Raw genomic sequence first — 72089 nt, 5'->3', positions numbered from 1 at the left:
GATAAGTGCATGCAAACAAACTATTATGGTGTGAAGAGGATGATTGAAACATTTGCACTTTTCCAATTATCCAAGTCTCCAAGGGTTGTGAATGTTTCTTTCTTCATGGAAAGGCTAAAGGTGTTAACTTTGCATTTACTCTCCTTCTCGGAACTATTTTGTTTAGTTCTTGTACTGATTTTTCAGGGATTTTTTCGCAACATGACTAAATAGTTGCATTTCCCGGAGAATAATGCAATTCAGTTTTCAGTGAAGTTTAGTGTTATTCGAATTTCTTTTATAATGTTAGGCTTGTACATGCTTCGCCCTGTGCAAATGATAAATTCTGAAGTAAAAATATGATATTTTTGTATAGGTTGTATGTAGTGAGCTATACAAGATATTGGACTATGGGAACCCTTCTTTTACACCAAACAAAAGGAAAATCAGTAATGTTGTGTACTGCTAATTTAAAAAGGTGAGTTCATTTAAGATTTTACTTTAGGTCTATGTTTTATATTTTAACGTGCTAATACATGAGCACTCTTTTTTGGTTTGTAAGGTGAGATGTTGAAGTTACTAATCTATGATTATATTTTGTGGTGTTTTAGTTAAATATGTGATCGGGCATTAAATTCCTCTACTGATGAGAAAAATTTATGCTTTGTGACCCGATAAGTATTGTTGTTGCTCGAGGATTAAAAATTATTTCATTACTTTTTGCGCCTTTTTTAAGTTTCATGTAGGAAACTTCATTCAAAGTGCAGTTGTATCAAAGATCAAGTTTATATGAAACCTCTTTTCTAAGTTCCAGTCAGTACATTTATCTTTGTTATTTGTTATATTTAAGGTATTTTTCAGACTGAAATTTATGTCAAAGAGTCGATATTGAAAGCATGAGAATCGATAGAGAAAGAATTCATAATACAGGGTTTGAGTTTTGTGAACTAGCCTGTGGCGTTTGAAAATTTTCATGAATTTTCATAATGATATTCTCGGAATCGCAGTTGAAGAGTATATAGTTATATGCCTTTGTCATCCCTTTTTCATGTTTGTGAGAATTGTGTTCAATTTTATTCATTTTTTAAACATCATGTGAAAAATTTAAGCATGTATTGGTTCCTCTTCTTTGGTATTATAATAATCTAGAGCTATCTTTTGGATACATTATTCAAGTATTTTACCCTTTGTATTTGAATTTCTCTTCCGTGTATGAAATAGTGGGATCAATCTCTCATTCTTGCTACTTATCCCATTCAGAAGTGAGGAAGATACCAATAGAATTGAAGGCAATAACTCAAAACCAATTTAAACAGGTTTATTTGCAATTACTTCCTGATTATCCGAAGGTTTATTGAAGATGTCTAATAATTCAAAATATTGCTACACCTAAAGCCATTTTCACAATATGTTTACAATGTCTTGGAAGATTGTTGAGTGTTGATAGGCTTCAGGATCTTAATGTGAATCCTACTTGTGTGTTCTGTCAAGCTGCAATTGAATCAAGAGATCACCTTTTTGGAGAATGTACATTTGCTAAGGACTTGTGGGTCAGGCTACTGAATTGGATGCAGATACAACCGGGTGTTACTGCTACATGGAACCAATAACTCTACAGGGTCAGAAAATATATTTGGGGGGGGGGGAGACAAATATAGCATGATTAGACAAATTGACCTTTACAAAATTCATTCATACGTTGTGGAGAGAATGAAACTATAGAATATTTAAAATGTAACAAGAGACCGTAAAAGTCTTGAAAGAGAGTGTTATGCAACTTCAGGGCTGTGGGTAATCTGAAATGGCTATTGCAGAAGCTTTTTTTCTAATTTGCTTAGCTTTTCTTTTGAGCCTCAATGATCAGAATTCATTTTATCTTTTTCCTCAAAATTTTTAGGCTTTTATCCTTTTTTCTCATTAATTAACTATGACAAACACAAACGTTTCGTTTTCCTTCGTTGATAGTCGTAGCTTTACCAAACAGTTTCTTTTTGATGGCGGCAATTCCGAACGCTGCTATCTATCCTCTCTCTTTCATGGTAAAAAAGTCCCTTTTCCCATTAATTAACTATGACAAACACAAACGTTTCGTTTTCCTTCGTTGATAGTCGTAGCTTTACCAAACAGTTTCTTCTTGATGGCGGCAATTCCGAACGCTGCTATCTATCCTCTCTCTTTCATGGTAAAAAAGTCCATTTTCACGTATTCAAGTCTTCAATGTTCCAACGATCATTCTCTTTTGACCACTGAAAATCCATCAACCCCACTTTCAAAATTGCAGCACATGTGACTGGTAACTTAAGAAGAAAAGGCTGGTAACTTTTTCCCTTCTAAAAATCTATCACAAAATAGTGTATTTCTTCGAAATTTATGATCCAAAATTTCAGCATCAAATCTGGTACTCTTCAATTTTGCTCTCTATGTTTCTTTTTAATAGGCAAAACCATTTTGGACCGTCTTTTCAGTACATGCCGTCACCAAATTTTAAGCCTTCGGTTATTTGGCTTCAATTTCTTGCAGATTTGATAACAAAATGGAAAAGAAGCATTTTTTCCAAAAATTGGAGCAAAAGATCAACATTTGTTATCATTATTTGGTAACTTCATCATTCTCCCCTTTTCTTCTAAGTTAACTTTGTAAGATCTACTTCTATTTAGTTAATGTGCTTACTGTTGGTACTGAGACACTAACACAAACTTATGAATTTGATAAGGTTTCTAAAGCAATACTAGCTATCTTAGATTAATTGCTCATTGTTTCTACGTTCTTACCACTTAATTAACATTAGCCAATTTTCTTTTTGTATTTTCTTATTTTTTTCCTTTAAATTTTGTTTCTCTTCTGTAATTACCCGCATAGATTATTTAGTCTTGTTGTTTCTTCAATGTATTTTTACCTGTTAATTTTTATTGGTATACTGGAATTTACTCTTGGTTGGTTTACAGGATTAACTACAAATGGTATATGGAGAACGAAAGTGGAGGAAAATAAAAGTGGTCTTAGAATAAGGTTTGAAATTTTTTGATGAATATAGTCATCTAAAAATAAATCTGTTAAGATGTTAAGGTAAGTTTGTAAAGATTTGGTTCTTACAGTTTGTAAAGAGGTGGATGGGCAGTGATGTTGAGTTATGCATTATAAATTTGAGATACATTTTTTGGATAATGGGTCAGTTCTTATAGGTCATATAATGGGTTAGTTTTGGATGCAGAAGAAAGTACAAGATGGAGAGATCCAAAGCAATGTGCACTAATTATATGTAGAACTTGATTTGGATACATAGTTAACCATGAAAATGACATGATGTTTCTGCTTTAGTCAAGAAACCACGAAAAATTATGTTCTATCTTGAGTCTGATATCTAGCAACACAATCAATAGCAATATTCTGGAAAATTCACGTTTTTACGTGTAGTTCACTAAAACCTTTCACTTTGGACTTTATTTTGTGCACCATTTATCATTCGCTCTGCTATAGACAAGAGGATTTCAACTCAATTGGAATAACAAATTATCTCAGATATATGAGTTGGCAGATAAGTGCATGCAAACAAACTATTATGGTGTGAAGAGGATGATTGAAACATTTGCACTTTTCCAATTATCCAAGTCTCCAAGGGTTGTGAATGTTTCTTTCTTCATGGAAAGGCTAAAGGTGTTAACTTTGCATTTACTCTCCTTCTCGGAACTATTTTGTTTAGTTCTTGTACTGATTTTTCAGGGATTTTTTCGCAACATGACTAAATAGTTGCATTTCCCGGAGAATAATGCAATTCAGTTTTCAGTGAAGTTTAGTGTTATTCGAATTTCTTTTATAATGTTAGGCTTGTACATGCTTCGCCCTGTGCAAATGATAAATTCTGAAGTAAAAATATGATATTTTTGTATAGGTTGTATGTAGTGAGCTATACAAGATATTGGACTATGGGAACCCTTCTTTTACACCAAACAAAAGGAAAATCAGTAATGTTGTGTACTGCTAATTTAAAAAGGTGAGTTCATTTAAGATTTTACTTTAGGTCTATGTTTTATATTTTAACGTGCTAATACATGAGCACTCTTTTTTGATTTGTAAGGTGAGATGTTGAAGTTACTAATCTATGATTATATTTATTGGTGTTTTAGTTAAATATGTGATCGGGCATTAAATTCCTCTACTGATGAGAAAATTTTTTACTTTGTGACCCGATAAGTAATGTTGTTGCTCGAGGATTGAAAATTGTTTCATTACCTTTTGCGCCTTTTTTAAGTTTCATGAAGGAAACTTCATTCAAAGTGCAGTTGTATCAAAGATCAAGTTTATATGAAACCTCTTTTCTAAGTTCCAGTCAGTGCATTTATCTTTGTTATTTGTTATATTTAAGGTATTTTTCAGACTGAAATTTATATCAAAGAGTCGATATTGAAAGCATGAGAATCGATAGAGAAAGAATTCATAATACAGGGTTTGAGTTTTGTGAACTAGCCTGTGGCGTTTGAAAATTTTCATGAATTTTCATAATGATATTCTCGGAATCGCAGTTGAAGAGTATATAGTTATATGCCTTTGTCATCCCTTTTTCATGTTTGTGAGAATTGTGTTCAATTTTATTCATTTTTTAAACATCATGTGAAAAATTTAAGCATGTATTGGTTCCTCTTCTTTGGTATTATAATAATCTAGAGCTATTTTTGGGTACATTATTCAACTATTTTACCCTTTGTGTTTGAATTTCTCTTCCGTGTATGAAATAGTGGGATAATTCTCTCATTCTTGCTACTTATCCCATTCAGAAGTGAGGAAGATTCCAATAGAATTGAAGGCAATAACTCAAAACCAATTTAAACAGGTTAATTTGCAATTACTTCCTAATTATCCGAAGGTTTATTGAAGATGTCTAATAATTTAAAATATTGCTACACCTAAAGCCATTTTCACAATATGTTTACAATGTCTTGGAAGATTGTTGAGTGTTGATAGGCTTCAGGATCTTAATGTGAATCCTACTTGTGTGTTCTGTCAAGCTGCAATTGAATCAAGAGATCACCTTTTTAGAGAATGTACATTTGCTAAGGACTTGTGGGTCAGGCTACTGAATTGGATGCAGATACAACCGGGTGTTACTGCTACATGGAACCAATAACTCTACAGGGTCATAAAACATGTTGGCGGGGGGAGACAAATATAGCATGATTAAACAAATTGACCTTTACAAAATTCATTCATGCGTTGTGGAGAGAAAGAAACTATAGAATATTTAAAATGTAACAAGAGACCGTAAAAGTCTTGAAAGAGAGTGTTATGCAACTTCAGGGCTGTGGGTAATTTGAAATGGCTATTGCAGAAGCTTTTTTTCTAATTTGCTTAGCTTTTCTTTTGAGCCTCAATGATCAGAATTCATTTTATCTTTTTCCTCAAAATTTTTAGGCTTTTATCCTTTTTTCTCATTAATTAACTATGACAAACACAAACGTTTCATTTTTCTTCGTTGATAGTCGTAGCTTTACCAAACAGTTTCTTTTTGATGGCGGCAATTCCGAACGCTGCTATCTATCCTCTCTCTTTCATGGTAAAAAAGTCCCTTTTCCCATTAATTAACTATGACAAACACAAACGTTTCGTTTTTCTTCGTTGATAGTCGTAGCTTTACCAAACAGTTTCTTCTTGATGGCGGCAATTCCGAACGCTGCTATCTATCCTCTCTCTTTCATGGTAAAAAAGTCCATTTTCACGTATTCAAGTCTTCAGTGTTCCAACGATCATTCTCTTTTGACCACTGAAAATCCATCAACCCCACTTTCAAAATTGCAGCACATGTGACTGGTAACTTAAGAAGAAAAGGCTGGTAACTTTTTCCCTTCTAAAAATCTATCACAAAATAGTGTATTTCTTCGAAATTTATGATCCAAAATTTCAGCATCAAATCTGGTACTCTTCAATTTTTCTCTCTATGTTTCTTTTTAATAGGCAAAACCATTTTGGACCGTCTTTTCAGTACATGCCGTTACCAAATTTTAAGCCTTCGGTTATTTGGCTTCAATTTCTTGCAGATTTGAAAACAAAATGGAAAAGAAGCATTTTTTCCAAAAATTGGAGCAAAAGATCAACATCTGTTATCATTATTTGGTAACTTCATCATTCTCCCCTTTTCTTCTAAGTTAACTTTGTAAGATCTACTTCTATTTAGTTAATGTGCTTACTGTTGGTACTGAGATACTAACACAAACTTATGAATTTGGTAAGGTTTCTAAAGTAATACTAGCTATCTTAGATTAATTGCTCATTGTTTCTACGTTTTTACCACTTAATTAACATTAGCCAATTTTCTTTTTGTGTTTTCTTAATTTTTTCCTTTAAATTTTGTTTCTCTTCTGTAATTACCCACATAGATTATTTAGTCTTGTTGTTTCTTCAATGTATTTTTACCTGTTATTTTTTGTTGGTGTACTGGAATTTACTCTTGGTTGGTTTACCAGGATTAACTACAAATGGTATATGGAGAACGAAAGTGGAGGAAAATAAAAGTGGTCTTAGAATAAGGTTTGAAATATTTTGATGAATATAGTCATCTAAAAATAAATCTGTTAAGATGTTAAGGTAAGTTTGTAAAGATTTGGTTCTTACAGTTTGTAAAGAGGTGGATGGGCAGTGATGTTGAGTTATGCATTATAAATTTGAGATACATTTTTTGGATAATGGGTCAGTTCTTATAGGTCATATAATGGGTTAGTTTTGGATGCAGAAGAAAGTACAAGATGGAGAGATCCAAAGCAATGTGCACTAATTATATGTAGAACTTGATTTGGATACATAGTTAACCATGAAAATGACATGATGTTTCTGCTTTAGTCAAGAAACCACGAAAAATTATGTTCTATCTTGAGTCTGATATCTAGCAACACAATCAATAGCAATATTCTGGAAAATTCACGTTTTTACGTGTAGTTCACTAAAACCTTTCACTTTGGACTTTATTTTGTGCACCATTTATCATTCGCTCTGCTATAGACAAGAGGATTTCAACTCAATTGGAATAACAAATTATCTCAGATATATGAGTTGGCAGATAAGTGCATGCAAACAAACTATTATGGTGTGAAGAGGATGATTGAAACATTTGCACTTTTCCAATTATCCAAGTCTCCAAGGGTTGTGAATGTTTCTTTCTTCATGGAAAGGCTAAAGGTGTTAACTTTGCATTTACTCTCCTTCTCGAAACTATTTTGTTTAGTTCTTGTACTGATTTTTCAGGGATTTTTTCGCAACATGACTAAATAGTTGCATTTCCCGGAGAATAATGCAATTCAGTTTTCAGTGAAGTTTAGTGTTATTCGAATTTCTTTTATAATGTTAGGCTTGTACATGCTTCGCCCTGTGCAAATGATAAATTCCGAAGTAAAAATATGATATTTTTGTATAGGTTGTATGTAGTGAGCTATACAAGATATTGGACTATGGGAACCCTTCTTTTACACCAAACAAAAGGAAAATCAGTAATGTTGTGTACTGCTAATTTAAAAAGGTGAGTTCATTTAAGATTTTACTTTAGGTCTATGTTTTATATTTTAACGTGCTAATACATGAGCACTCTTTTTTGGTTTGTAAGGTGAGATGTTGAAGTTACTAATCTATGATTATATTTTGTGGTATTTTAGTTAAATATGTGATCGGGCATTAAATTCCTCTACTGATGAGAAAAATTTGTGCTTTGTCACCCGATAAGTATTGTTGTTGCTCGAGGATTGAAAATTGTTTCATTACTTTTTGTGCCTTTTTTAAGTTTCATGAAGGAAACTTCATTCAAAGTGCAGTTGTATCAAAGATCAAGTTTATATGAAACCTCTTTTCTAAGTTCCAGTCAGTGCATTTATCTTTGTTATTTGTTATATTTAAGGTATTTTTCAGACTGAAATTTATGTCAAAGAGTCGATATTGAAAGCATGAGAATCGATAGAGAAAGAATTCATAATACAGGGTTTGAGTTTTGTGAACTAGCCTGTGGCGTTTGAAAATTTTCATGAATTTTCATAATGATATTCTCGGAATCGCAGTTGAAGAGTATATAGTTATATGCCTTTGTCATCCCTTTTTCATGTTTGTGAGAATTGTGTTCAATTTTATTCATTTTTTAAACATCATGTGAAAAATTTAAGCATGTATTGGTTCCTCTTCTTTGGTATTATAATAATCTAGAGCTATCTTTTGGGTACATTATTCAACTATTTTACCCTTTGTGTTTGAATTTCTCTTCTGTGTATGAAATAGTGGGATCAATCTCTCATTCTTGCTACTTATCCCATTCAGAAGTGAGGAAGATACCAATAGAATTGAAGGCAATAACTCAAAACCAATTTAAACAGGTTTATTTGCAATTACTTCCTGATTATCCGAAGGTTTATTGAAGATGTCTAATATTTCAAAATATTGCTACACCTTAAGCCATTTTCACAATATGTTTACAATATCTTGGAAGATTGTTGAGTGTTGATAGGCTTCAGGATCTTAATGTGAATCCTACTTGTGTGTTCTGTCAAGCTGCAATTGAATCAAGAGATCATCTTTTTGGAGAATGTATATTTGCTAAGGACTTATGGGTCAGGCTACTGAATTGGATGCAGATACAACCGGGTGTTACTGCTACATGGAACCAATAACTCTACAGGGTCATAAAATATGTTGGGGGAGGGGGGGAGACAAATATAGCATGATTAAACAAATTCAAATTGACCTTTACAAAATTCATTCATGCGTTGTGGAGAGAAAGAAACTATAGAATATTTAAAATGTAACAAGAGACCGTAAAAGTCTTGAAAGAGAATGTTATGCAACTTCAGGGCTGTGGGTAATCTGAAATGGCTATTGCAGAAGCTTTTTTTCTAATTTGCTTAGCTTTTCTTTTGTACTCAAGGTTTAATTCAGAAGCTTAGATAGTAGATTTTGTATTGGGATTGGATTTGAAGTTATTCCGGAGATTAGCTAGCTGTGAACTTGCTATGTTTTGTATTTGTTCGCTTGGTGATTAATGAAAACAACAATTACCGACATAAAAAAAATTCAAGAAGTAACTTAGGAGTTCGTGTCTAATCGTTTTCAGGATTATTTAGGTAAGTGGTGATTGAATAAATTTTATTAGTGTTTTTTTTTCAAATACTTAAATTTTTTTTATATTTGAGTAAATTTATGAAGCCTACTTCCCAAGGAATTGTTACGTTTCGGTTTCACACCGCGCGGAGCGCGGACAAATTTACTAGTAATATAATGAAAAGAATATTCCCCGGTTTTGTTACAGTTTCCCATGGTTGCCGATTTTGGTAGATTGTTTTCCTTTTATTATCCACCGCAACTAAGCATCTGATTAGGGGGGGAAATAGATTTAAAGGTAGCCTTTTTTAGTTTAACTTTTATAATAACATAAGTTGGTTGTCAAGAAATAAACTAGTCTCGCATAAATAATGTTGGTTGTGTGACTCACATAGTAAAATTTCTCAGCACAACTTATATAAGGTATATGCTATTGATATTTACAGAGGAAACACTTATCAAATAATGTAAATAAGACATAAATCGTCTCGATATATGGCGGGAAAAAAATCAGTCATAATAGAGACCCAAAAGTAGAAATTGGGAGTGTAGAATATTTTATCAAGTTCTAGTGTCTTGAAAGCCATGCAGTACTGTCACGACCCAATTTTATTACAGGCCGTAATGACACCCAACACCATTGTTAGGCAAGCCAACACTGATAAATATAGTGGTTTTCACTTTTAATATGTTTGCAAATTGAGTAACATTACTCATTAATAAAAGTTTTAGAAGTTTACAACTGTAAAGTAATTAAACAAAGCAACTGAGTGCAAAATCGAAGTTCTAACAATAACCCAAAATTATAAGTCTACTAGTGTGTGTGCCAAGACCTGATGATACAAGTATTCGGGCATTCTAGTAGAATATACAAAAGAATACTAGTCTATTGTCTGAAAGAAATAGACAAAAATAATAATCCAAAAGAGAGACTCTGGCTGCTGCGGAATGGCTCGGAGGGGTAGCTCACCGAGTAGCCTCGTGCTAGAAGTCAAGCGTGCGCGTCGGACTGATAACCAGATGCACCTGCCTCAGATCCTGCACATCAAGTGCAGAAGTGTAGTGTGAGTACATAAACAATATGTACCCAGTACATATCTAGTCTAACCTGTCACACCTCCTTTTTGCCCAAAAAAATAATGTGTGGGCTATGGATTGTGGGTTAAAGAGTTTTTTCAATTAAGGTGACAAATTTGAATAGAGATTATTTTATTTACAGAGTCGCCACTTGGAATTGATTTTTTGAGTATTCCAAGTCACCTTTTATTTGAATCCCTATTCAAAGGATGATTGACTCTTTTCATGTTGGTCTGCGAAAATATAGTCCGGGTACAGAATTCTGTTGATCGAGGAGAAGGTGTAAGGCATTGCCCGAGTCCCGTGGTTCTAGCACGGTCGCTTTTATTGACTAAAATTGGCTTGAATTAATTTTGGATAAACTGTTATTTATATGATTCTCATGTTTTACCTATTTCCTCTTTTATTGCTAGCTATTTGTAATTATGGAATTATCTTGAAAACGAATCATGCGTACGTGTATTCATTTTATTTGTTATGTCAAAGTCACACCACACGTACGTGTACACGACTAATAATACTTTATTAATTTAAGATTGTCTGGTCAGTCGTGCAAACGCATACCTTGATTTTAGGTTTGAAAATCGTAATTATGTCACGTGAACATATACATAATCACAATGAATTGATTAATTAATAGCGTGCTTAAAACATTCTAACATACTCAAAAATTATTTTCCTAAGCTAATTTTGGGATTGTTGTAAAGTCATAAATTATGAAACTATTTGGGGAAGAAGTGTACGAATTTAATTATTATTAATAAGTCACTAAATATAATTCAACATTCTTTCTCAATATTAAATTCGTTCCTACTGCAGCTAAAAGAACTTCCAGACAATATTAAAGATACAACTAATACACTAACCTAACAGATATTCTCAAGACTTCACTTCTAGAATCTAATACGTACATATTCTTTTAATAAACTTACTACTTATTTTAAGTCATGGTTTTATCACTAACTCTCATGAAAACAGATCCTCCATCTTCCAATCTAATCATGAAGTCTAACGAAAGCTAACGAGCTATTTCAACAAGACAAAAAGAAACAAACAAAAAATAAAATTCTAATAAATACCAGCAACTCAATATGAACCAAAATATAAGCACGTATTTAACGAATTAAGGCAGGAACGTGCTTGAAGATGAAAATAGAGCAGGCTATGGTGAAAATACCAAATTAATAGATGAAAAATAAAAGCTGAACCTCGATGACTTTCTTCTGTATTTGATTTATCAAACAAAGCTCCAAGTAAAAAATTCGGTAGTACAAGTCGCTCTGAATGGAAGATAAAACTTTCAACCAAAACTTCGACTAACGACCTCCACTTTGAACCAAAGAGAAACTCGACTTGACTCAAAAGCTTTAGCTATTTATCTGGGGCTATTTTGGAGGTGAGAAGTTTATTAAAAGAGCTGGATTTTTGAGCTCTTACATGGCAAGAAAATGGTATTTGGGTGATCTTTTGGAGGAAGCAAATAAGTCGCGGCTGTTATATTTTTAACTGCCCTTCTCTTTTTTTTGTTTTGGACCTAAAACATCTCCCCCAAGAAGAAAAAGACGGGCAGAAGGTGAGGAGTCCCTTTTGGAGGGTGTTACGGCGCTTTTGTTTCCTAGGGCCGCTAGTTTTTTTTTTTTTTTGTGTGTCTTAGAGATTAGAGTGATGCTCCTGTTGTTCTCAGGTTCCTGCCATTGAGAGGTTGGGGCTGCTAAAATATATAGAGAAAAGGTGGGTAACGGCTAGGGTTAAAGAAGAGGGTGGGCAGCTAGTCCTTTTTTCTTTTCTTTTTTCTTTTTTGGTGTGTTATGTGTGTGTTTTAATGGCTGAAAATAGGGTATGGGGTTTGTGAGTGGGGGACAAAGTGTGGGGGATAAGCAGGGGGGCAAGCATGGGGGACAAGGAAAAGTGGAGTGGGGACAAAATGTGGGGGGACAAGCATCAGGGCAAGCATGGGGGACAAGAAAAAATGGAGTGGGGACAAAGTGTGGGGGACACGCGTGGGAAGATGGGAGCGGAAAATATTCAAGCACGGTAAAAAAATTAGGTGCTCACAGCATGCCCCTCTTTGCTTGAAAATATTAAAAGTTTTCAGGTAAAGATAAAGTGAGCAGTGTGACTAAGTTTTGACCATATCGTTATTCAAAAGAGGAAGAAAATAAATAAAAAAGGTGCAATCGAGTCCTGGTTTTGGACAGCCTACCTATTCCGAGTTATAATGGAATCAGGTCGCGTGTAGTTCAAGAAAAAATGATGGAGTGATGAGTTCGAAAGTCGAGCTAGGTTTCGTCGAGGCTCCGGTCCGTGGCCCTGTTATTACATCAAATCTAAAGGAACTAAACAAGCCTATCAGCTATAAGTTACAAGATTCCTATTTATAAGTCTTCTGAACCTTGATCTTGAGTCTTGACTGGTTATTCATGCAGACTCTGATCTGAACCTTGATGCTTGCTAGTTGTAGGTGCTAGTTCAATCTTCTACGGCTTCTGAGCAAAACGGAAAATGTGAAGCTCGTAACTTCAGTCATGTTTTGAGCAGTCCATATCCTTTCCATCTGCTTCTGCATTTGGATTAACTTATTTTCCTTTTCTTTTCTTTATTATGGATTAAGAATTTTTCTTTTGTTCATCTCGAACCCTATGCCTCGAGATAAAAACCTGCTCAGACATCACAACAAACAAACGAACGAAATTTTTCTGCCCCAATTTTCACTAGGAAAATTTCGTGAGTTATTGTAACAAAATTCTAAACTACTTTATTGAAAGCAATAAAAGAACGGGAATGGTGTACCCTGAAAAGGTCATGATGATTTTTTTTTGTCCCAAAAGAATGTCTCAACTAAGGATTAGTGTACCTTATGTTGGAAAAATGTAGTCAGGAAATGGTATACCCTATATTGGCAATGATATTATGGAGTGATGTACCCTATGTTGGAGAACACAGCTAGGGATTGGTGTACCCTATACTGGTAAGGAGATCAGGGATTGGTGTACCCTATACTGTTAAGAAATGTAATCAGGGGATGGCGCCCTGTATTACTGAAAATAAAATGTAACTAGGGGTTGACGCCATATATTACTGAAAAGGAAATGTAACCAGGGGTTGGCACCCTGTATTACTGGAAAAGGAAATGTAACCAGGGGTTGGTGCCCTGTATTACTGGAGAGGAAATGTAACCAGGGGTTGGCGCCCTGTATTACTGAAAAGGAAATGTAACTAGGGGTTGGCGCCTTGTATTACTGAAAAGGAAATGTAATCAGGGGATGGCGCCCTGTATTACTAAAAAGGAAAATGTAACTAGGGATTGGCGCCCTGCATTACTGAAAAAGAAAATGTTGAATCTCTGGGCGAAAAGGTTCTACCTGGGTTAAGCTACATAAAACATCCTGAGCGAAGAGTATTTCTACCGGAACATGAGCTGGATCCCCCTAGGTGAAAAGGTTCTACCTGAGTTAAGCTATGTAAAACATCCTGAGCGAATAGTACTTCTACACAGAACTATGAGCTGGATCCCCCTAGACGAAAAGGTTCTACCAGGGTTAAGCTACGTAAAAACAACCTGAGCGAAGAGTACTTCTACCCGAAACTATGAGTTGGATCCCCCAAGGCGAAAAGGTTCTACCTGGGTTAAGCTACGTAAAACATCCCGAGCGAAGAGTACTTCTACCCGGAACTATGAGCTGGATCCTCCTAGGCGAAAAGGTTCTACCTGGGTTAAGCTACGTAAAATAACCTGACGAAGAGTACTTCTACCCGGAACTGTGAGTTGGATCCCCCTAGGCGAAAAGGTTCTACCTAGGTTAAGCTACGTAAAATAACCTGAGCGAAGAGTACTTCTACCCGAAACTATGAGCTGGATTCCCCAAGGCGAAAAAGTTCTACCTGGGTTAAGCTACGTAAAATATCCCGAGCGAAGAGTACTTCTACCCGGAACTATGAGATGGATCCCCCTAGGCGAAAATGGTTCTACCTGGGTTAAGCTATGAAAAACAACCTGAGCGAAGAATACTTCTACCTGGAAACTATAAGTTGGATCCCCTAGGCGAAAAGGTTCTTCCTGGGTTAAGCTACGTAAACTATGACCTGGATCCCCCTAGGTAAAATAGTTCTACCTAGGTTAAGCTACGAAAAACAACCTGGGCGAAGAGTACTTCTACCCGGAAGTATGAGCTGGATCCCCCTAGGCAAAAAAGCTCTACCTGGGTTAAGCTACGAAAACCAATCTGAGCGAAAAGTACTTCTACCCGGAACTATGAGCTGGATCCCCCTAGGCGAAAAGGTTTTACCTGGGTTAAGCTACGTAAAACAACCTGAGCAAAGAGTACTTCTACCCGGAACCATGAGATGGATCCCCCAAGGCGAAAAAGTTCTACCTGGTTTAAGCTACGAAAATGAGAGGTATGGACAGTAATGATGCATGTTGCAAATAAAGGAAAGTGGAGATTTTGAGGAAACTTACCTTTGGTGACATTCGCCCTTTGAGAATCACCATTCTGCACTACTTTGATCCTGCTTCAAACAAAAAAAAAATTTTGAGTTTTTAAAGTGGTGGTCGGTTTATGGCCTTGATGCCCTGAGTAGTTTGAATTCATCCCTCCGCTGTCGAAAAACTGATTTTGTCAGCGTGGTACCGAGGTTCCCGGATACTCTGTATCGCATTCTAGAGACATTGTCTTTCTGATATTTCCCCTGGTTGTTTCATACCCGGATGTCCATGGTACCGCTAATCCTTGTCCCTAAGGCAAAGCAATTTTTCTTCAAAATCAAATTTAGTTGTCTTGCACCCAGAACAAATTTCTGTCTGTAATGCTTATCAACCTTTCCCAAGAAGCAAGTCTTGCTTAGGCGACTTTTTCAGTTTCTTTGAGACACTTTGTCCGCCTTATCAAAAGAGATCACAGATGAATTCCTGCCTTCGTCAATGCCGTATATGCTCCAAATTATGCTCGGTATTACGGGGAAAACTGTAGCCAGTTTTGCAGCCAGTTTTTGCTTTGCTTTTGATGCAAGATTAGACCGAAAGGGAATCTAAGAAAAATTATGAAAAAGAATAGAAGAGCAATTGGAAGTGAAAAAGGAATTGTGTCTAAATAAAAGGTGTCCCTAATGGGGAGAGAAATAAGGAGACTTATCTGGAGATATGTGCCGACTTCAATGAATCATGACATGCATTTTAGACTGGACACCTGATCTGTCTGAGCTTTCTAATTCTCAAAATACATCGCAAATGTTCATCTTGAAACTATCTTAGTTGTGCTCATGCCGGAGCATCGAAGACCCTCATTCGGCTAGTAGCGCCTTTTGCGGGTTTTCGCTAACTGACCTCTCTCATTTCTCTAATCACTATCGCCTTATGGTGCCTATCTGGTTTTCACCAATAAGACTATTGCATTTCTCTGCTCACTGTCGCCTTACAGTGCTCATACGGGTTTTCACTGATAAGACTCTCTCATTTATTTCTTTTTTTTTTTGCGGAAGGTTGGCCAATGCCCCTGGCATGGGGACTTCAAGTATTCTCAAAGATCGATCAGAAATTCTTAACAGGAAAAGGCGAAAAGAACCTTGAACTGAATTACAACTTTTGGAACTGTTTCTACGGGAAAACAGTAAGATAAAAACAAACTTCTGCCCCAGTTTTGAAGTATTGGGAATATGGATTTTTGTTGTGATGGGACCGAACCCAGGGCAAGGCTACCTACGTATCCTTTCGGAATCAGGTCGGACATAGTTCAATGACTCAGAAAATTTGTTGTTTGACTTTTTTTTTTGTACACAGGTTCCAAAAAATGGAAAACAAGGAAGAAAAATACAGCTTAAAAGGGGTAACAAAAAGGGTGACACTTGCTTGGAATAGCGAGCAATGGTAGCCTTCGTCATCTCGATCTAAGAAAATCATGTGTTAAAGTTTCACGGAGGGCATATATCAGACATAATATCTTTTGACTGCATCTGCATTAATATTCATGTCTGGTACCCGTCCTTCTTCGTCTACCAAGTGCAAGGCCCCCTTTTGGTAATACTTTCTTGATGATGTAGGGTCCTTTCCAATTTGGGGCGAACTTTCCTTTAGCTTCTACTTGGTGTGGAAGAACGCATTTCAGAATGATTTGGCCTACCTCGAAGTGCCTTGGATGCACTTTCTTGTTGTAAGCACGTGCCATTCTTTGCTGGTATAACTTGCCAAAGCACACTGCTGCTAGCCGTTTTTCATCAATCAGCATTAGTTGTTCTAATCGGGTCTTTACCCATTATGTATCTTCAATCTTCAACTCCACAATGATCCGAAGAGAGGGAATTTCGACTTCAGCCGGTATTATAGCTTCAGTTCCATATACCAACAGATAAGGAGTTGCACCAACAGATGTGCGAGCAGTCGTGCGGTATCCCAAAAGAGCAAAAGGCAACTTTTCATGCCATTGTTTGGAACCTTGGATCATTTTTCTAAGAATCTTCTTGATGTTCTTGTTCGCCGCTTCAATAGCCCCATTGGCTTTTGGTTGGTAAGGGGTAGAATGGCGATGCATAATTTTAAATTGCTCGCATACCTCCTTCATCAAATGACTATTGAGATTGGATGCATTATCAGTGATAATGGTATTTGGGATACCGAAACGGCAGATGATGTTGGAATGAACAAAGTCTACCACTGCTTTCTTGGTGACTGCTCTGAAAGTGACGGCCTTCACCCACATGGTGAAGTAATCAATGGCAACCAAAATGAATCTATGCCCATTTGAAGCCTTTGGCTCAATTGGCCCAATAACATCCATTCCCCAAGCAACGAAAGGCCAAGTAGAGGACATGGGATGCAACTGCGAAGGTGGCGAGTGAATCAGGTCACCATGAATCTGGCATTAGTGACACTTGCGAACAAAACTGAAGCAATCTCGCTCCATTGTAAGCCAATAATACCCTGCCCGCAGAATCTTCTTCGCCAAAACATATCCATTCATATGAGGTCCGCATACCCCTGAATGCACTTCACTCATGATTCGCTCAGCTTCTGTGGCATCTACGCATCTCAACAAGTTCAAATCTGGGGTCCTTTTGTAGAAAATTTCCCCATTCAGGAAGAAGCCGCTGGCGAGCCGCCTTATAGTTCTTTTTTGATCTCCCTTGACATGCTCTGGTTTTTGTTCAGTGTGAATGCTTATCTTTGTTTCTATGACTTTTTCATGACCTCCGATATTAATTGGCTCAGTTTCATTGAGGTTGGGCCTAGGCTTATTTTCAAATTGTTCCAACTCTTTTTTTATTTCATCAAAAACCTTATCTTCATCATATTCGACCGCTTGATGCATTATTTCGAAATTAGACAGCTTTTTGAGATCTGGGCGTGAATTCCGCATGCATGTCATGTTATTAAAGACGACATTAACAAAACTGAAATAGAAATAAAATGGCAGGAATTAGGAAAAGGAAAAGATACAAAATTTAATACGAAACTGAACTGCATTTCATTGAATTTGAAAGGATAGAAGGGTTAACGTCAAAATAAAACAATCATACTAAGATATTTGGATTACAACCCTGAAAGTAACCCAAAGTACAAAAGAAAGAAGCTGCAAAAGTCAACTACCAAGACTCCTTTCTTGTGGGGAGAGGAGTTGCTTCCCAGTTATTGAGCATGGTGTCTAGGCCAATTAGTTGCATATCGGCACGACTAGTGCCTTCACCAGCCTGGATCATATTCACTTTAGAAAACATCTGCCTGAGGCCATAGAAAATTTCATCAATGTTTGCATGCGCCGAGGAATTTTGACCCTGTTTGAATCGTGGCTCGACAAAAGTGTAGAAACTATGAGGGATAGATTGCTGCAAGACCCACCCGTGCTTTTTGCGGTGCTTGGCTTTGTCTTCGTCCGCTTGTGTTGGCCTGAAGCCTAAACCAAAAGTACCCCTATTACTGAACGGAGAAATGGGTTCTGAAATTCCTTGTAATGATGCTCCCAAACCTTTTCCTGGCTCATAACCTTGTCTCATCATAAGTGCAACCACCATTACAGATGTGGCGGAGAGACGAGGATGCAGAATGGGCTTTCCTTCCTCAACATGGTCCACAGCAAACACTTCAAAAGCCTGATAGACAATAGACTCGCATACTTCCTTAGCCTCAATACAAGGGATTAACGGGTCTTTATAAATGGATGACTCGTATTCTCCGTGAACAATAATTTCTTACCTGTCGTGCTCGAATTTGAGCATCTGATGCAAGGTGGATGACACAGCTCGGGCCGTATGGATCCATAGCCTTCCAAGAAGAAAGTTATAAGAAGTTTCCATGTCCATTACTTGGAAGATAATTTCAAAATTAACAGGCCCAATCGTCATGGTGAGGTTGATCTCCCCAATGGTATCTCTCGCTGAGCCATCAAAGTCCCGGATGCGAACATTGCTGGGTCGGATCCTGTCTATATTGATCTTCATACTTTGCAAGGTAGAGAGAGGGCATACATCTACACTCGAGCCTCCATCAACCATGACTCGCTTCACATAATGTCCCTCACATTTGACAATCAAGTGCAAAGCCCTATTGTGACCTGCTCCCTCCTCAAGAAGTTCATCATCAGTAAAGGAAATTATGTTCACCTCAAAAAATCTATTGGCCATCTTCTCTAACGGATTCACGGTGGTATTCTCTGAGACATGTGCCTCGTTCAGGATTTTGATTAGTACACGGGCATGCTCTCCTAAGTGTATGAGCAGAGATAACAGAGAGATGTGGGCGGGAGTCTTTCTCAGCTGGTCAATGATTGAGTAATCCTGAACTTTCATCTTTTTCAAAAACTCCTCCGCCTCTTCTTCAGTGACCGGTTTCTTTATTGGCATTTGGCCTTCTCTGATTTGCTTAGCCTTCCTCAACTCTTCTGGAGAGTAACACCTCCCTGATCAAGTCAAACCTCCAGTTTTCCCCACTTCTTCTATGATTTCCTTGCCTTTGTAGGTTACTATAGTTTTGTTGTAGTGTCAAGGGATGGTTTTCGTATTTGTTACACGGGGTTGTGTGGCAGGCTTGATTATGATCGGCTCTATTATACTCGTCGTACCGCCCTGATTCTCCTTTATAATGGGGTGACCTCCAAGGACGTATAACTTTGGGCTTGGAACATTGGAGCGAACTTCCAACCTCGAGATTTTTGGAACAAATAAAGTTGCCCTCTCTGAGCTCTAGGCGCCTTTCACAATCAACGGTGCATCTAGGCTTGGACTTACTTCCAGTTTGGTTCCCTCTTGAATCGTTACCACTGTCATTTCTGCTCGACCAACCGGCTTGTATTCATGATCTCGGCCAATCATTAGCACAAAATGAACATCATTATGTACTGCCAACGGGTTATTGGTCACATTAGGAGGGTCCTCGCCATTCGTGACTACAATCAATTTTTCAACAATGAGTCTTTCTATGGCTCTTTTCAGGGTCCAACAGTCATCAGTGCTATGCCCCGGAGCACCTGAATGATATTCACATCTAACATTTGCTTGAAATCCATGTGAATCGGGATGCATATGGTGGGGATCGATGGGTCCAATCACGCCTATCTGCTTCAACTTCTGGAACAGACTAGAGTATGATTCCGCTAATGGAGTAAATTTTTCCACCGGCCTCTGCTCTCGACCATAATCTTGCCTAGGACGAGCATTGTAGGGTGCCCAAAAATTTTGTTGTTGAGGTCGGGGTAATCTTGGAGCTGGTGCCCGTACCTGTTGATTGGGAGGACGAGCTTATAATTGAGCATTAAACATTGTATATTGTGGCGGTCCCGCAGAGTACTGAAGAATTGGTGGGGGATAGTAATGTTGAGGGTAGCTGGATTGCCCCTGCTGAACTTGCACATAAGGGTGCGATGCCCCTCTTTGAACTTCCCTGGATCCCGAAGTCATTATGGACCCTTCATCTCTCTTCTTTCTATTTGCCAAACTTCCCGACCTATTTTGGATAGCTTGGGTGGTGGCTTTGAGAGCAGCTTGACTTACAATTCTGCCAGTCTTGAGGCCATTTTTGACCATTTTTCCTATTTTGATCGCTTCTGCAAAAGGTCTACCCATTGCGGACATCATGTTCTGAAAGTAATCAGGCTCTTGGGCCTCCAGAAAAACAGTGATCAACTCGTGGTTATCCATGGGTGGCTTAACTCTAGCTGCTTGCTCCCTCCATTTGATCGCATACTCCCTAAAGCTTTCAGTCGGCTTTTTCTTCATATTGGAGAGGGAATTGCGATCCGGCGCAATATCAATGTTGTATTGAAATTGTTTAACGAAGGTCTGGGCCATATCGTCCCAGACATGCCAGTGAGAGATATCTTGGTCAATGAACCATTCGGAGGCTACCCCCACAAGACTTTCCCCAAAATAAGCCATCAGCAATTCTTCTTTTCCACCTGCACCCCTCAGCTGGTTGCAGTACCTTTTCAAATGGGCGATAGGGTCGCCGTGTCCATCATACTTCTCAAATTTTGGGGTCTTGAACCCTGGTGGCAAATGGATGTGAGGGAACATGCATAAATCACTGAACGAAACACTTTTGTGACCACCTAGTCCCTGTATGTTCTTTATGTTCTGTTCAAGACTTTTCATTTTCCTGGCCATCTCATCCGGCTCAACCGTCTTGTCAGGCTTTTCATTTTCCATCGGTGACTCGTACTAAAGAGTCTGATTATATGGAGTCGAGACCCTGAAAGCCATATTTGGAGAGTAGTATTGGCCATCATAAGCGTGAGATGGTAGCTCGTTGATTGGCCTCGTCACAGGAGGTGGAGGAGGTATTGTGTATGCCGGTGTGACAGACATGACTAAAGGAGTGTTCCTGACTGGTGTGACTGGAGGTCGCACATTAGAGGTACCAGGAGCAACGTGGAGGCGGTAGTTTGGCACATACCCTGGTGGTAGGATGTGGTTGCTCGTTGCATGGAGCGGTGGTTGAGTGGCCAGGGGTACGGTGGAAGTTCCCTCTGAGGAACCACAGGGTGGAGGTTGACCAGACACCCAAGCTTGATATACATCAGACAATTGCTGTCTCAATTTTCTTATTTCCTCCGACTCTTGTTCAACCGATTGACCCTGGGGGTCGTCACTGATCAGCTCGATCTCATCATCGTTGGTCATTACTACTGCTCCCTTAGATCTAGTGAAGTAATGGTGTGTTGCCAGTTTCACCACAAACCAACCACCTTAAGCTTACTACGTAAGAGACAGCAAACGTGTTAGGGTGAAGCATTTTATAGATATGAATCACACATAATGTGCCATGCTCCTATTATTGTCACTATTTCTAACATGCTTTTGGAGGCTTCATGTTTCATTCCGGCTTATGAGGTAACTTCTTATTGACGCTCTTATTTTTATTTTATTTTTTCACTCACGCGTCATTTTGATCCCTCTCTTAAAATCATTGAAAAAATATTTTGATCGAACCTTTTGTGGGTTGCCTACGTATCATGTCGCCGCATGAATCAAATCATTACGTAGTTCAGGAGGATTGGGAATAGACAGACCCATTTTTCATTTTTTTTATTTTTTTAAATATAAAGACTTTTAAATATATTTTTTGAGTTTTGTTTTTCTTTTTATGAAATTTTGAGTTTTTTTTTTAAAAGAAGGAATTCTAAAGAAGAAAATATTTTGGATTTTGATTTGAAGATTGTTTTTGTTCTTTTTTTTTTTCGAATGAAAGGCTTCGGAAAATAAGAAAAATATTTTTGGATTTAATTTCTTTTTGGATTTTCTAAGGAAAGAATTCTAGAGAGGGAATCAAGGAAAGGGAAACTATTTTTGAATTTTTCTTTTTTTTGAAAATTGAGGCCGGAACCGATGAGGTTTGACTACGTATCTCATATCCGGTGAGAATCAGACTCGTGTAGTTCGGTGGATGAGAAATAAAATAGATAAACTAACTTCTTCTTTTTTCATATACAATTAATCCGACAAATCTCCTAGCAAAGAAAATATTTTCAATTTTTGTTTTCAATTTTTTTTTTGTTTTGTTTTTTGTTTTTGGAATTGGTGAAAGAAAAACTTCTAAAGAAGAAAAAAGAATTGTTTTAATTTTGATTTATTTTTTTTAAATTTCAAAAGAAAGAAAATATTTTTTTGGATTTTGGGTGAAAGACCTTTTTTTTTTTTAAAAAGGAAGAAAATATTTTTGGATTTTTGGTCTCAAAAAAAGAAATTCTTAAAGAAGCAATTAAAGGAAAATATCTTTTTGGATTTTTGAAAATTGGGGGCCGGAACCGATGAGGTTTGCCTACGTATCTCGTATCCGGTGAGAATCAGACCCGCGTAGTTCGGTTAAAATCGACTATGTTCTTTTCTTCTTTTTTTTATGAAAATTAATCTTTAAAAACCATATGCACTAAACCAATCATTTTTTCTCTCTTCGTTCAACTGATATATGCTAAAACCAGTCGACATGCAAGCCTCCCAAATAATGCAACAAGTAGCACGTAACATGACATAATGGTCTCAATAAAGATTGTCCTAAAACAGAACTCGACCTCTGTGTCGAGCGCTGCTAAGTCAAATGCACATGATGTAAATAAAGTGTAGCCTACTAGGGATATTCATTGCTTGTGGCTTGTTCTTCTAAGTTTGTAAATCCTAAAGGAGATGGTATCTAGACCTGGCTTACCCGGGAGGACAACCCGAGACGAGCAGCATCAAGCGTCACCAGTAGTAGAACAGCACTGGCTAGCTAACGGCTCTCCCGCCTAAACACGTGTGACTAAATCCTCACTAGAAGTTGGTAGGCTAACTGGCTTTATCTCAAGACAAAAATTTTATGATGCTGGTAGGCAAACACAACATAACTAATTATCAGAAGACTCAGAGGGATGCGAGAGAAGATACAATTTATATGTACAGTTCAACAATATCAAAACGGTAAAAACTCGACAAGTAACACATTAGGCCCAAATAAATCACAATATATACAAAAATTAATAAAGCCAAATAAAGTCAATGTACAAGCTCTAATTCTTGAAGTTCCCCAGCGGAGTCGCCAGAGCTGTCACACCTCCTTTTTGCCCACAAAGATAATGTGTGTGTTATGGATTGTGGGTTAAAGAGTTTTTCCAATTAAGGTGATAAATTTGAATAGGGATTATTTTATTTACAGAGTCGCCACTTGGAATTGATTTTTTGGGTGTTCCAAGTCACCTTTTATTTGAATCCCTATTCAAAGGATGATTGACTCTTTTCATGTTGGTCTGCGAAAACATAGTCCGAGTACAGAATTCTGTTGACCGAGGAGAAGGTGTAAGGTATTCCCCGAGTCCTGTGGTTCTAGCACGGTCGCTTTTATTGACTAAAATTGGCTTGAATTAATTTTGAATAAACTGTGATTTATATGATTCTCATGTTTTACCTATTTCCTCTTTTATTGCTAGTTATTTGTAATTATGGAATTATCTTGAAAATAAATCATGCGTACGTGTATTCATTTTGTTTGTTATGTTAAAGTCACACCACACGTACGTGTACACGACTAATAACACTTTATTAATTTAAGATTGTTCGGTCAATCGCGCAAACGCATACCTTGATTTTAGGTTTGGAAATCGTAATTATGTCACGTGAACATATACATAATCACAATGAATTGATTAATTAAGAGCGTGCTTAAAGCATTCTAACATACTCAAAAATTATTTTCCTAAGCTAATTTTGGGATTGTTGTAAAGTCATCAATTATGAAATTATTTGGGAAAAAAGTGTACGAATTTAATTATTATTAATAAGTCACTAAATATAACTCAACATTCTTTCTCAACATTAAATTCGTTCCTACTGCAGCTAAAAGAACTTCCAGTCAATATTAAAGAAACAACTAATACACTAACCTAACAGATATTCTCAATACTTCACTTCTAAAATCTAATACGTACATATTCTTTTAATAAACTTACTACTTATTTTAAGTCATGGTTTTATCACTAACTCTCATCAAAACAGATCCTCCATCTTCCAATCAAATCATGAAGTCCAACGAAAGCTAACGAGCTATTTCAACAAGACAAAAAGAAACAAACAAAAAATAAAATTCTAATAAATACCAGCAACTCAATATGAACCAACATATAAGCACGTATTCAACGAATTAAGGCAGGAACGTGCTTGAAGATGAAAACAGAGCATGCTATGGTGAAAATACCAAATTAATAGATGAAAAATAAAAGCTGAACCTCGATGACTTTCTTCTGTATTTGATTTATCAAACAAAGCTCTAAGTAAAAAATTCGGCAGTACAAGTCGCTCTGAATTGAAGATAAAACTTTCAACCGAAACTTCGACTAACAACCTCGACTTTGAACCAAAGAGAAACTCGACTTGACTCAAAAGCTTTAGCTATTTATCTGGGGCTGTTTTGGAGGTGAGAAATTTATTAAAAGAGCTGGAATTTTGAGCCCTTAACGGCTAGAAAATGGAGAAAAGAAAATGGTATTTGGGTGATCTTTTGGAGGAAGCAAATAAGTCGCGGTTGTTACATTTTTTACTGCCCTTCTCTTTTTTTTGTTTTGGACCTAAAACATCTCCCCCAAGAAGAAGAAGACGGGCAGAAGGTGAGGAGTTCCTTTTGGAGGGTGTTGCGGATCTTTTGTTTCCTAGGGCTGCTAGCTTCTTTTTTTGTGTGTGTCTTAGAGATTAGGGTGATGCTCTTGTTGTTCTCAGGTTCCCGCCATTGAGAGGTTGGGGCTGCTAAGATATATAGAGAAAAGGTGGGTAACGGCTAGGGTTGAAGAAGAGGGTGGGCAGCTAGTCCTTTTGTCTTTTTTTTTTCTTTTTTTGGTGTGTTATGTATGTGTTTTAATGGCTGAAAATAGGGTATGGGGTTTGTGAGTGGGAGACAAAGTGTGGGGGACAAGGAAAAGTGGAGTGGGGATAAAATGTGGGGGGACAAGCATGAGGGCAAGCATGGGGGACAAGAGAAAATGGAGTGGGGACAAAGTGTGGGGAACAAAGAGTGGGGACACGCGTGGGAAGATGGGAGCGGAAAATATTCAAGCACGGTAAAAAATTAGGTGCTCACAGTATGACACGATCCAAATATACATAATAATATATTGTGCACTGCCGAGGGTCGAACGGCTCTAACCATATAATATATCAATAAATCCTGCCGACACGAACGACTCGCTCCCATGAGAGTAGTGGAATTTTTCCCCGCTTACGGAATATATTTGCGAAGCGGTTGACATAGATGTTCTCGAGTTATCATAATATTTCTCAATATCTTTTGAAATAGAAAATTCAACTTGTAACCTTAAAATATTGAAATCCTCATCCTCCACTTTAAAACAAACAAGAAGTAAACATAATCAAGCAACGATATCAACAAATCATGGTGTAGGCCTAAAACTACCCGGACATAAGCATGAATAGTAGGTACGCATGGACTCTCGTCACATCGTGCGTGTGTAGCCCCCACAAATAGAAACACATTATGATTTAAGTTCACCTAAGAGGTTAATTCCCTCTTACAAGGTTAGAAAAGAGACTTACCTCGTCTCAAGGCCTACTTTCCGATCCAAGAATATGCTCACACCCTCAATTTGGTGTCGAATCAACCCAAAACAAATTAAATAGTATATAAACTAATCAATACATACTCAAAAGTTCGTATTCCAACTATTTAAGAGGTTACCTAACCCAAAATGCAAGGTTCTTAAAATTCAACCCCGGGCCCACGTGCCCGGATTTCAGAAATTTTCAAAGAAGTTGTTACCCATAACCTTAGGAATAAGAGTATATGATTTCTATCAAATTCCATAACCATTTTCGTGGTCAAATCCCATTTTTACCCAAAACCTAGGTTTTCATCTAAACCCTTAATTTTCACTAATATTTACATGTTAATCTACCTATAATCTATGTATTTAACTTATGTTGTATAGAAATTACTTACCTCAAAGTGCTAGGTAAAAATTCCCTTCTAAAAGCTCCAAAACTTGCCCAAGAGATGAACTGAAATGAAATAAATGGCCTAAGTCCCGCATTAAATGAGCTGGGCACACGCCTCTGATGTCGCATTTGCGACACCAGATTCGCAAATGCAACAAAACGCTCGCAAATGCGAAGCCTCACCCCAGCTGCTACGGTTGCAAATGCGACGGAGGGGTCGCAAATGCGATCACTGCTAAGTTTGCAAATGCGGCTTAGGTGTCGCAAATGCGAAAAATCCCCAGGATGAGCTTCTTCACAATTGCGAAGTTCATCTCGCAAATGCGAAGTCCGCATTTGCGAACTATTTCTCGCATTTGTGAGACCTGCAACTGGTGCCAAGAAACACCCGAAATCTGGTGTGATTTTTATCCCTTCCGCACGTCCGAAACTCATCCGAGCCCTCGGGGCTCCACACCAACTACCCACACAAGTCTAATACCCTTATATAAACTCGTTCGAGCGATCAAAACACAAAAATAATATCAAAACTATGAATCGGATGCCAAAACGCATGAATTGACTCATGAATTCAAAAACTTCCAAAAAGACTTCCGCTCGTCCGATTCCTATCAAATCAACTCGGAATGACACCAAATTTTGTGTTTAAGTCTTAAATGATATTAAGGAACTATTCTAAGTCTCGGAATTCCGTCTGGACCTTGATATCACCAAAACCCGTTCCAAACCAAATTTTAAAGAACTTCAAGAACTAACTTTTGATATTAGGCGTTGAAATGCTCCCGGGTCATCCAAAATCCGATCCGGGCATATGCCCAAGTCTGAAATTATCATACAAACTTATTGGAACCATCAAATTCCGATTCTGAGGTTGTTTACTCAAAATATTGACCGAAGTCAAACTTGACCTTTTAAGGCCAACCTAAGGAACCAATTGTTCCGATTTCAACCTGAACCCTTTCAATTCTCAAATTAACCATCCCCGCAAGTCATAAAATAGTAAAAGCACATACGTGGAGTCTTATTTAGGGGAACGAGGTTCTAGAAAGCAAAACGACCGGTCGGGTCGTTACAAGCACCTTTAACCTTATACGTCTTTTTTTCTTGTTTTTATATTCATTGGCTATGGGGTTAATTAGTGTTGCATCTAATGAGCTAATCAAATTATATGAAATAAAAAATAATTAGGCCAGCTTGATCCTTTATTGATATTTTAATGAAATTAAAAATTGAAGTTTATTGTTAAATATCGTTGTTGTTATGATATGTTAAAGTGGATGTCCATTGAATACTCCTAGACATCCTTATTCCATGAACCATTTGAGTTCATGTACTTAGTTAATTCATCACTTAATATTTGTAACCTTTAGGTGTATTCTTGTAACCTTTCATGTATCTTATATCCTATAAATAGGGTATTCTTTATCCTATAAAATACACAGAAGAAACACACTTGAATAAGATAACTTCTACATTTCCCTCATATACATCTTGTCTCTATTACTATATTGTTCTATTTTGCTCTCATTTCTTAATACGTTATCAGCACAATTATTCTAACCAATTGAAATATTTACTTCAATCGGGTATTATCTTCTTCCTAAAGAGTTAGTCAATTTTCTTACAAATTCAGGTACACATCCATTTGCTTCTACCATATTTGAATTATATAAATCACTACATGCATGACTTTGCTTTGGATATACATGACTTGGTATTAAAAAAAACAGTAAGCTTTAATTTAAATTGTCATGCCAGCTTGTTCTAAGTTTAACCTTATGAAATAGGAAAGCATGCTATCATTACTTTGACATGATATTGAAAGAACCTTGTGAAATATTAGGAGGAATTCGGTTTATTGTTAGGTATAACATCTGATTTAAAATTCTTTGATCTTTGAAACTAGTAATCTTGATATGCGTGACATATTTTTTAATGGAATAATAATGATAACATATCCTGCTTTGCTTAATTCCAAAGGTATTAGTTATTGAATCTTCGGTATTTACATTTACGTAAGTTTGGACGATGGCAAATATTAGTAATATGTAGCAAATCGAACGGGACTACTAGTTATAGTACATATGAATTAGTGTGTTGAAAGTAATTGGTAAATTTGTATGAAACGACTATAATATCTATTAATTATTTTAATGATTCACTACTATTAATATGCCTTCATGACATGTGTATATTTATACCCAGAATATTAAAGGCATACTACTTGTTATAATTTTTTTTATCATGTAGATTAATTCTACTATTTAGTAAGATAGTTTTATACTATATTAAATTTATCAAAACTTGAATTTGTGGCAATCTAAAATTATATTCCATTCTCTAAAGAGAATGAGATAATTTGTGATAAATATTATATGAGCATAAGATAGAGGGTTCAAGTCCCACTGCACCATGAGGATAAGACTCTGGGTTCAAGTCCTGGTGCACCATGATGATAAGATATTGGGTTCATGTCACATCATATTAATGGCCTAACACGTCTCATATGTGTAAGATATTGGGTTCAGGTCCCAATGATCCATATTGATGATATAATAATGGCAGTGTGAAAATTATATCTTTTAATGAAAAATCATGAAGTCCGCCCCAGTATCGAGTCAGCTCCATTCCCAGAAGCGAATGTCATAGCGATAAATCAAAAGTCTGAAAGAAGACAAAATAATTATCATGGTCGTATAAATATATGTAGGCATGGCAAGGGACGAAATAATAATCACCATGATAGTGGTCGTTATAAAAAAGAGAACAATAAGGATTCTCAGAATAATTGTTCAAAAGACAAAGGTAATAATGTCCACCGATATGGTATGAAAAATTATTGGGCACGAATTTGACGTACTCCTGAATATTTTATCAAACTTTATCAAGCATCTATAAAAGAGAAACAAAATAAAGTTAACACTCACTTGATCTTTCAAAATAATGTTGAGGCGGAACCTATGAATAATCATGATAAATTTGAAGCAAACCTTGCCTATAAAGATGATATTTTTGAAGGCCTTGCAGATATTACTCATTTAGAAGCTGGAGACTTCTTTGAGCATCATAACTGAAGACTTATTATTGAAAAACATTATAAGAATAAATGTATTTTTTTATGAAGTTCATGTTTTGAATAAAACTTTTTATGTTGTTAGTATTTAATTTCATAAATGTAGTTTCTTTTGTTTTTAAATTTTTCAATATTACTTATGATGTATTTTTTTTCTTCTTGAAGAATATGAAAACTTTCCAGTCTTCAGTTGGCCGTATGAATAATAAAGAAGAAATATGTCTTCTGGATAGTGCTACGATGCACACCATGTTAAAAGATAAGAGATATTTCTCTTATTTAATTATGAAAGAAGCCAATATCATAACAATATCCGGTAGTACAAAATTAATTGAGGGCTCTGAAAGAGCGACTGTATTACTACCAGGAGGAACTATATTGGCTGTTAATGATGCATTATATTGTAGTAGGTCTCAAAGAAACTTGTTGAGTTTTAAAGATATTCGCCAAAATGGCTATCATATTGAGACCACCAATGAAGGAAAGGTTGAATACCTCTATATTACTACAATAAAAGCGGAAAAAAGTATGTGCTTGAAAAGCTTCTCGCATTTTCTTTCGAATTATACTACACTAATATTAGTGTAGTTGAATCACATGCCATAGTAAACAAGGAGTTTACTAATGATTTTATTATTTGGCATGACCGATTGGGCCATCCCGGTTATAATATGATGCGCAAAATAATTGAGAATTCACATGGTCATTCATTGAAGAAACAGAAGATTCTTCAAACTAAAGAACTGCATGTTCTCATGAAAAACTGATTATTAGACCATCAGTAATTAAAGTTGGAGTTGAATCTCCTATATTTTTGGAACGTATACAGGGTGATATATGTGGGGTCATATACCCTCCATGTGGATCATTCATATATTATATGGTTTTGATATATGCATCTACAAGATGGTCACATGTGTGCTTGTTATCAACCCGCAATTTGGCATTTGCGAGGTTACTAGCTCAATTAATAAGATTAAGAGCACAATTTTCAGATTATGTAATTAAGACACTTTGTCTTGATAATGCTGGTGAATTTACGTTCCAGGCCTTTAATGATTATTGCATATCAACTGGGATAACAATTGAGCATCTAGTTGCTCATGTTCATACTCAAAATGGTCTAGCGGAATCATTGATCAAACGCCTCCAATTAATTGCTAGACCAATGCTTATGAGAACAAAACTTCCCATTTCGGCATGGGGCCATGCTATTTTGCATGCAGCAGCTCTTGTACGGATCAGACCCACAAGTTATCATAAAGTCTCCCCAATACAATTGGCTTTTGGTCAAGAGCCAAATATTTTCCATCTTAGAATATTTGGATATGTAGTATATGTTCCAATTGCTCCACCACAATGCGCAAAGATGGGACCCCAAAGAAGATTGGAGATATATATTGGGTATGAATCTCCTTCTATTATAAAATATTTGGAACCTATAACTGGAGATTTATTTATGAAAAGATTTGCTGATTGTCATTTTGATGAATCAGTATACCCAATATTAGGGGGAGAAAATAAAAAGCTGCAAAAGGAGATAGATTGGAATGCATTATCACTATCTCATTTAGATCCTCAAACAAATCAATGTGAACACGAGGCTCAAAAGATAATTTATTTGCAAAATATTATAAATCAACTACCTGATGCATTCACTAACCTACCAAGGGTGACTAAGTCACATATTCCAACTGCTAATGCTCCTATTCGAATTGATGTCCCGGTTGGACAATCTATAAATGCAAATGAGTCTAAGCCACGCTTGAAATGTGGTAGACCAATTGGTTCCAAAGATAAAAATCCTCGAAAGCGAAAAGGAGCAAATGATCTAGGAGATCATAATATGGAGGTAATTGCTCAAAATGAGCCTTGTGACATAACAAATGATAAGACCTCAGAAGAGGTTCAGGTACCTGAAAATAATAAGAATGAAGAGATCTCAATAAGTTATGTCTCTACGGAAAAAAGGTGAAACCGAAATAATATTATTGTCGACAATATTTTTGCTTATAATGTTGTTATTGAAATAATGCAACAAGATGAGGATCTTAAACCAAGATCTGTCGATGAATGTAGACAGAGAAATGATTGGCAAAAATGGAAAGACGCTATCCAGGCAGAATTAGCGTCACTTGAAAAACGTAAAGTATTCAGACGTATAGTCCGAACACCTAAAGGAATAAAGACAGTGGGATACAAATGGGTTTTTGTGCGAAAACAAAATGATGAAAATGAAGTCGTTAGATATAAAGCACGACTTGTGGTATAAGGATTTTCACAAAGATCTGGCATTGATTATATGGAGACATATTCTCCTGTGGTGGATGCAATCACTTTCAGGTATCTTATAAATTTGGCAGTCCATGAAAAGCTTGATATGATCCTAATGGATGCTGTCACAGCCTATTTGTATGGCACATTAGACAAGGAAATTTATATGAAAATCCCTGAAGGGCTCAAAATTTCTGAAACTAATAAAAAAATTTGGGAAACTTGTTCAATAAAGTTTCAAAAATCCTTATATGGATTGAAACAATTAGGGCGAATGTGGTATAATCGTCTGAGTGAGTATTTGCTGAAAGAAGGGTATAAGAATGATCCAATTTGTCCTTGTGTATTATAAGAAGGTATGGATCTGAATTTGTTATAATCGTTGTGTATGTTGATGATCTAAATATCATTGGAACTCCTGGGGAACTTCCAAAAGCAGTAGACTGTTTGAAGAAAGAGTTTGAAATAAAAGATCTTGGAAAGATAAAATTTTATCTTGCTCTACAAATTGAGCATATGAAAGATGGAATTTTTGTCCATCAATCAACTTATACCGAAAAGATCCTAAAGCATTTTTATATGGATAAAGCACGTCCATTGAGTACCCCGATGGTTGTGAGATCACTTGATATAAATAAAGATCTATTTCGACCTCATAAAAATGATGGAGAGCTTCTTGGTGATGAAACTCTATATCTTAGTGCAATTGGGGCACTAATGTATCTTGCAAATAATACTCGACCAGATATAACTTTTGCAGTAAGTTTATTAGCAAGATTTAGTTCCTTTCCAATAACAAGACACTGGAATGGTGTTAAGCATATTTTTAGATACCTCCGAGGGACTATTGATATGGAATTATTTTATTCTTATGAATCCAATTCACAGTTGATTGGTTATACAGATGCGGGTTATTTGCCTGACCCACATAAAGCTCGATCTCAAATAGGCTATCTATTTACTTGTGGGGGTACAACTATTTTATGGCGTTCAACAAAATAAACTTTAGCCGCTACATCTTCCAATCATGCAGAGATAATAGCTATTCATGAAGCTAGTCGAGAATGTGTATGGTTGAGATCAGTGACTCAACATATTCAACAATTGTGTGGTCTTTCTTTAAAAACGAAGATTCTAACGATATTGTATGAAGACAATACTGCTTGCATAGCTCAACTTAAAGGAGGATATATCAAAGGAGACAGAACAAAGCACATTTCACCAAAGTTCTTTTTCACACACGATCTTCAGCAAAATGGTGAGATAGATGTTCAACAAATCCGTTCAAATGACAATCTAGTAGATTTATTCACTAAGGCATTGCCAACATCAACATTTGAGAAGCTGAGACATAAGATTGGAATGCGTCGTCTCCAAGATATCAAATAAAGCTTTCATCAGGGGGAGTATAATACGTGCTGTACTCTTTTTCCTTTAACCAAGGTTTTGTCCCAATTGGATTTTCCTGGTAAGGTTTTTAATGAGGCAGCACTCAATGCGTATTACAAGATATGTGTACTCTTTTTCCTTCACTAGGCTTTTTTCCACTGAATTTTTCTAGTAAGGTTTTAACGAGGCACATTATCTTTTAGATGGACATCCAAGGGGGAGTGTTATGAATATGTTGAAGTGGATGTCCATTGAATACTCCTAGACATCCCTATTCCATGAACCATTTGAGTTCATGTACTTAGTTAATTCATCACTTAATATTTGTAACCTTTAGGTGTATTCTTATAACCTTTCATGTATCTTATATCCTATAAATAGGGTATTCTTTATCCTATAAAGTACACACAAGAAACACACTTGAATAAGATAACTTCTACATTCCACTCATATACATCTTGTCTCTATTACTATATTATTTTATTTTGCTCTCATTTCTTAATAGTTGTAGGTTTGTTGTGCTAACATTTTTTTTTTTCTCGACTAACATTATACTGAATTTTTTTTTTCTTCCGTAAAAGTCTATCGATCCATAAGTTTAGGAAAAATAGAAGGAAAAATCCAACACATTTGACTATGTAAATTGCAATATAGTCGCTTTTTTTGATTCCCGGTTCCTCATATCGTTAATATCTAATTTAGTTTGAAGAAGGATTAGAGATATGTTTAAAGATTTTGAAAGAGTTTATTAGCTAGGTCTTCTCCCGCTAGTTACGTCCCCCCCCCCCCCCCTTTTCTCCATTTAGTTACGTTAGCTAATCATTTTCGACTTATGTAATCCTCTATAGTCATTTCATTTGTCTATTTAAGGTTCTTATTTTGCTCCCATTCTTAAAATTAAGCACATACATTCTCAAAGAGTTCCAAAAACAAATTAGTGAATGATGTCGTCAATTGAAAAATGTTTGCCAAAAGAAGAGCCCAAGTGGCAATTAGACAAAGTCATCCTTGTATTCCAAACTATTTGTCTAACAATTGTAGCATGTCTTTCTTTACATGCATCAGAAATTGCTATGAAGGACATTAAGAAGGCAGAATATTCTCTAATTTCCAGTCAAAAACAAATACTTTCAGCAAGTTTTTTCTTTATAGTTGTAGCCATTACTTGTTTGCTTCTCATGGTTAACATTGTTGTTTATATTTCACGTTCTGAACAAACACTAGTTCTATTTAGAGCAGGCTTAATTTCTGTAGCTCTAATTACTTGTTCCACTCTTATGGTCGTAGTCATTATATTTGTTGTAATAGGTTCCACTTCTCTTACCAATGAGAGATCTCTGCCCTTAGCTTCTGCTCCAGCAATTCAGCCTCTTATGCAGCCATAGATTGACTTCATCTCAACTTCTTTTCTGTAGCTTTTTTATTGTGTGGAATAAATCACATTGACGTCAATTTTAGTGTTAGAGTTTGATTAGTATGCGTTACTTGTTCCTTTGTAAATTGTCTGTGTCTGTTTAGACAATTAATGATTATCATTAATCTTTATATATATATATATATATATATATATATATATATACATACATACACACACACACTCTTCAAAACCCTTAGCGAAATGTTATTCGCCTTTTTTACCCTTAAAAAATAGAATCTGCACTAGACAAAATAGTAATTTAATCCAATACTTAGGAATAGTCATTTATTATTTTTCTAATATTTAGAAATAATCGTTTAATTATTTTTTTAATATTTATAAATATTCATTAAATTAATTTCCTAATATTTCGGATTGTACAAATTTTTGACCACTTTGCATTTCTTTTAGGTTTAGGCCGTATTTAACAGTTGATATCCTTTTCTACGCTAAATATAAACATTGTTATTCTATTAGGTATTTAAAAATTAAGTATATTAATTTATAAAGTAAATGTAACAATTAAAGTATTGTACTAAATTATAAAGAAATTATTGTATTGTTAATGTTTGTATTTTTATGACTAACCGTTATTTTCTTTCATTGTTGATTACCTTAATATCTTGTTGTTTTTATTCTGCTTTTATATGGCTTTCTGGTACCGTCCCTTTTTGTCTATATTTTCATTAATGTGGTGCTTATGCTTTCCTGAGCCGAGGGTCTATTGGAAACAGCTTCTATATCCTCACAAGGTGGGGTAAGGTGTGCGTACACACTACCCTCCCCAGACCCCACGGTGTGAGATAAGACTGGGTATGTTGTTGTTGCAGTAATTTAATTGTTTTTCTAAAAACTAAGATTCTAAAATTAATTAAAGCTTTGAATGTTAAATTTTTCTTTATTTGAAAAATGTACGAATAGCTAATTTTAAAATCAAGTATGATTTCACTTAATAAACATTTAAAAATTTCTCGAGATCGGCGGCTTATTATGTCTTCTCGAGGTTTCCCATCAATATTGTTTGGCATAGATCAGTATTGAAAAATTATGAGTTTCTTTTTTTCTTTTTGTGTTTTCTTACAAAAATATGTGATCTGGCTCCAAATACTAGATTAGTTTAAATGCAAGGTATTGGGCATAAAAAATATATTTTGACTATACTTCTCTCTTTCTTCAATTTTTTATTTTCATATGGCCAAATACTAGCAATTTTAATATTTTTCAGTTATTCAAAATTATTTTAGCAACAAATATAGACGTTAACCAGAATATTAAAAATCAAATAACATATTTGCCTAATAAAAAAATAATATAATTGTAACATAAATATGGGTAATATGTCCTAGAACTTAACATCATTACAAAAAGCCAAGAAAATCTATTTATCAGAAGATTAATTGTTATTGCTGGCTGGAATCATTCTTCTCTATCTGTTCAATATTGTGATCATCAAAGAAGAGATTTTGAGAGTTGAAGATAACCAAGCACCTCAGAGATTGAAAATTATGTCTAAAACATAAATGTTTTAACCAAGTGCTTCTTTCTTTTGCTCTGCATGTCCACCAGTTCAAACTTAACTTTGGTACATCACTAATTTAGGCACTCGAACTCAGCATGCTTCAACAAAATAATTGTCACTTATTAAAAAGACAACTTTGGTACATCACTAATTTTGCATTTTAAGTACAAGACAACTAGGGGTACAAAGGTTCCTCTCAAAGCTGCATTTACTTGGATAGAAGGGTTTCATTTGTTTCATTCAACTTTTTAAGCTGGAGGGCCACAAGGAACATGACAAACCCCCACAACGAACAAAGAGTCTTAAACACAAAAAACTAAATATTTGAAGCACTAAGCGCCATAACCTTGCATTGTTCATTCATGGCCAAAAGTTGTGCCTCTTTCTTATCAAGTAGAGCAGTCAACCTCACATTTTCTTCCATCAGTTTTTGCACTTCAACCTCTTTCTGCATCTTCTCACTCTCCAATTGTGTTGTCTTGGCAACCAGCCTGGTTCATATAAGACAAACTCAGCACACAAATCCCAGGGATTATGAAATATTACTTAAATGAATTATTAACATTTCGTGCTGATTGGGATATAACACAAAAATACAGTCATATTTTGACAAGGCCCACTTGTGGTCACACTTGGTTTGCTGCTGTTGTATTTTGACAAGGATGGATACTTCAACCAATAAATATTAACAACTCATACAGTGGTCAGAATTCTATCTTGATGTGCTAATTAGATGACAAACAGGTCTTCAGACATAGTCATGATTCATGACCATTTGGGAAGCCAACCTAACAAAATCTCACTAAGCTAGTTGTAAGAGCACAAAGTTTAAAGCTAATATTTGCTCAAATAGATATAGCAGTGAGGACAAGTGATGTTCTCTGGATTCCAATCAGATGAAACTTCATCCGAGTTCGTGCTCTCTTTTTGTTCTGTACTACTACTATGTTACTTAGTCATACAGCTGCCAACTACTTTAAGATGCTAATTGGGTTGAGCAAGAGAGCAATGAAATACAGGATCGTGGTGCAAATAGGCAACAAGTAAATCATTTTGAGCCTAAACAATGTCACTCTTTGAGGCCATAATTCTTCACTATATTCTCATATTCTGTAAAATGAATATTTTATTAACATACAGAAGATGGTTGCTTAAAACATCGTTTCTGACCTTCCACCATTTAAAGTTTTAAGAAAATTATGCATACCTTTCTTGGGTTTCCAACTTGTAACAAAAATACAACAGTAATTTAACCTAGAAGTGTAAAAAAAATTCTCTTTTGCATCAAGTTTTAATAGTCTGCAAAACTATATCATCTAAATTACTGGTTATTGGACCGGCTATCTTTTTGACAAGTATTATTAAATCATGAATCTAATCCTTTTTTTTTCAAATAATGGTAAATCATGAATCTAATCTTATCGTTCTCCATTCACTTTGTTAAAATAATATTTGCATACTAAAAAATATAAACGAAAACAAAATAAATTAAAAAAATATCATGAAATTAAAGAAAAAAGAACGAAAGATAAGCTCAAAAGGGAGGAGAAAAATAGTTTTCTTTTCTTATTTATTTGTAGTTTCTCATATTTGTTGTTTTTCTCAATGTTGGGTTTCAGTGACATGAAAGGATTACATGTATATATATAGCAATTAAAAAAACTAAATTTTTTATATGAAACTAATATTTATTAAAGTGATGGAGATCTGCATACAGAACTTCAGTAAAATAAGGTAGTTTTGTTACACAAAATGGAAGAAAAAACAAAACAAATAATTAAAGGGAAAACCTGTAATTTGAAGATTGGAATTTAGTTTTGCTACACAATTTTTTTTTAAAGAAGTAAAACATATCCATAATGAAGAGATCATCATATTTCAGCTTCAAATTAATAAATGTTAAAGAGGATCTCTTCAATTTGTATTCATGATATATTTATACATGAATACTTGAACTTCTGTAACTCAAATTTCAAGCTCAAGACTTCAGACTTTAATTTTAGCAAGCAGCTCGAAGGGGCGGAAAAAGGGAGAAATCTTGCATAATCAAGTACTGACATCACATGTAGGAATTTAGAAGTCTAGATTTGTGTTAGACATTCAACATATCATAAGGAAAGACTGAAATCTGTTGAACATAACATCTACCATTCTTCTGTAAAGGGGTGCTTCTTTGATAATTCAACATGTCCGGGTCATTGTATAACTTTTTCTATATCTTTAAGCAGATGATTTTACCAATTAAGTTACAACTAAAACAATAAATAATTTTTTATAAAATCAGTATTGCTCAACACTAAAATGTCAATTTAATTGGATAAAGTGCGAATAACGCTATCATTTTAAATATAATGCATCTTAAAAGTTCTAGATTTCAAAAATATTATCAATGAGAAAAAGATTATTCAACTTCATTCTCAAAAGCAAAAAAATCAAAAGAAAAAGATTATTCAACATTATGTCATAAGATAGAGAACACAACTTCTTTTACTAATAAAAGATTGAGAGAACTAGGATTCAACACGTAACCATTTATGCATGAGAACGTGCAAAACAACAACTTCAGATCTCAGCCATCTTGAAATTTGTGATTTCAATTTTTTCGTTAATCCAGGTTTCAATCTTCACATTTCGCAATCAATAATCGATTCACCAAAAACCATTTGCCAAACTTTCTTAATTGATGAAGTTGACTACCCACTATTGCCTAATATTGGATTAACCTAGAGGAGTTACAAACTAGCAGTAAAGCCTTCTTTCTGATTTTGTGGCCACCCTATAAGACTAATTATTCTCAACTATTTCATTCTGGCATCATCAAACTGTTTATACTTTGTGATTCTTTAGTTTCTGGACTGATATGTAAGAAAAAAAAGCCTTTGACAAGCCAGTGTGCTGTCACACAGTATATCCAGGACTGGGCAAGATAAGATGGTTATTGGGGTGCCATTCTGCAACTCTCGGCACACATCCAAAACTTTTTATAAAAAACCCCAAGAAATTTAGTTTTTACCCAGTAATTTTATGAAAAATAGAGAAACCCTTTTAATTTTGTGTTTTTTGGCCCCCGTACACCCTTAAAATAGGTGTACTTTACATAGAGTAAAGACTCTAAGCTCTGCTGCTTCGACTGGTTGATCGAACTTCTCACAAATAATTTTTTTTATGAAGTAAGTTCTCACAAAAACTCATGTAAAGAAAATACACCTTGGGCCCAACTCAACCTCAAAAGCTAGCTCATGAGGTGAGGATTGCCTAAGACCATATTACATCAGCCATATATTAGGAGATGTTTTATTCCCTAGAATCTGTATCTTACCATATTGTAAACTAGTAACTGCTATACATTCTCAACCAAGCTTGAAGAATAATCAAGCTTTCCAATCACTTCTCAATATTTCGGATGGTATATCTGTCTTGCATCTGGGAGTTACCTAGTGCAACAAAGCACATTTCAAAATAAAGTAAAAGAACTCCATAAGCAACAATTTGGACTTTTTTATTTCTCTTTAGTTTCAACTATCCCTGATAACGTCATGTGAATAATGCCCAAAATTGTTAATTTCATACAGTCCCAGGCTCCCAGCCCTTTGCATTGAACAATGACCAACACCATTAAGTTTCAAATATTCCCCCATCCCACCCCAAGCCTTGAAAATAATAGAAAAGGAGAAGCTATGATGGCCCTGGATCAGTACAAGATCCTATAATAGCCCGATAGATTAAAAGGGACGTTATAGCACTAAGCATGTCCAAGAGTCCATTATGGTATTGATGATCTAAATCAACCACACTCGAAGGAAAAATGTATAAAGCACTTAGAACAAATGAGCGTTCACGCTTGCATTCCCTTCAAGTAAATAAATGCCTAAAGGTGAAAACAAGGAAAAAATTTACTCTGGAAAGTAACATTTATAAACGAAAAGGGACCAACAAGCAAACTAGAGAAATGAGGTAGCAATTGATGGAGCTATCAAAGCATCTTCTTACCAAATGACACACATATAATATGCAGTGAATTTATGATTGTGCATTTGTATTTCAATTATTATAAACAAGCTGCAAGGCAAGCGTTATTCGAACACACAGGAAGAAGTTGTGCTTTGACATTTGTATTCCAGTTATTAAAGCAAGCTGCAGGGCAAGTATAAGATGCAGTGGTACGAAAGTGAGAGAAAAACGATATATTTAACTATAAACTTCATGCATCACAGACAAACTGCATAGCCAGGAAAGAAGGAAATAGGTCTGCCAGCATGTTATGGTTATGAAAATTTCTTTTTGACGAAAGGGGAATACTTACCGCTCAAAAAGCCTTTCAATAGTCTGGAATTGCTTTTCTGATGATAGAAGTGTTTCTCTCACACTAATGAGACTACTGACATAGGATTTCAGAGACTCAAAGTCTCTCTTAACACGACAAAGCTCCTGCTCATTTTCTGCAGCTCTCTGCCTCTGTCTAGAAGTTTCTTCAACCAAATCTTCAACTCTCTGCCGCATCTCAGTCAGGATAAGATTTGTACCCAGAGCAAATCTTTCCATTTCCTCTAACTTAACAGACATGTTTTCAATTTGGAGCGCTTTCCTTTTAATCTCTTCTTCACCAACCGTTACATTCTCTTTCTCTATAGCAGTTTCAGATTCCGCCATTATAACCCTCTTTACAAGACTTTCCATAACATCTGTAACCAACTGTGCACTTCTGAGTAATTCACTCATATAAGATCCATCTTGTTCATCAAGGTGACCATGTTTACTCGAAAGTCTAATCCATGTTTCATCATCAGCATCATCAAAAGACGAGAGATCTACATCCCTAGACCAACCGGATAATGGTATCCCATTTTTATCTACAAGGCCTACTCCATCTAGTTCTTTGATACCGCATGAGGAATTGGCCAAATCTGGAACAGCCATGACTCTGGCTTTAGCTTTCAAGTACGTCATCAACGTTGTAGCAGTTCTGACTCTATGCCATAGAGCATCTAACTCTCTCTTTGTATCTTCCTCTGATCCTTGAATACAAGCTTTTACCTCCAACAGTTTTGCTTGCAAAGCATCCACTTGGGACTGACTTTTCTCCATCTCTAGCTTCCAAGTAACGTCTGTTTGAGCCAATTGGGATTTTAAAGCTGAGAGATCAATATCTTCCTCACCCACCATCACCTTATCAAGTCAGTGATGTGAGCTCAGGAACCTATGAAAATAAAAATTTAGGAACATTTGGAAGTACTAAGTAGTAGAAGAAAGTTGGTCAAATCACAATGAACCACATGAGAATCATATCAAAACTTTAACTCTAATCACCACCATGCAGTTCTTGAACTTTCAGATCAAAAATAAAGATCCTTCCATGGTGATTTTAATCACTTTCATGCATTAAGCAGAATATTCAGATAAAAAGGCTAAACTAAACTCCGTTAACACTTGTTGAGGAATTCCCATGACATTTACAAGATAAAGCATAATAAATGCATCACATTTTCTTCGGAATGCACTAGCAATTTAGTCTAGAAAATACAAAATGCATTTCAAAATATTATTACGTATTCAAATGGAAGAGGTCCAACTGGAGTACCAGACGAAATGGATATTGAGGACTCATATAGCCTACCAACTAGCTTGGGATTGAGGTAGAAGTTGTTGTGGTGGAACACTTGCACAAAAGCCTTAACAAGGCAGAATACTTTTAAATGCAAACAGAAATCAAGAAAAATAAGAAGATATTGTCCTATGTACGGTCTAGATGGAGCATGGAGCATAAATATACATGTGAAAAATCATTAAAAATTTTAAAAATATTAAACTTGAACCCAAAAGTTCTAAGGTGTAATCGGATCAGTAATAAGAACCTATAGATTGAACTCGTCAAATTTAAGCAATCTGCCTATGTCTATGTAAACAGTTGTTAGAATTTCCTTTGGCATCCAAACTTTAAGCAGCCTAATTTCACTTCCCGTAAAGACAGCATTTCCAGATAAAGTATATAAAGAACACCATAAAGTGATACAAATTCGTGGCAAAATAGTGCCATTAGCACGCCTAAAAAAGGAAAGCACATACAAAAATAATTTGGCAGGGAGTGAAGATATCAGTCAACCGGGTACATCCTTATAAGTCCAAAATCCAACTGTAAAAATGGCTTCTTTCATCAATCAAAATCATAAAAATCCAAGAAAGAGGAATCCCAGTATCTGTCGAACCCCCCCCCCCCCCCCCAACGCACCCAAAACAAAAACAAAAACAAAAAAAACACTCATGTAGAGAATTAGAATTTCAGACAAAGAAAGGGACAAAATTATTGCATAAATTATACCGATATCATAGGATTAAACCCGTCCTACCGATACCCATCAAATTCCGATCAACATTCAAAGGAATTGCAACGGAAACAGACGCGATCAGAACCAAAAACGTACAATTTTTTTTCGGAAAGAATTCAAGGTATAGAGAAAGAGGAACCTCGCAAATTGAGGGAAAATTTGGGGAGATTCAGATGAGGCTATGAACAGGAGACAAATTGGCAGGTGATTATGTTGAATGTTGATGATTACGTTCTCTCACACATTTTCTTGCTTTTGTTGTCTCTGCCTTTTCCTTTTCGAGTTTCTTTAAAAAAATTTCACAAATTTTATAGTGGGGACCTTTGAGTATTTTATCTTAGTCCATTATACTATGATAAAACCACCAAAATGGATTTAGAGGATAAAATGAGATAAAATTGCTTTAAGATTGTGTGTCATGTTCTACGTGAACTTTTATATATACCAAACAACTCATATTTATGAGACACTATGATAATTGTAGATACTAAAAGATAGATAAGGAATTCATACCGTTGATAGTTGTGGAATCAAGTAGTTTACAAATACAGAGATGGGTCATGAACTCATTTAGTACAAGAGTCTAAGAATTGAGACATAGATAATTGATAGTATTTAATATTAATTATACATAATAAAATTTTAATTAGGTATCAATAAATAAGAGTCACTAGAATTTCAGCTAATGTCATTTGAATTGTAACTTCAACTATGACGTGTCTCCATAGACATTATATTTGCCTAATTTAAGTGGTTTATTGATTGTTTTTTCCCAATCAATATGAAGGGAAATATTAAAAATTAATTGAGGATATGACTTGTTATATGATAGATACCTAACTATGTAACAAAAATCCACACTTCTTTTTATTATTAATATAAATTGTGATAAAATCTTACACTACAGTCAAATCATACTATATAGTACCTGCTTCAAATACTATAACGGATGGGATGATCTTATTCTTTTTTCTTCAAATATATACATAGGTACACCCAACGAAAGGGCACTTGGGATCATCAGAAAATGCCCAACTCAAAGATACACATGGCAGTGATGGCATGGGCATATGCAAAAAAAAAAAAAAAAAAAAAAAAAAGGGGGTTCATTAAGCTTTCGCAATGCGGGGATCCGGGGAAGGACCTGACTGTCATTCTATGGTTGAAAAATATTACTACAAATTTACATTTTGGCAACTCCTTTCATTTGTCACAGTAGTCGTTCATAGGGACATATCTGCCTGAATAGAGGATAGACTAGGTGAAGAATCACAGTAAGGACAGGTTAAGGCAGGGCGTTTGGAGCTGGCGGCAGTTGTGTTTGCGCTTAAGTTATAGCGTTATTACTTGTATGGTGAACCATGTGCGGTTTTCACTGACCTAACAAGGAAAACACAGTGTCTGGAGTTTATGTTTCAGTTTCTCACAAAAGACTCTACTAGTGATGAAGAGGTGATCAGGCCTGAGATGAGTCCAACAATAAGGGCAGTGTTGTAAGTGGTGGTTTCACTTTGGGAAATGTTGTTCCGAGAGTCCATATATGTATCACTGAGGGATGGTCCTCCAACAAGAGCTCCCACTGCAACATTTGGATTAGGTTCTCTTGTATGCAGCCATTTGAAGCCATCACTGCAATTAGAATTAACATCTACTGGAATTGAAGCACCCCTGTGGTGAACTTGCTGAGGATATCTACTTCCATAACCAACAAGGTAGCTCATTTCCATCGGATTGTTTCCCAATATATAGTCCAACTGGAAACAAATAAAGACAGATGTTTAATGTACTTGACATATAATGCATCTGAAACAATGACATGTTCAACTGGCCGTGCCATTTAATATCACGAAAATTGAACTTTGAAATAAGCAAATACATGCCTGTAAAACTGCAAAGTTGCGCAATTCTGTTGGTTCATATAGCTCCCCGATGCAATATAAATTTGGTGTTTGGGAGCTAAGCATGTAATCACTGTAAACAACTGCCAAAAATGAAGAGGCCACAGAATACTGCAATGGATTCCACTGGTTAACCCATACGAGGCCATCTGCAACAAAATTATACTAGTTTTATTGCACCTACCTTTCTTTGTAAAAGGAAAAAGATCATAATGATACAATGACTTGCTGACAGGATCATAATACCTGGTGTTCTTTGAGATGTTGCCGTTGGGGATTCAGGTAGAAGTCCACACAAAAAGGTCTCAGCAGTCTGTCTGTACAACTGGAGTGAAAGACTTTCCTCAGTTGAAATATCTTCCTTTGAACCAAATAAATTGACCCTTGATAATAGGACCTGAATCAAAGGTAAAAAATCTACATAGTTGTTAGCTGCTGGAATCTATCTTCTGAAGAATAAACACAAGCCAATACTGATTACTTGTTGGTGAATATTATTTATGAGAATAATGGCACATGCTTCACCAAATTATGTGCCTTAACTTATTTTAACAAAGCTAAGGATGCAATGTAGAACAGAAGCAAGATTTCGTGTTCTTCATTGTGTTTCCAAATTCCAAAGTATAGTATTTTTCCAGCTTCATGCTATTGATGCAAACACATTTCAAACAGATACTATCAGTTCTAATATTCTGGAGTACATGTAACTTCGTGGTAATGTATGAGTACAATACCTGAACTCCAGCCAACTTATTTTCCCAAGAAAACCAACATGGATTTCCCCAATTAGCAAACGTGTCGCCATTTGTAGCTACATAGCTAAGGTAAGATTTGTCTCCGGTAGCATGATAAAGCCAGGAAGCTGCCCACAAGAGTTCATCCCCAAATGCAGTAGAATTATAAAATTCCTGCACTTCAGGTATGCTGATACTGTACAAACCTCTATAAGTATCAGCAAACTTGAATAACTGTTGGGCATGCTTAAGAAGATTCTCTGAGTAGACAGAGTCAATTGACTTGAACACCAAAGATGCAGCTGCCATTGCTGCGGCAGTTTCTGCTGCAACATCTGTCCCTGGATACGTCGCGTTCACTTGTGTGAGAGGCCTTTTCCCTGTCATGACCTCAGGCCTTTCCCAGCACGTGTGATCCAGCTTTGGGTCACCCACCTTTCTTGTAGAAAAATACAGAAAGATACTTCATACTGAAAATAGTTGGTAATTGTCAAAGGGGATTAATTTACCTGAATATAGAGGACATTATCAGAAGGATGTGCATTAATAAGGAAATCAGTGATCCACTTGAGGGATTCTTGGGCATTTTCCAGCTCATTCACCAACTTCATGTTGTTGCCATACTCCAAAATGGACCATGATAAAACAGTTGCAGTGAATGCCATTGGAAATCCAAACTTCACATGGTCTCCAGCATCATACATTCCTTTAGTTAAATCCAAATTCACTTCGCTTCCATCTCCCATAGCTGAATCTCCTCTCCAAGCAATCTTATTATTCACCAATTTTCCAGCTGCAAGCAGTAATTCAAATATGAAAACAAAATAAGCATTAGCCTTAGGGGTATATATATATATATATATATATATATATATATATATATATAGTCTTACACTTCTGAACGTCGAAGAATTGCATAGCAATGCTAAGAGCATTTGCATATTTATCAACAACTTGGTGGGTAACAGCCTTTGAAGAATCAGAAGGATGAAAATATTTGCGGAAACTGAATAAAACTGCAGCAAGAACGAAAGCCACAAAAGAAAAAATGACCACCCCTCGCCAGAACCATCTTTTATCCTTATGTGTTTCTTTTTCCATTCAGTTTCAGTTCTCTTCACCAAAATATTTCAGAGCAAAATTAAATCAGACCGTATCGTACCCTCCATTCTTTGAATTTAAGGGACACGTATATATTAAAAGGAACGACTTTTCCAGCATGCCGAATGATGAAAATGCAAAATAAACTGAGAGACTCGATCATGATAATGAGCTAAATTGTACTCCCGTGAAGCCGCACTATATATGCTATTTGGGTATCTGGACAATCACCATATTACAGGAGATGGAGGTGAAACCGGCATATTTGAGATTTGTCTTTTTCCTTTATTGTGAAGAATGATGATATCTTGTTAATAAAAGATGTGAAACTAAGTACGTAATTGTAGAAACCCAATACTTTATTGAGAAGCTGCCAATCAGGTAGTGCAAAGTCAGCAATGAATGATGCCAACAATGTAGTACTTTATTGATTTCTCTACTTCAACGAACAACTTTTTGGAACTATTTTTAACGAGAATCATGATGCTTATTCCTCTTTCAAACGTATGCCGCCAATATAATATATAGAAGCCTCCCGCTTACGAAAGGAGATACAACAATATATTACCCAGTATACCTTTTCTAACTATTCCAACTATGCCTGCTCCCTCTTTTGTATTCTATAACCTTTCATGTCCTATATATTGTATGTGATAAATGGAAACCAAGCGGAAGAAAGTTATGTATATTTATGTCCGATTGTATGTGACACACTTTCACTTTAGGTTTATCTTAAAAAGAATACTCAATATTTTCTTGTATTTAGAAGTAATTTAACTTTAAACTTCTTATTTTACCTTAATAAAATAATTTATACTTTTTTTTTAGACCACAAGTTTCAAAAATATTCTTTTCTTTCTTAAACTTCCTACTCAGTCAAAACTCTCGACAATGATTCACTTCGGATATCTTGTGACAGTTTTTAATAGTATTGCCAAAATACATTCTACTTATTCAATCCCTAAAACTTTCTTCCATTAGTATAACTGTAGAAAAAATGATAGCTAATGAAAAATGAAGAAATGCCTTTGGGAGATGTGAAATGAGAAAATTGAGCAACAATGGTAGCTAACCACCGCGTAGAATCTCTTAGATTATTGACTAGTAGAACCATCATCCAGTCACCAATGTCAACTAGTCACCATTCATTACTCCTTTTAATTTTCCAATATTGCTATTGCAAACAACACAAGGTACTTCGATTACCACTGAACTCTGTTTCGATACAGTATTATAATTAAGAGGCCTGAACAAGCCATAGAGAAATAATTGTAGTTCCAATAAGAAAGAAAATACTAAGTACTAGTTGGAAACATATTGAAAATGTCGAGATGCATGCACATGACACCTTTAGATCACATAGTATAATTTCTATGGATTGGAATGAGAGAAGCAGACAAGGTTACCACTAACCTCAAAAGTTAAAAAGAGAAAAATAAAGTTGATGGATTTGTAGCTTCCCCTTTTAGCTAGTGAAAGAGAAAAACGAAACGCAATAGTACTAGCTAGTTTTCAGGAGAGTGTATTGGCTTGTTTATTTGCTTAACTCTGTTAAGTTTCGAGTTACATACAAGAGTAGTACAAAATTTCGACAGAGAAGAAAACAGGGGAAAAATTGGAATATTCCTGAACACAAATGTCTCTTCCTTCTGCTCTCATCTTAAACTTGAAGTTTCCAGTGGTCAAGATTTCTCTGAACCTGTGAACATGGATTCAGGAGCAAGAGGAGTAGGTGTATCCAGCTGGTAAAGGTTGAGGGCAGGACCAACAAATCGGAATAGTATCCAAGCCCCAATTATAATAAAAATAGAAGCATAAGCAAATTTGTTGAGCCAAAACAAAAGGCCTTTTTCTCCCACATACAGCTCCAATGCTTTCTCAGTCAGAGTCATGGATTCCCATTCCTTAGGTGGAGGCTTAGGTTTGGCAACTTGTTTTGCTGCATTAATCATTTCTTCTTCCTTCTGCTTTCTTCGTTTAGATGAACGTCTTCGGTATCGAATCTCCAACGTGTTTGGTGGTGTTATGGGTTGTGATTCGTTGTCATTATCATTGATGCTGCTGGTTGCATTGTTGTTATTGCTATCACTGCTGCTGCTTCTAATAGGAAAACGAACAAAGGATTGAACATGGCCATGTTGAGATTTGGAAGAAATTGGTATTGGGATTGTAGTGAAGTGTTTTGGGTAGGTAGAGAGCATGTTGGTGTTCATTTTCATTGCCTTTACCAGGGAACTCAAAGTATGAGGCCAGGAGACGCACATTGGTTTTTGATTACCTTATCCTTTTATCCCAACTAAGGAGCCTTTTTCTCTTTTTCTTTTTTAATTCTAAAATTCTAGAATGATACTCCTATATGATAATGGAACTTTGACTAAACTGTTGATATTTTTTAGGACAAGGGTTTAAATAAATTGAGCATATTTGACCTTCGTTAATACTTTAGCTCAAATATAATTGTTACATAATTAGTCCATATATGCCCTTAGAGTTACACAGTTGGCTCATATATGTCCTTTTCGAAACGGAATTCACTCAAACTAATTAGCTATTTCGTTAATTGTATTAAAGTGAATTACAAACACTATTTCCTTTTTATAATTACTTTTTCTTCACCTTTCTCTTTTCTTTCTTCTCTTTTTTTTCCCTTTTTCTTTCTCCCTTATCTGTTTCCTCTATTACTGATGTCTTCTCCATTTTTGTCACCAATTTCACTTGACAAAACTCATGAATTCCAATTACTAAGAAAATTCTCCCATAAGGTAATCAAGTTCCAATTTCACTAGCCCTCTAAATAAACGAAATTAAATTGTTCCAAAAATTATGGTTTAAACTTTAAAATAATAAAAATATCTCAACCTTTAACAATACTCAAAAGACCAAAATATTTAAATTGTTTCCAGAAAGATAATTTAATGATTAAAAGCCTAGAGTTCAAGTTGTAGTGTTATAAATTTGAGTTGTTAGTCTTTTTTCATCTTTTTTCAGCTGGACATTTTTTATTTTTTTATTAACTATGTAAATTAGGGGTGTACATGGAACGGGTTGGTTCGGTTTTTATCAAAACCAAACCAAACCAATTATATCGGTTTGGATTGTTCGGTTTTGTTGGATTTTTCGGATTTTTGTTACATAAATATTATTTCAATCTTACTTTGTTAAATTTTTTAGAACTAAATATATGTTCAGTAAAAATTTAAAAATTGACAAACATATGATCTATTAAAATATTCTTATGCGAGAATTTTCTTAATGATTGGAATTCATAAGTTTTGTCAAGTGAAATTAGTGACGAAAATGGAGAAGACATCAGTAATGGAGGAAATCGGATAAGGGAGAAAGAAAAAGGGGAAAAAAAGAAGAAAAGAAAAAAGAAGAAAGAAATGAGATAGGTAAAGAAAAAAAGTACTAATAAAAAGAAAATAGTGGTTGTAATACACTTTAATACAATTAACGATAGAACTAATTAGTTTGGGTGGATTCCGTTTCGAAAAGGGCATATATGGGCCAACTATGTAACTCTAAGGGCATATATGGACCAACTATGTGACGGTAAGGGCATATTTGAGCTAAAGTATTAACGAATGGCAAATGTGCTCAATTTCGTATAGTACAAGGGCATATTTGGTCCTTTTCTGTATTTTTTATAGAGTTCAATAACTAATAAAACTTCGTCACACCCCTTCCTGCCTTTTTGTTTTCTATTATTAACCGAAGATATTCAACGCAAAAGGGTCAAATATACTATCAGAAAATATTTAAATATACAACTTCTTATATTTTGAGTCCAAATATATCCTTGTCGTTATACTATTGGTTCAAATTTACCCTTTTTCGTTAAGTTTGTCCAAAATAGACATCCAATCTTACGTGGCACTGACATTTGATGAGGCGGATGTCACGCGACTTGCCATCTTAGAGCCTCTAACCCATTATACCCCTTCCTTCTATTTGTTTCAACCACTAAAAATTTTTTCCCCTCCACCACTATTGCCACCATTACCGTTACCATGAAAAATATTGTATTTTAAATTTTAATCTTTTATATATGGATTCGGGACGCTGAGATGACATGTCATATAGCATCCACCTCATCAAATATCAGTGCCACGTAGGATTGGATGTCCACCTTGGACAAACTTAACATAAGAGGTGTATATTTGAACCAATAGTATTACGAGAGAGGTATATTTAGATCCAATATAACGAAGAATATATTTAAACTTTTTCTTATAGTAGAAGTATATATTTGGCCCTTTATCGTTTTCAAAATTTTGAGGAAAAAAATTTGCTTAGATAGTTGTTTCCCCTAGAATTTTATGCCGATCACAGTGTTAGTCATCACATACTTCCAATTTTATATGCTGCTTGAAATTAAATATTTTAAAAAATGATAACTAAATAAAATCATGTTAACAGTATGTCTAGTAGGATGAAAGATATTTCTGGAAAAAGAATGTTATTTTGTTTGGATTGCCATAAATGTCTTCAAGGGATATATTTTTCACCAAATTAAAGAAAATAATTTTCCTTACTTTTTAGGTCTAAATTATTTTCCTTCACAATTTAACGTCACAACTTCAACCAGCACTTAGATGTTACTGTTAACTTTTAATATTGTAAAATTTCATTAAAATACTATTCGATTTGCTAAGATATCAATCTGTAATAGATACTTCTCTTGAAAATATTTTTTATTCTTCGTCCAATCACTTAAAAACTTCTATAGAAATCATTTCCAAATATATATTTTAGAAAATATTTTTCGAAAACTATTTTTTTTGTCATATTTGGAGTGCTGGTGAGCATTCAAAATTCTTCACACGTGCAGTCAGTAAAACTCAAAATTACCCTTTTCTTCTCACTTTTTAGAATTTCCTCTTTTAAGGTGCCTGCTCGTATTGTCAAAAAATTTAATACTGTAACCGCGCCTAATCTTTGTCACTATGTATTGACAAATACACCCCTGCTAATTCGACAGAATAACAACAAACCTTATTCTTCTTCTCAAAGGCTGCAGCGCTTCACACACAAATTCCTCCATTCCACAATCCGCATCTATACTGAACAAAACAATTCGCACATTCTTTCAATTCACTGAGTTGACTCGTCAGCCATGTCCGAGTCCGACCAGCAGCGAACTCAGAAGGCCGATCCATTCCTCCTTAATTACAATCCCGAAGAGCTCCGAATCGCATCAGAGTTTCTGTCCAATTGGCTGCCCTTTCTCTCCCGTGACCTCTGCCACTCCTGCACCAACACCCTCTCCGATCGCATCCGATCCCTCAATTTTAGTACTTTCTCTTTCTCTTTCTCTATTTTTTGTATTCTTTACATTAATATGTGTTAATGCATGTGTAATCAATTGATATAAACTCTGTAGCTCATGTACTAATTCTCACAATTTGCATTAAGTTCCCTGCTTTTTTGTGCTTGGATGAGTTTTTTTTCTCTAGAGATAGCGTCTTAATTCAAGTTTGTTTATTTATTTGACTTTTGGTTAAATTTTTTACGAAAGTTGTTTTTTTTTCTTGGGGTGGTGGGGGGGGGGGGTGGTAATTACTTAGTTATGAAGATTGTTGTAGATAACATATGCAAAGTTAAAGTTTCTTTGGTAGATAACGATGGGCCAAACAAAATTGAATTCTGCTTTGTCTTGCTTATGTTTTGGGATATACTTTAATGATGAAGTGTGAAAGTTGTTGATTTAGTGAGTTTTTCTGATCAGAGATTTTGTTGGTATGATTGCAGAAGTTGGTGGTGATGCAGAATGCTTGAAGCAACCAAAGAATATCAGTGTTTTGACTCCGGAACGATGTGACTCGGATGGATGCAATGGGAGTCAAGAGAATTGTGACAACAATTCACTTGGAAGTTGGAATGATTGTGGTGACTTGAATGATAATGCAGATACAAACTCATTGGGGAGTTGGAAAGACGGGACTAGTGGGGGGGAGCCATTTGAGGAGCCTTCCGGGGACAGGCATTCATCTGACAGTTGTATAGATGGCGCAGATTCCCTTTCTCGGCCTGTTGGAGAGGCATCTACAAGTGAAGCATTCAGCTCATCCTTACCTGTGACTACCCCGAAAATGAAGATGTCGTGGGCAGATATGGCTCAGGAGGATGAGCTTCAAGCTGAGGAAGTGAGTGAGTCAATTGCCTTGAGTAGTCAGGTGAATGGTGTGTCTGAAGAGGAAATTACTACTCCGGAGAGTAAGCCAAAAACAGAATTGTCAAGGGAGCAACGAGAGTACATTAGATTCTGTAATGTGAAGAGGAAAAAGGATTTCATTTGTTTGGAGAGGGTGAATGGGAAAATCGTGAACATACTTGATGGATTGGAGCTACATAAGGGTGTCTTTAGCGCAGCTGAGCAAATTAGAATAGTTAAATATGTGGAGAAGCTTGATCAGATGGGGAAGAATGGGGAATTGAAAGGTATGCTTTGTCCTTTATACAACTCTCTTAATCATTTTTTTTCCTATTTTCAAATGAATGTTGTTGTCATATTGATCTTTGCAAAGCATAGTCAGTCCAAGCCGCGATTAAGGAGTAGGGAGCAATAGCTAGGCGGCCAACATACAATAATCTTATTATGTGAGGGATGCGATGATACCAGCACTTATCCGCTGGATCACATAAGAAGTCCGGAGTTATGTGTGCTCGGACAGCAGTGATACAAGGATTGGCATCCCTTGTGGGGCCAACTAGTTTAAGACAGGCATAGTTGCTTGATTGATGTCGTCTAGCTGTGTTAATGTTTGATCTTCAAATGTATTTGAGCAGGTGTTTCTGTGAACCAGAACACTCATATTTTTCCACTTTGTTGTTGTTAGACTTGTTTTAACATTAGACAATTAATAGAGTGTTCGATGTTGGTATTAGCTAGCGAATTCCCTTCTTTCTTTTTTCCATTTGATTAATCAGAGGGCTAAATAATCTGTATTTCTAGCATAGATACCAAGGTTCTTTGTCAAATGCATATTTGTTTCTAACAATTTAGATCTGGAAGGACGTTTTCGATGTTACTATTGTTGTTCATTTCTTTATCTTCATTTTGACATATGGTCATCCAATTCAGTTTGGGTCCTATGCTATTTAGATGCTAATGTCTTCAAAATAGGGTGATTGACATGGAGTTATTGCATTAGTTTAACTATAGGAAAAGTAAGAAAAAAAAATTCGGCTTGCTTGAGAGAGGATGAAGCTATTGCATCAGCTTGCACCTTTTCTACCTATCAGTATCTTTTACTATAAGACTCCTACACAAGAGAACTTATCTACTCCCTATTTGGGAGGATCTCAGATTCAGTGTTAGTGGACGTTGCGTATCTTTCAAAGATACCTTATTTCTCCTTTTGTCTGTTATTGAGAGTTACAGTACGTGAATCATTTCATCATTGTATGTTAAAGCTAAGCTGGTTTGGGCTTTCCAGACTTCCAAGTGTTGAAATGGGGAATCTTGTCTTACTAATGTTTATCCTCTTTTAGTTTTTTCTTAGTGAGAGCACAGACTCTTCTATGTTAATTACCAGACATTAAAGAGATGAAAGAAGAAAGAAAAAAGAGAGGGACTGAGAAAAAGAACTGCTTAAAGTTCAATGTATCAGATTAACTGTCAACAGGAAAATAGATAGTGATATCTTTATAAGATGGTATTATGCTGCATGAGAAAATCTCTTTCATTTTTTATTTTTTTTGGAATTGAAATAAATTAAAAAAATGGGTTGTGTTACTGTCAGATGTGTGTAGAATCATTATACATACCTAGATTAATTGCATAGAATTTCTAATAGATTATGTTTAATGGTGTGCCAAAATCAGAAATCCAGTAATTAGGAGATTTTCCTTGTTTAATGAGCCTATACTCATAAAAAAAGAGCCTGCTTCTACGTTTGGTAATCTCCAATACATCTAGAGTTTTACAACCAAATTGTTCTTGATTCAGCTTAGAAATTTCTCCCTTGTTAACAAGGTATCATAGAATTTTGTGAGTATGGTTTAGGAAAGAAGTTTCAAAGTAAAGGTTGAGACATGACTATGACTTTTCAATTAGAAAATGTGTTAGTAGTTGTACAAGGTGCGCATTTTACTCTGTTTGACTAACTTGTGCTTTTCTGTAAGAATGATGTGCACCTCCCCTTTTTCAAGGTTTTCCTAAAGTAGTTCTCTGATCTTTCTTTTTAAATCCTCATTCTAATTCAGTAATTCTACCATAGTTCAATGTCCAATTGTCTTTCTCGTGACTCACTTCATCAATTAGTTTGATCTGGTATTTTTTTCCTTTATACTTGTGAAGAGTGTGAAGAGGATGATGCTTTTTTTTCTTGAGCTTCCTCCTTAAATTTCCATTTAAATTTGTTTGTAATTAAGTTCTTTCAGTCATTTTTAGTTATCTCCTGGCTCTTACATGCCTATGTTGATTGTGTAGAGAGGACTTATACTGCACCAGCAAAGTGGATGAGGGGCAAAGGACGTGTGACAATCCAATTTGGTTGTTGTTACAACTATGCACCAGTAAGTCTTCTACAATCTTATCTTAATCCCTCCCTCTCCGCACGCTATGCCCTCTTCCCCCTCCCCCTCCCCCTCCCCCTCCCCCATTCCCCCAACAGAGGCTCAAAATAGTAAATGGAGTGCCTTAAATTATTGGCTATTTGGAGACAATCTAGTAAAGATTTCTTTTCCCCTAATTGACAGCTTTCTTCTTTGATAGGATTGTAGCATATGGGTTAATCACTGAAAGGAAGTGGAATGTATGCATAGCATAATGACTCAATTTTCTTTATGGCAGGACAAGAGTGGGAATCCCCCAGGGATCCTCAAAAGTGAAACTGTTGATCCATTGCCTGATCTTTTGAAGGTCATGATTAGAAGGCTTGTAAGGTGGCATGTGATGCCTCCAACTTGTGTTCCAGACAGCTGTATTATCAACATTTATGAAGAGGGGGATTGCATACCACCGCATATTGACAATCACGATTTCGTGCGTCCATTTTGTACCGTTTCATTCCTTAGCGAGTGCAATATTGTGTTCGGTTCCAACTTGAAAATAGTTGGTCCCGGTGAGTTTGCTGGTGCAATTGCAATACCGTTGCCAGTGGGGTAAGTGAGAGAGTGTTGTTCTTCTCATAACTACTGAATTTAGTAAGATTGATCATAACTGACATTATATTACTCCAGATCTGTACTGGTCTTGAAAGGAAATGGAGCTGATGTAGCTAAACACTGTGTGCCAGCTGTGCCTACTAAAAGGTACGCACTGAATGTTCAGATCTCTGGAATCATAGTTAAATCTTCTGTGTCCTTGCATAATATGCTAACATCTTGTTAACCGGTACTTCATATAGGATTTCAATCACATTTAGAAGAATGGACGAATCTAGAAGGCCAGTTGGATATGTTCCTGAGCAAGATTTACAAGGGCTGCAGCCCTTGTCATATGAAGCAGACGTACAGAAGAAATCAAAATCCTCAAAACCAAGGTATTCTGCAAGAAAACAGTCAGCATTACGGGAAGAGAGCATGGAAAGTGTAAAGATGCCAATAAGAAGGCATTCAGAGCCCCGTTACACAGGTCGATATCGACAAGGACCTGCAAACAGGCAGAGGTTTAGGGTGAATACAGAAAATTGAAGGCACATTCTACTTGTTTATTTTGATCCATCCTCATCTGCTAAAATTTATGGTGCCGTTGGTGGAGGTCTCTTCTTATCTTCACCTCGAGGCGTTGAAGTATTAAAATTGTGGGTGATTGCTGCTTGCTACTCCTTTGGGTGTATATCTTCTAAAATAGGTTTAATCCTGCTCTTGTACTAGAATAATTGCCGGAAACCAGGTATGAATGTGAATGAGGAACAATCAAGCTGAGAGTGGGGAAGAGTGGTGGTCATGTGATCTAGAGATGGGTGGATGATATATCTGAATTCTGAGGTATGTGTACTGTTCCAGTTTGCGGTGGTAATGGCTCGTATGTACATCATGTTCATGACTCATGAGGCAGCTATGCAAATAATTATTTGGCAGCTTGGATAAACCCTGCTGAAGATTTGACTCACTCTACTTGAATAGTGCGCCTTGTAACGAATAAGTCCATCCGTGTTACCACCCATCTCTAATCACATGGTATTCAATTCATATGTCGTAGGTTACAGTTATTTGCGCATAAGCTTTGGTGCTTTGCTTCCTACTGTAATGTTTTCTCCTAGTGCTTGTATCGTTAATCGGTTGAGCTTAAACATTGAGAGCTAAGTTATTTTGTCTGACAGTCTTTGCTTTTCTACTTGTTGGCTCAAAATCTTTTATGGAATATTTACTGTACGAAGCAGAAAGAAGGCTAATAAATAGGAACATGAGCGGAGGATCCGAACTCTTAACTTGCTCTACGACTATACCTTTTCATCATTTGGTCACATACCAAGTATACTATCTTAATTGGTTCAAAATTGAAAATATTAGCATTTAGTTGCGTGATGCCTCGAAAACAAGTCTCTCTTAATTAAGCTTGCATGAAGCTACGATGTTTCAACGTGTTCAATGTAGAAATGATAAGCAAATGAATTTAGAAGATAATTCCTCTGCTCTCAAATATTAATCGTCTTGGCAAAATTAATTTGCTTCAAAATATTTGACATTTTAGAAAAATAAGAAGCATTTATCACTACTTTCTTTTCAAATTCACGCTTAATTAGTGCTATAATTAGTCATCTAGAGGTATAGAGTAATTTACACAAATACTACTCGTATGTATGAGTAATTAAAAGGATATGTTTGTTTTAAAAAATATTGTGCAAAATTCTTCAGAATTAATTAGCTCTTAAATATGAATCAAGTGTGAATTGATCAGAATTTAGTAGCATTGCGTTATAAATACTACTACTACTAGTAGTGGTAGTAGTGATAATGTGCAAAAACTGAAAAACTATATACAAGAGAGAAGGAAAGAGGGCAGCTTACAGGAAAAGAGTGGGCACTTAAAAGAAAAGAGTAGGCGTGACATTGCAAATGGAGTTAGAAAGGGAAGTACTAAGAGAGGGAGCTCCCCAACATTATCAAAGTAGAAGGCCCATTACTAATAAGATCTTGGCCCAGATTATTTTGTACGTTGGGCCTAAGAATGCTGAAAAGAGTTTAAAATGTTGTCTTAGTTTTGCGGGTAAATTTTAGGAAATTTTACGTCCTCTATCAAAGGTATACTAAAATTATACCTTTTAAAATATTATTTTAAACTAAAATTATTTTAAAATATTATTTTCTATAGCTACCTTTTATATTTTATAGAAAAATAGGCATTTATGGTATATACTACCATTGAGGCATGAAATACGCTATTTATATTTTTCCTCTCTCTTTCTTTCAATTAACACAAGATTCCCTCTCAGATTTTTTCTTCTTTCTTTCTCTCTCTTCCTTCTCTCCCTCTCTTCGAGCAACTCAAGCCCTAGTATTGATGGCCAACGAGAAAGAAGAATCTCTCTTTGATTCTCTCTCAAATTTTTTCTTCTTTCTCTCTCTCTTAGAGCAACTTAAGCCCTAGTATTGATGGCCGACGAAAAAGAAGAATCTCTCTCTATTCGATTCTCTCTCAGATTTTTTTCTTCTTTCTCTCTCTCTTTCTTCTCTCTCTCTTCGAGCAACTCAAGATACACGCCCTAGTATTGATGGCCGACGAGACATTAGAATAGAGTAGAAGGCAGCGAGGAAACAAAAAAGAGTGAATTTTTCGAACGGAAAGGAGCAATGTGATGAACTCTTATCATAAATTTATTGTACGGATCCGACGAACTTTCTTCTCTTCTTGGCCGGAAAACGCCATCTCCGACGAACTTTCTTCTCTTCTTTGCTATTTAGTCACATACAATAATACAAATACATTGTATTCTATACAAATTCACTCAAACACATTGTATTTTTATATAAATACTTTTTTTTTTACTATATTTATGTATTTTGAAGATCTGTATTTTTTTAATACAGCTGATGAGCTGAATACATATGTATTCATGCATACTGTACATACAGTATGCATGAATACAAGATATAAATATTGAAATACACTGAATACAAATATTAAAATAGAATAGAATATAAACAGTGAATACATTTAATTTTAAAATACAGTAAAATACACCGAATACAAATAGAAATACAGTGAATACAACCAATGAAATATATTGAATACATCAGTAATAACATGTATTAGGAATAACTAAATACTGTTAATACATATAAATTTAAATACATTGAATATAAAATAGAGAATGAAGTAAATACAAATATTGAATCTAATGAATGCAACAGAAAAAAAAATATTGAAACACACTAAATACAAAAGTTAAATACAACAGTTATATACAACTAAAAAATTATTCTAATTAATTGGGTTGATAATGAGGCATGTTAGAATTGATTTTGCTGAGTTATATTAGGAGTGTATCACGCTAATTGATATTATTTCCGTTATTAGATAGCTGGATATCCCTATTTTTAAGGTGATTGTCGTTACTGTATTCATGAGTACATGGCACAAATACATGTGAATAAATGCGCGTACAACTGGATTGCCCTGATTTTAGGCATTTTTTGTTGTTGTATTCATGAATACAGCAGCGCGAATACAACAAATACACTACTGTAACAACTGAATAGTAGCTATAGAAAATAATTATGTATATGATAGCTATAGAAAGTTAATAGCCACTAAACAATAGTGGTTTTTGAAAATTCCTCTAAATTTTAAGAACGAAAGCGGAACATAGTTTGGTGAAAATATTGATGACTTTTTCCTCATATACTGGTTTTATTTTATATGGTGATATGTTATTAGATACGGAATTTAATAAAAAAAGAAAAAACTTGTCACACACAAAAATTACCCTTTGAACTTGCGATCTTAAATATGCCATGACATTTATATGATCAAAAGAGCATGTTACTAAGGGTAAAATAAAAAGTTTAATGCTAAAATAATTTAAATATAAAAAATATGTCATTCTTTTTTAAAATAAACTCTAAAGAAAAGAGTGGAATATAAATCAAACTTTGCATGTTCTTATACGCTTAATTGTGGACGTCGCGCACATATATGTGCGTGTCTAGCATTTTCCCGCTTATGAGTAAATAAAATTAGTATAACTTGTTTACCACAACTCAGTTATGACACTACGTAAAAGAATTGATGCATACCATCAGAAACCTTAATATTATACATGTAGTATTTCAGAATTACTATAAGTCTCAACGGAAATCCTCATGCATTGTTTTCCCTTGCAAAATATGATTTTCACAAATAAGGAATTTCTTTTAATTAAATCACATACTCCCTATATAACAAATTATTACTCTCTCTGTTTCAAAAAAATTAATTGTTTTAGTTTGACTTGACACAAATTTTAATAAAGAAGGGAAGATTTTTGAGTTATGTGATGTAAAATAAGCCATAGCATTTGTGTGTTGTAAAACTTTTGAAAGTTCTGGTGTAAAACCCGAGATAGCATTGGTGTGACTATAAATAATTTTTATTAAAAAATATTAAAATGTGTCAGTCTTTTTAAACAATTTAATAAGAAAATCGTGTTAATCTTTTTTGAAGGGGGAGTACTATCTTACTTCTTATCTCGGAGCCTTCACAATTGTGTTCACTGCTTCACTTTCTCAAAAGTTTTACTCTGTTTCTAATAACAAAAGGCATTTCACGACCTAATGTCCTAATTTTATTCTAAACAATATTCTAATTCTTCAAAAAGCTAACCTTATCTTCGTATTCGAATCACCCTATATTTAGATAAAACAAAGCTTCATTTCTTAGTTACCTAGAAATTTATGCCGAAACTATTTAGAACGGACGGAGTGCTTTCAATCACCTAAGAATCGGTATATATTTAATTAATGGTGGCAAAATGGTTTTTAAAAAAATAGTTAACCACCCATATTATTATCCATTAAAAAATAGGTTGGATAATGAACTTTTTAAAAACGGGTCAAATATGGATAAGAACCATATTATTTATTTAGAAAACGGATAACCAATGGATAACTAATAAGTTTAACTTTTACATTTGTAAAGCCTCAAATTATTTTTTTTTTAAAGTTTGAGAGATTAAGAATTCTCCCAAAAGTGATTATATTCAAGAAGTCATGGATAATACGATTACCCATATTATCCGTCGGTTAACCCATATTTTATCCATATTAAATGTTGGGTCGGGTCGGATAATTTATCCATTTTTTCATTACCCGCTTTCGACCCATCCCATATCTGACCCGTCCCGCCCGTTTGTCACCCCTGTATTTAACCGAACACAATACATCAAATTTGATAGGATTTAGCTTATATACTAAAAGTATGATGAGTCTATTTTTCAGATAATTAGTTCAACTTATTATGGACAATTACTTGTCAGTTACATTTTGGTTTTCTAATAGTGTATAATCCTTGTCAGTTACATTTTGGTTTTCTAATAGTGTATAATCCACAATTACGTTTCAGTTACATTTTGGTTTTCTAATAGTGTATAATCCTTAAGTTTAATTTGATGAGTCACTCGTTGCATAGTAAAAGAAATACAGTACTAGCTAAGAACAAATGTCATGTGGTTCTCTGTTACAAGAACTTTCAGTCAACTTAAAGCATTAAAACAACATACGTTAAATGGATAATTCATCTAGTCTAGAACTAAAAGAAGAATCATATTTGGCAGTGGTCCAAACTCCAAACTGCATTTCTGGGTCCTATATAAACATACATGTTTTTGAGTTGAAAATATTTAGAGTGCAATAAATTCATAGTCACCTACCTAGAACACTCCACAGTAAAACTCAACAAATGTGTGAAAACTTTAAGAAAAAAGTACATTAATAAAGCAACCATTTCCATCTCAGACTTTCTCCTCCAATGGACCACAATGCCCATAGTATACGTAGAAATATCTAATCTTAGTAAGTTTACTTCCTTCACGCGCATCAAAATTTGAAAGAAAAAACTATTTCAAATAGTGAATATAAAGTTTGTGGATTGTGGCTAGGGTTGCTTTTACTTCATTTGGTTTGGTAGTCTCTTTCTAGGTATTAATTACAAAGAAAGCGAGAAAGAAATTGAGACATGTAGCATAATATGTAGAAAAAAAAGGTAGAGAGATCTGAAGATGATGTTAGGTAAATCTTTAGAGATATTGCGAAAGCTAGCTATGGCAAAATTATATATTTTATTTATCTATAATACTAGGATATATTATGATTACCCGCAAGAAAAGGGAATGTATGTACTTGTCAAGAATTGTAGAAGGCTAGAGATGAGGTAAGAGGCTTAGGTTTGTTTAGAAAATAATATAAAACGGAAGATCAAAGAGTACTGATTTTGAGCTTTACTAGCAAATCAATGTCCGATAGACTTTGAAAGACAATCTGGCCAAAGGAGTAGCCATCACTCTTTATTACTCCCTCCATTTCAATTTGTTTGAAATTTTTCGGAGTATAATGGTCAAATTGACTAATTTTCGGTGTGAATTCATATATAGATTCTATAAAAATTTTAAAATAAAATTTACATATTTAGGAACTACATAAAAATTATTATATATCACAATAATTAACAATTTAAAATATTTAAAAACTATTTACAAAACACATGGTCGTCAAACAAAGCCCTATTTGATTATTTAAATAATAAAAGATTCATTCTTTTTTGAAACTAAGGAAGTATATATTAGGAGAGGTTGGCTGACCAGATACACAAAGATTGTAACATCAAATTCGAGAATTAAATTTAATAATATACTTATATACACACCAAAAAAAACAAGGTCTATTTTCTTTTAAAAGAAGACTTTATTCAAAATTATTGAGAGTTATATTACAATATAAATTTCTTACTATAGTATCATGAATTTTAGGGTTATTAGAGAAGATTCTAATTTCAATATAATACAAATATGTAGTTTTATTTTGTTCAACTGTAACTCTATCTTTTTAGGTTTTCTGATATTACTAGTACATATATTTACAGCATTCCGTTTCATAAATAATGAATAGACTTTAACAGATATTATTAATGTAGAGATATAAATACTAAATAAATTTCTTATATGGATCCTTATTGCATAAGTTCCTTATCTTTTCTTTTCAAAAACGAAGAGGGACAGCTTAGAGAAAGAAATAATATAGTAAATGCATGATAAGGAAAGGTAATGTAATGACTAATGATGACACAGTATCAAAATCAGAAAAAGAAAAATATAACGCAATCTCAAATGTTGAACTCCCAATAAAGAGTGAGAGTCTGGTAACAGTGATCAGCAGAATTGAAGGAAAATTGGAATGAGAGACTGCAACACGATGACTTCAAGGTGAGTATATATTCCTTCCCCATATATTAGACCTAATTTAATTTAATTTCCCCCTAAGTTTCATAATTCGCAATGCATATCTTGAAATATCAGCGTATTTACGCCCCAGAAAAAGCTTCCAGAAAGGTTAATGTTTCTTTGCAAAATTCAAAAAAATAATTTTGGAAAAATTCTTTTTATAAAAAAAAAAACAAAAAAAAACTCCGAATTCCCTCCCAAAAATTAAATTTGGTATGTTAAGTGAGTTTGAATTAGAAAAATAGTAAAAGTTATATAAATGGTACTGGAAGCGAAATGGTTTCAAGTATGTTCGGACATGCAAAAAAAATAAAATAAAAAATAAAAATAAAAATTGAAAACTAAGAAGAATGTCCTACAAATAAAGGGCCGACAATGACAAAATTCTTAGTGATATTTTAGCGTATTTGGCTAAATTATTTTCAAATGTGCTTCTTTTGAAAAGTGATCTATATAGAAGTGCTTTTCAAAATAATAATTTTAAAGAGTAACGGTTTTTTTCTTAGTTATTTTACACTATAATAGTATTAATGTGAATTCCTTTTTGATATGCTAATATAAATTTAAGTAAGTAAATATTTTAATTTTTAATTTTTTTTAAAAGCTTATAAAAATGAAATAATATATTAAAACCAAATAAAAGAGTGATATAGCTTAACTTTTGTTGTAATAGTAGACCCGTTTAATCATGATTCGCATAGTGTAAAAGAGGAATTGCTCTCGATTAATGATTTCTTCGTATCAGAAGCTTGAATCCAAAACCTTAATTAGAGTTAATAAATTATTTTCATCTCATCATATCCCTTACTATATAACTTAAGTGGCTAAAAAGAAAAAGAAAAGAACTTGCTATATTTAGACTCCAATTGAGTAATTGGGAGAAAGAAGTTTCCCTGAGGTAGGAGTCTAGTTGCAGCCTATCGGTGCATAGGAAAAGGTAGGATTTGGAAGATTAATAAAATGCGGCGATAGAAAGCAATTCGCTGAAAGTGACTGAACTTTTTAAAACATCCAATTATTTTGAACTCGTGCCTTTTCCTCCTTTGTCTGCACCAAGTCATTTAGACCAAAACTTAAACAAAAACCCTTGAGATTTATTTCTTTTTGTATAAACACCTAAGTATTTTCCTCCTCTACGAAACTTTTAATACACATAATATTTACATCAAATTAATCTATCTCTCTCTCTCTCTCTCTCTCTCTCTCTCTCTCTCTCTCTCTCTCTCTCTCTCTCTCTCTCTATATATATATATATATATATATATATATATATATATATATATATATATATATATATATAATAGTATTAAATAATTTAATAATTAAGAGTATTAATTTAAAATAATATAAATACTTATTTCAAGATTTAAAAATCACACATTGATGTATATTATATTAAAGGATATAAATATATTAAACAAAGAGGAAAAATAATGAAGGCCACATGAAAACATGAAATACTATATATTAGGTAACGTAACAATAATAATTAAAAATTCAAAAATATTTAATATTAGAAATAGAAGAAAGATGATTTGAACTTGAAATTAGATTAAAATTATGGTAAAAACGCCCAAACACTAGATAAATAAAAACAACAATTGGATAACAAATTAAAATTTTAAGAATATAAAATAAATGTCTCATGTAGGTAATTTAGTAACTAAAATAAAAGTTAAATTTGTATCCTAAAACTAAAAGAGAAAGAAATTTAACTGCACGTGATATAAAAATAATTATAAGAAAATAAAACAAAATTTAAAATTATAATAACTAAAAAAACTTATGTATTAATATTTTAGACTAATTTAAAGTTATAACTTAAAATAAAATGTGATACTATATATTTTTATTGTATAATAAAATATTAATATAAAAAACTAATTAAAATTTCATAATAGGGGTAAAACATATAAAGAGAAAAATAGAGATAGTGTGAATATTTATACTTTGAATTAATTTAAGTATAAGCATATTAAATAATTAAATAATACTCAAAAATATTATTGATAGATTTAAATGACGAAAGAGTTGTGAGTAAGAGGTAAAGGTATAAAAGTTTATATTTATATATGGTTATCAAAAGAGTAATAAGCAAGATATTAAATCAGTTTGTAAGCTAATAAAAGATCACATGAAAATATAACAATATTAAGTTATGAATAATGAAGCAACTATAAGCAAAGATTAAATAGAGATTGTTTTTGTGAAAATAAAGAAGGATAAGATTTATTCGACTTTGAGGAACATAAAGTGGTAATAAGAATTTTGTTAAGACAATATATTCAAACAAGGCACATTACAACGTGATATGTTTAGTATTCTTTAATATTGATCACAGAAAAAAAAAATACAAGTACTAAGTTCAAGGGGTTAGGTTGCTACAAATATAAAAAAAGAAAACATGTTATCCAGTATGAAATATGAGAAACAGTTTCATGTCCTTCTTCTTAACTGATATCTAATAATTATATATAAAGTTTATCTAGAAGATTTAAATTTTAACGTAATTTGTATATAATTCAAATCATAATTTGATATTTATCCGCGCATCGCGCGGGTATTAATACAAATTAATATAAGAATGAAAAATATCACATATATACATTTAATGAGTAGAAATATCTAGTATATGTACAGAATTACTTGATACTTTTAGTAAGTACTTGATAGAATAGTTGAGGTATCGTAACTTACCAAACCCCTGACATTTAATTTTATGTACCATATTTTCACGTTAATGCATATGAGATTGCCCAAATTTTAGCTCAGTGCTTATACTACTTTTTCCACTGTCACATTTTCACAAGTCCTGTTTATGTGTTCAGTTAGAAAGCAACATCATAGCATGGGCACATAAAAAGAGCTGAAAATAGAGAGCTTATGTTAGGAGTCCAGAACTTAATTGTGGTATTTTTGGACATTAATGACATAAATATATATAAAAAAAAGTGATCATTCTATATATAATGCGGTTTTATATCGCGCTATATTTTAACGGTGTTTTAACCGTTAAAGTATAGCGTCGTAAATAGTCGCGCTATAGGTATAGCGCGCATATATACCGCGCTATACATAAATGTTAGGTACACCAATAATTCTTTTGCACTTAACTGACACACCAATAATTCATAGGGGTATAGCACACATATTTAAGGCGCTATACATCAAATAATTGTACCTCCGGACTGGTTTTTTCCTTATTTAAGGAGTTTCGAAATTTTGTAAAAATCTATTAAGGATCCTTCAAATCTTCCAAAATATTTGTTCGTTAAGTTATCTTGCATTTTGTCATAATGTCCGAATAGCAAAAAAATAGAGTTTCATTATATTGGAGGGGATTGGGGGGGATGGGGGAGGGGTGAGGTTGTGGTGGAGAATAACTTAGTACACTATAGTTGTTCTCCACAGTGTCATGTTAAGTTGCCACTTACAATGGAGTACGATACATTAGTATCGTTGTTATGTAAAAAAATGAGTGTGAGCAAACGTTCAGTGAATATTAAAGTAACCGGAAGATATACGTATTATGTTACTCTGCAAGGGATTGCTTGCTATGTTGAGTTTAACATCGAAGACGATGAAACTCTGAAAGATTTTTTGAGGACTCCGGATGAACAGCGGGAAGTTCTTGTGATAAAAATATTTGAAATGTACGTCAAGGCTGAAAACGTTTGCAATAATGAGGTTTCGCAAAGTAGGGATATCCCTCAATCATTAGGTGGTTATTTTGGAGCAATTTTAGCCGAACAGGTTCCGGATGAAAGAGTTTGGCCTGATCTAAACTTATCTCCGCGGGCGAATGAGGAGCGTGAAAATAATTTCTCCCATAGTTGACATAATCCACAAGCCGAGTGGTAAACTTCAATTTTCCTTTGTGTTACAATGTTTATTTTTATGTATTGAATTTATATTAACACTCATATATTCCACAGGGGGTACCGGCCAGATATGAAATTTACAAGTTATGAACTAACGGCCAGTTGGATGCGTAATTTTGGTGTGTTGGATCATGGTGGTCCATCGGAGAGTCAACATCAATAGGATAATGTACATCATGGGATATCAACATATTATGATTTGTAAGTGAAGTGATAAAGTGTATATGTAAAGTTTGGATGAATTTGAGAAACTCATTATTTTATTGGTTGTGCAGTGAAAACGAGCAACTTGAAGGTCATGTCATTACTCAATTGCCCGAAGACGACATATTTAATCGGGATCTGGTAAATGCGTAGAGTCATGAAGAGAATAGTGATTATGACAACAATGTTGATGAGTCTAGAGATGACACATCCTTCCCTGATGAGGATGATGATGATAAGGACGAGAATGCTAAACCTGATTTGACGAGGGAGCATGCTCCACCTCCCGTTAGACCAAGAGTGTACGAGTCACATAACACTACAGGGAACTAAACAACATTAAAGTCACATATTAATATATGTACAACAATAACATCTAAATAAGATTAATTATTCCTAAAATAATAATTTATCTATTTTACTAATCTTTTAGCACATAAATAATCTAATCCGGATAAAAAATAACAAATTGATTTAATCACAAAACAATCACGAAATACATATACCACAGTAAAAAATAACTAATTACTATTTTTTATAACAACTAAAAATATTAATTATTCATAAAATAACAATTTCTCTAATTTACTATTTTTTTTAGCACACTAATAATATAATCCGGATAAAAAATAACAAATTAGTTAAATCGCAAAACAATCACGAAATAACATAGAATACAGTAAAAAATAACTAATAGGCATTTTTTATACATGAGTTTTAACAAAAAATAAGTCGGAATACCTCGATTTTATTTTTTTTGAAAGTTGAAGATTTGATGATTTGGAGCCGAAACGAACAACCCACTATGCGATAATGCCTTAGATACATTGTTAGCTTGCTATAATACCGAAAATGAAAAATTGATGTATAGCGCCTTAAATATGCGTGCTATACCGAGTTTAATTATTGGTCTTCCAATTAAGTTCAGAAGATTGGCAGTGGGCCCAACTTTTACTTATAGCGCGGTATTTCACCGCGTTATACCCTGTTGAATTATTGGCGTGTCAGTTAATACCAGAAGAATGATTAGTGGGCCCAAAGTTCAAATATAGCGCGATATTTCACCGTGCTATACCTTAACGGACAAACGTGCCGTTAAAGTATAGCGCGATAAAAACCGCACTATATATATATATATATATATATATATATATATATATAATGGTTGGTTGATATTATTTTTTATTTTTTTCGTATTATGGTCACTTGAGTCCAAAAATAACGCAATTAGGTTTCGGACTCTAATTTTCATGAGTTGAATGATCATACTACGGAGTAACTCGTAATATCACTAGCTACGTAGCTTCCCTCGTGCTTGAAGTAGATGTTTTGGCAATTAATATTGGGTAGCGTGCTCTACTGTTCCGTAGCACAAGATTATGAATTACTGCAGACGTGATGATATATGCCATGGCTTTCAATATAATGTTCTCTTTCTGCGTCCGGTCTTTCTGTCTTTCACTCCTAATTCTATTCTCTTTTCACCCCTTTTCTGTTTTCACCTTCCTTCTCTGTGTTACTACTTGTTCTTTTCCTAAATAGTTCAAGATTCTGGCTGGTAGTTTCCATTTCCTATTTATAATTATCCAAATTATATGTTTTAAGGATGATATACTTAGATGGTACTGTTCAAATGAGAGAAAAATACACAAAGATCGGTTAACAAATTTGCTTAGACACTATTGTATAGGATTTCGTTTAGAGTTAGCATTTATACAGAGACGGTGAATAATTATTTTTACATTATAAAGAGCTCGTTCGGAGCAGTGAAAGTAACTTTTACTTGTTCAAACTAAATTTATAAGTAAATAGTTAAATGTTAAAAATACCGAAATTAATAATAAATAGTTAGTGTGTTTGGTAAAAAGGTACATTCGCACTTTTTTGTTAAAATGATTGAAATTTTGAGCAAAAAATAAATTTCAAGTATTTTTTCATAAAAAAAGGACTAATAATAGAAATTAAATAGAGAGATAACCGGGAGTTATGTTTTAGGAAGAGTATTTTTGAGATTACTAAAGATATTACGATTACGAAAGATATTACGGAAAAATGGTAAAAATTTTGGTCAAACCAAAAGTGTCTATAAGTTGCCAAATCATATTATGGATGACTAATTAACTTACTGACTTTTAGCTGATTTTGACTTATACTTTTGGTACTTATCAAACGCGTAAATATAAAAGTGCTTATAAGCTTGTTAGACCAGTTTATAAGTTTAGTGTTAATTATATATAACAATTTACGGTAATAAGAATTAGTATCTTAAAAAATGAGACAAGTAACATACTACTTATAACATATTATAATACACAAAACTACTAGATACTAGAACTATAAGTTACTGTAAATCGTTTCTTTTGGCTACGTACCTACTGATGGGTGGGTGAGGGACAGGGAATTTTCTTCTATTTTTTAATTTGACCCATTAAAATCTGCCTGAAGATACTCTATTTCTTAGCGGTGTGCACTATAATAATCTTCCTATATCCATTTGGTAGTGCTTGATCTCAAATAAAGAAAAAAAAGAAGGGAAAAACTAAAAACTGGGAGATGCATGCTATCCTATATTATTCCTACTGCTGAAGAACGAAAGAAGTTCACTAATGATCTGTTGGATATTTGCAAGTGCTTCAACTAGCAGAAAACTCTGACATTAATGCTACTTCTGAGAATGTGGCTTTAATAATAGCCTCCCAATAGCAGCTGCATTTATATGCAAATGACCACACATCATTTGCAAATTAGTAAACTTTTGAATCTTTTCTCTGTATTTATAAATGGGAATATTTGTATTACTCCTCCTCAGCTTTTACTAGCAATCACATACACATTTACAACTTTACCCTAGTAACCTTTTTGTAAGTACTAGAGTACAAAGAATATCCTAAATTTCTGGCATATTAAACCAGAGACAAAGAGGCCATATCTCCACATAAAGAAGAATCCCCCTAAATGAAGTCTAAAAATCACAAGAACATATACCAGTTAGTAAATAACATTTTGTAACAACATCCATTCATTCATTCATTGAAAAGAAGCTCTAATACTTTCTCTTCTGTCTTCTCATAAAGCACACTTTTTTCTTTCCCATATCTCCACACTCCACTTAATAATCATAACTTGTCATTGCCTTTTCATCCAAGCAAACTCCTCTGAATCCCACCTTTTTCTAGCCCCTCTTTTGTCCCATACTTTTTTCTTAACCCTTTGCTCTGTCAATTTCAGTCCTTCTCTCCCAGATATCCCTCTGATTTCCTTTCCGTGTGCCCCTCCTACCCCCCCCCCCCCCCACACACACACAAAACCAAACCAAAACTTTCTTTATAATTCTCTCATTCTCTCCATGTAACTCCTCACTCTTCAGTCTTCAGTCTTCACCTACCTAGCCTATAGCCACATTCTTCAGTTTTATATCTATTTTTTTTGTCTATATCCCTTTGTTCTCTTCTTGTTTTAGTACTACTCTCTATACACTATGGAAGCTGCTCAACAACAAAACCAGCAGCACTATCTTCACCAACAACATTTATCAATTGGACAGGTGGCAAACAACATTGAAGATGGTGTTGGTGGTAATAGCAGCAAAAACAACAGCAGCAGTTTCATGTGCAGGCAAAGTAGTACGAGGTGGACACCCACAACTGACCAGATAAGAATTTTGAAGGACCTTTACTACAACAATGGAGTTAGGTCTCCAACTGCTGAACAGATTCAGAGGATCTCTGCTAAGTTAAGACAGTACGGTAAGATTGAAGGCAAGAATGTGTTTTATTGGTTTCAGAACCATAAAGCTCGTGAAAGGCAAAAGAAGAGGCTTATTGCTGCTGCTGCCACTGATAACAACAATAATATCCCCATGCAAATGAGAGGTGTTTGGAGATCTGCTGATGATCCCATTCACCACAAGTATAACAACACTACAGGTAAAGAAAAAGATAATTTTTTGCCTTTCTTTTTTGTAAAAAGTTAACTTCTTTAACTATTAGGTACTAACATTTCACAAAAAATTGAACTTTATTATGAATGGTTCTAAGGACTTGTTTCATATACAGGTATTCACTGTCCATCAGCTTCTTCTCATGGTGTACTAGCAGTTGGACAGAATGGAAACTATGGTTATGGAACTTTAGCTATGGAAAAGAGCTTTAGGGTAAGTTTGGCGTAAATTCCTTTGTTAATAAGTTAAAAAGGAAACTACTTAAGCCCAAAAAAGAATCTCTTGGACCAGTTTCTAGATATCATGACAATCCACCAATATTGGGGTAAATAGTCTCTGTGCTTATGTTTACTCTTTTTTCATCAAGTTTCGTGCTTGTACACATGAAATGAAGAAAAAAAGGACATAGTCCCATAATCAAGACAACAATTTTCCCAGAACTTGTGAGTTTCTTCTATAAAAAAATAAATACCCTTTTCTCTACTTCCTCTTTATTTTCCCCTTAAACCAACTACACAAATGGAGGTCATATTTCAAGTTAGCAGTAAGAAAATACTTTCTTTGGGACACAAAAGAAAAGGTGCAATTTTCTTGGATGTTAAAAAATTCTGAGCTTGTCATATGTAAATTTCCTTATACATGCCTTATTTAACAATACTAAGTATGTACTAACTTAAAAAACTTAAATAATTAACAAAAATTGAATTTCTAATTAATGTTAGTGGTTCAAAAACAGGACTGTTCAATATCACCAGGTGGTAACTCCAACGGATCAATGGGTCATCAAAACATTACATGGGTTGGAGTTGATCCCTACACTTCTCATCAAGCATACCCTTTTCTTGAAAAGACTAAACATTTTGATGAAACCCTAGACGATTATGAGGAACTGCAACAAGAAGAAGAAAATTACCAAAGAGCCTCTGCTTTAGAAACTCTCCCACTTTTTCCCATGCACGAAGAGAACATTTCCAGTTTCTGCAACATCAAACATGAATCTTCAGGCGGATTCTACACAGAATGGTATCGTTCAGATGATCATAACTTGGCTGCTGCGGCCAGAGCTTCTCTTGAACTCAGTCTCAACTCTTTCATTGGCAGATCTCCTAATTCCCCTTAAGTGTTTTAGGTTATAGGATCTGTTTCTTTAATTTAGTCTTATGTTAATTAGTAGTACTACTAATTTGGCGTGCCTATGGACCATGGTAATGTTAAATATTAGTCTAAGTTACTTCCTTTGTAATGTTAATTAAAGTACGGATCGGAAAAGTTAATATATGATGGTTCCAAAGTTCTCGGCTGCACCAACTTGCAATATTTATGAGCTTTTTTCCTTTTTGTTACTATAGACCCTAGTTAGTAGAAGACAGTACGACGGAAATATATTGTACTGTATTGTACCTCCCTGCCGTTAGAGTTGCCTACGGCAAAATAGAACCAGCATGCCATGGGTTTCTAGCCATTATGGTACCCATATTCTAAGGCTAATCATTAATAGAGACCGTGAATTGATTATGAATATTTAATGGAGTAATTTATTTTATGTGCACTTATACTGTAAAAAAAATGCACCATTAGGTAACAGTAACTTACAAAATCAGGTAATTATCTATATTGAGTATAACGTAAAAACTTCAAAAACTAAACCTACTAGAATGTGTAAAAAGTACAATCGTGTAAAAAATATCACAGGGTATTTTGTAAGTTAAGTTAAATTCATAAAATGATTTCAGAGAACCGCACAGTCAAGGCTCGAGCCAGGTAACCAAAACTGGGGGACGGGGGGGTGGGGGGAGAGGGGTTATTCTTTTTTTTTTTTTTTTTTTTTACGGAACTGCCGAATACCTTTTACCATTAATCTTTGGGGCATTGTTGATTTTGAGTTCTTTCTCCTCAATTTCTTTTCACTTGTACCAGCTTAACAAGTCAATAATTTACCCTAAAAATGGATAACAATTGAAT

At 34.6% G+C, this 72089-nt stretch overlaps 4 protein-coding genes across 6 annotated transcripts; 2 read left to right on the top strand and 2 right to left on the bottom strand.

Annotated features, from left to right (window-relative positions):
- Positions 1–35781: 35781 nt before the first annotated feature.
- On the bottom strand, positions 35782–42285 carry LOC107823025 (uncharacterized). Of its 3 annotated transcripts, none has more exons than XM_075235222.1 (3): positions 42145–42285; positions 39986–40879; positions 35782–36173 (listed from the first exon to the last, which is right to left on the bottom strand). In XM_075235222.1, exons 2-3 carry the CDS (start codon positions 40843–40845, stop codon positions 35999–36001), a joined length of 1035 nt encoding a protein of 344 aa, XP_075091323.1. In that variant the 5' UTR covers positions 40846–40879; positions 42145–42285; the 3' UTR covers positions 35782–35998. The 3 variants fall into 3 exon arrangements, with proteins under 3 accessions (XP_075091323.1, XP_075091322.1, XP_075091324.1); XM_075235221.1 differs by having other exon boundaries at positions 41999–42264; XM_075235223.1 differs by having other exon boundaries at positions 42102–42240.
- A 783-nt stretch (positions 42286–43068) lies between these two features.
- LOC107823029 (endoglucanase 2-like) lies at positions 43069–45943 on the bottom strand. The gene is made up of 6 exons (XM_075235220.1): positions 45531–45943; positions 45147–45430; positions 44638–45072; positions 44150–44300; positions 43886–44052; positions 43069–43759 (listed from the first exon to the last, which is right to left on the bottom strand). Exons 1-6 carry the CDS (start codon positions 45736–45738, stop codon positions 43421–43423), a joined length of 1584 nt encoding a protein of 527 aa, XP_075091321.1. The 5' UTR covers positions 45739–45943; the 3' UTR covers positions 43069–43420.
- Positions 45944–50745: 4802 nt separating this feature from the next.
- LOC107823028 (RNA demethylase ALKBH9B-like) lies at positions 50746–56008 on the top strand. Its single transcript, XM_075235219.1, has 6 exons — positions 50746–51032; positions 51490–52179; positions 54173–54258; positions 54536–54846; positions 54925–54996; positions 55092–56008. The coding sequence occupies exons 1-6, from the start codon at positions 50855–50857 to the stop codon at positions 55375–55377; spliced, it is 1623 nt and encodes a 540-aa protein (XP_075091320.1). The 5' UTR covers positions 50746–50854; the 3' UTR covers positions 55378–56008.
- Positions 56009–69491: 13483 nt separating this feature from the next.
- LOC107812471 (protein WUSCHEL-like) lies at positions 69492–71422 on the top strand. Its single transcript, XM_016637596.2, has 3 exons — positions 69492–70113; positions 70243–70340; positions 70864–71422. The coding sequence occupies exons 1-3, from the start codon at positions 69666–69668 to the stop codon at positions 71245–71247; spliced, it is 930 nt and encodes a 309-aa protein (XP_016493082.2). The 5' UTR covers positions 69492–69665; the 3' UTR covers positions 71248–71422.
- Positions 71423–72089: the final 667 nt, after the last annotated feature.

This window comes from Nicotiana tabacum, chromosome 17 (assembly GCF_000715075.1).
Source record: "Nicotiana tabacum cultivar K326 chromosome 17, ASM71507v2, whole genome shotgun sequence".
Taxonomy (NCBI): domain Eukaryota; kingdom Viridiplantae; phylum Streptophyta; class Magnoliopsida; order Solanales; family Solanaceae; genus Nicotiana; species Nicotiana tabacum.
This window is presented reverse-complemented; position numbering and strand designations above follow the sequence as displayed.

What these genes read in the sequence shown, in the direction of transcription:
- LOC107823025 (XM_075235222.1), bottom strand. Translation starts at nt 40,845, where the DNA reads ATGGTGGGTGAGGAAGATATTGATCTCTCAGCTTTAAAATCCCAATTG. An exon ending in ATTGAAAGGCTTTTTGAGCG is followed by an intron (nt 36,174 to 39,985) that starts GTAAGTATTCCC and finishes TATATGAACCAG; the next exon opens with GCTGGTTGCCAAGACAACAC.
- LOC107823029 (XM_075235220.1), bottom strand. Translation starts at nt 45,738, where the DNA reads ATGGAAAAAGAAACACATAAGGATAAAAGATGGTTCTGGCGAGGGGTG. An exon ending in ATAATGTCCTCTATATTCAG is followed by an intron (nt 45,073 to 45,146) that starts GTAAATTAATCC and finishes TCTACAAGAAAG; the next exon opens with GTGGGTGACCCAAAGCTGGA. An exon ending in AACATCTCAAAGAACACCAG is followed by an intron (nt 44,053 to 44,149) that starts GTATTATGATCC and finishes ATTTTGTTGCAG; the next exon opens with ATGGCCTCGTATGGGTTAAC.
- LOC107823028 (XM_075235219.1), top strand. Translation starts at nt 50,855, where the DNA reads ATGTCCGAGTCCGACCAGCAGCGAACTCAGAAGGCCGATCCATTCCTC. An exon ending in CATCCGATCCCTCAATTTTA is followed by an intron (nt 51,033 to 51,489) that starts GTACTTTCTCTT and finishes GTATGATTGCAG; the next exon opens with AAGTTGGTGGTGATGCAGAA. An exon ending in CCAGCTGTGCCTACTAAAAG is followed by an intron (nt 54,997 to 55,091) that starts GTACGCACTGAA and finishes TACTTCATATAG; the next exon opens with GATTTCAATCACATTTAGAA.
- LOC107812471 (XM_016637596.2), top strand. Translation starts at nt 69,666, where the DNA reads ATGGAAGCTGCTCAACAACAAAACCAGCAGCACTATCTTCACCAACAA. An exon ending in CAAGTATAACAACACTACAG is followed by an intron (nt 70,114 to 70,242) that starts GTAAAGAAAAAG and finishes TTTCATATACAG; the next exon opens with GTATTCACTGTCCATCAGCT. An exon ending in CTATGGAAAAGAGCTTTAGG is followed by an intron (nt 70,341 to 70,863) that starts GTAAGTTTGGCG and finishes GTTCAAAAACAG; the next exon opens with GACTGTTCAATATCACCAGG.